We start from the raw sequence: 65,849 nt of genomic DNA on the forward strand, positions 1-65,849 counted from the left end.
CGATGGTGGTGCCTGGGATTGTTTGGGTTTTTTTTTATTTTTTTTATTTTTTAATTATTTTAGGAAACTAAGGTAAGAAAATTCTGAAAATTATATTTGCATTTAATAGGTGCTCATGTGGCAAATTTTTATTAGTGGAATATAAAGTGGAGCAGAAAAGATGAGACAGAAGATGTGGACTCGATTTGGAGTAGTATAATTTCCATGTACCCTAGCCTTTTGCTAATAGCCCAAATTGGGCGGAAAGAGGGCAAAAGGGAGAGTGACTCATGATAAATTTTGACTTTTATATTTTCAAAATTACTAATATGCCCCTTATAAGTCAAAAATGTTTTACTATATAATTTTCCTGAGGGCCACAAATGTAAAACACACAATTTTTCTGTTCTTTTCTTTTTGCAAACCAAACAAAAGATAAGACAGAATATTATTTTTTTTCTTTTATTTCCTTTCATATATCCAAACACACCAAAAGAAAATATTTCTCATTTCTCTTTCACTTTCCTTCCTCTTTTACTCTGTCTTCCCTTTCGTGCAACTATAATCAAACATAGTAATACCAGCTTAAAATCCTTCTGTCTAGACATATATAGCATAAACTCTTGATCTAACTTAATTCCGGTGCGTATAGAATTTCAAATCTCATAATTAGAGTTGTTTATTTGGCCATATATTTAACTTTAACAGATGAAAGTAGCTAGCTAGCAACTGAGCCATTTTAAGTCCAAGAGGACAAGTAAAAACCATTCATGTGAGTTTTATGATTTGTAAGCTACGTACGTTGTCTATGTTTTTAAGGGATACTGAGATTTGTATCACAACCAACATAGTAATGTTTTCCGGGCATGTATCTAATTGTCATAACTGTGAGTTTTAAAAACTCAACTCTCAATGTTGTCAATGGACCACATGAACTTATTATTCTGGTGTAGAGTAGAAGGGAATCGATTAAGTTTTCAACTTGCTTTATAGCATATAATCGACTATATGCATTTCATGCAATTTCTTAGCCCTGTTTTTTTGCCTTTTCTTATCCAAACAATTAATAAGTCTTAAATTCTTTTGTGTCTACATTTTTTAATATAACAATTAACTCTAGCTAGATTCACAATTTTTTTTTTTACAACGGTAAGCTGCTTATTGTTGATAAATAAAAAGTGATGCCATTGGTGGGTTGAGATAAAAATTAGTAAAATTTTATCAACTCAAAAGTTATGAAATTTGTTATATACGTAGAATTACTTTTAATGTAAGAGCATCCACACTAGCTCATGTAAACTTATCATCTATTTTACACAGAAAAAACTACTTTTTTTATTTTACACATTTATTTTTACAAAACACTCACATTAATTCATCTATTATACATTATATTTTATATAAATAATATTTTTATATTCTTTTTTTAATATTATTTTATACATCCATTAACCTATTCTTCTTCTTCTTTCTTTTTCCTTGTCTCTGCCATTTCCTCTTTCTTTTCTTTCTCTTTCTCTCACGGTCAAAACCCAAAAGCACCATCACAAGCTCTTCATCAACACCACAAGCATCACATAGTAATAAAATATGGTATGCACGAGTTACAGTAGCCGTCATATATGCACGGTTACTGTAGCAAATGTGCAAATTTGCACAACTTCAGAAGGACTGATGCGGAAGATTTTTTGGGTAAAATGTGTAAAAGTGGTTGCTTTTTGTATTTTGTAAAGGTTTACATGAGTTGGTGTGGATGCTCTAAACCTACTTTTTAACTGTTCCATCTTCTATAAAAGACGAAGTAGTGTTATAAACACTAGTTGAGTTGATATTTTTTATTAGTTTTCATCTAAACCTACCATTAATATTGTTTTATTATTTATCATTAACCACTTGCTATCTTGATAGTTGTGATATATTTTATGAAAATTTAAAAGTTTTATTGATTATTGCACATCATCCATGTGTCTTTGTGCTGTGATTGTCTAGTTGAGCACCATTTGAAATGTTGTGAATAAGATGTGATAAAGTTGATATTTTTTTGTAAACATAGCACTTCTTTTTGGGTAAAGGCAAAAAACTTTTTTTGTTTTGTTTGTTTATTTTTTTTATTTTTTATTTTTTTTATCTCAATTTATTTAAATAATATAGTTTATATATATATATTTTTAGAAATAAACTATTTTTTTTTTGTTTTTTTTTTCACACATTTAACATAAAAATTATCAAAAACTATATATCTTCATAATCATTATACAAAAAACCTTTTAAGGAAAATTGCATTAGCCAGCCAAACACACTATAGTTTATTAAGGATGGTTGGGATTAGGATGACACGGTAGAGAGTAGCGCGTGTGAGGTAATCTTTTACCTCTTAAAGCAGAATCTTTGTTTTCCTCATGGGCGAGTGTATGTACTGTCTAGTATGTGTAATGAATGATAGTCATCAAACACATGTACTCCTAGTCCCCCACCATAATCACAAAATATGGAGTTGTAACTAAAATATACTAGTTTTCACTTTCAAGTGGTAATAATAATAATAATGTAATACTAGGATAACAACTAAAGCTATAATTTTATTACAATGTATTCATATGGTAAGTCATAACCTTGTCACATGAACAAATTTTAGCAAAAAATTGTATCATTTATTGTTCTAACCTTAAAAAAAAAAGAAATTTGGGAACTGAATTATATTGGTAGATAATATTGTATTTTAAAAAAAATAAAAAATAAAAAAAGAGGGTGGGGTTCACTAAAAAAGCGTAGGCTAGCGCTCTCATAAGTCGCTGTCAGTCATAAATTAGGAAAAGCGAAGAGAGCTATAGAGAATTGAGACCACCACACCGAGCGGGAAAAAATATTATATACTACTAATAAATAAGAAAAAAGAAAAAAGAAAAAGTAAAAAAGCTTTCTCTTTCATATACACTGTAACTGTGTCACAGACACAATATATACTTTTCTCTCTATCTAACCTGATTTCCATTTCAATTCCAACCTTTCTTTCAACCTCTCTCTGTCTCTCTCTCTCTCTCTCTGTCCTCTCCAATCTTCTTCCTTAATCACCCATCACCCACTTCTCTTCTAATCTATACATCTCTCTTTGTGAAAGTCTTTTCCTTTACTTTTTTTGATTTCAACATGTAGACTCTTTCAGTTTGTTTTTTTTTTCCAAGTTTCAACGTTGTCTTAGTGCTTTGTTTTTCTTTCAATTCTTCATCGTTTTAGGTAAAGAGTTTACACAAAAGCATGGCGTTTTCTATTGAGGGCTTCTCGATCCGGTAACTTTGTTCTTCAAACTCAAACTCTTTCTTTCTTATTATCATGATTTTATGCTTTCAAAATCTTTCTTTAATTACTTGGTACTTTCACTTCTAACGTGTTCAAGATTTTATGTTCCCTTCAGAGAGTACACTGCGAAGATGAGGACCGTTGACGTGGTCAAGTGCTGGCCTTTCGCCAAAAGCTCAGAGATTAACGTTGCTGATGGTGGTGATGAAGATAAAGATAAAAGCAAAGAAGATATCAAGGCCTCGCTTCCTCCTATAACTGTCGCCAAGTTTCGCTGGTGGTCCCAGGAGCTTCAAAGTGTTAAATCCAATCAAACCCATCATCAGTTAGCGAGGATTCAAGGAGAACAAGATGGATTTCCAACTAAAGAGAGTGAATTTGGTGAGGAAAACTCGGAGAAAGCAGTGTCAGAAGTGGCTGAGGAAAAATTGGAGATGGTTTGCCCGGTTTGCCGTGTGTTTACTGCGGCAACTGTGAATGCTGTGAATGCCCATATAGATAGTTGCCTTGCACAGGCTTCGAAAGAAGAGCGTCGCCAAATGAGGAAGGCTAAAGCTCCTAAGAAGAGGTCCATTGCTGAGATTTTTGCTGTAGCGCCTCAGATCGAAGCAGTGGATGTTGATGATGATGATGATGATGATGATGAAGATAGTAGTGGTGGAGAGGTCAAGTTAGGTAGTTTCCAGTTTTCAGCTGGGGATTGTGTTGTTTCAACGTTTAAGGGTAAGAAGAAAATGATGAAGAAGAAGAAGAAGAACAAGAAGAAGAAGAATAGGAAGATAAAGAAAAGGGTTTTGGAAGAGAATGGTGTGGCAATTGAGAGCAGGTTGAAGAAGAACAAGAGGAAGTTGATGAAGAAGAAAAATAAGAAGGCTTTGAAAGATGGGTCAATTGCAACCAAGGTTAGTGATTTATATCATGAAATATTGTCGATTTGCAGTAGTAATCTCTGTGATTTTGTGTTTGTTTTTGGGTTCTTTTTAGTAATTGTAGTATGCTCATTTTGGATATATAGGTAGCTAGTTTGTATCATAAAATCATGAATAGGTTCTTTTTTTTTTTTTTGGCTGAATAAAATCATGAATAGGTTCTTGATTACTCCTATACTGTGGACTTGTGAATTTTGGGATGTTTTCTTATGTTACATTCTCCATTGGGTGTTTCCTCTTTTTTACTTTTCTGCTTGATATTACTGCTGAAAAAGCTGGTTAATTACTGCAATACGATTGAGAAGGAGAGCAGTGACCTTGTAATTGTATTTGTTATGTGAACTAGACGGCAATGAGCTAGGCTGATCAGTAAGTATAAAGAGAAAAAGTCAAAAAACTAGGAATGGGGTTCTCATGTTTGGGAAGGATTCAGCACCTTATGGAGGTGAGGGTGGGGTGTGGTGTGGTGCTCCAGCTGTACGGGTTGGGCAGTGAAGGCTTTTATAATGGTGGAAGAGATTTTGTCCTCGGTTTATCAAAGGGTATCCTTGATTAATGATGCTGCTTTTTCCACTGTAGCAATAATAATTTTTTGGAAGATAATCATTTGGCCCTTTGGGGCCGCACTGATTTTTTGATTTGATGGCTAATATTTGATCATGAAGATTGGTGGAAATATGAATGGGAAAGATGGCCATGAAGAGGGCAATGTTCATATATATGACTAGTTGGATCTCTTTTCTACATGTAATAATTTGAAGGGACTGTTTACAAGGTTAAAAGGGTTGGAGATAACACTGCTAGTGGTGTCTATTGTGAAATGGGGTTGTTGATATGCTAGTCCAGATGATCACTGCATCTGAATATTGTGACTCAGAACGCTATACATCATTATCACATGGACTTTATCTAGTGAACTGGGGCTTATGTCAACTTCATGGCTTATTTCATAAAATGGGAAAAACAGTTTCTTATGGTATGATGTTAGAGCAAGTTAAGGGGCGTTTGTTTTTGCGTTCTGGGGCCTGATATTGGATGTAAGGATCTTGTCTGCATGTTGGCCGGATGGATTGAAGAAATGATATTAAAGACTGATTACAAATCAATTGAAAAGATGACTACTATCTCCATTATGATAATCTTGCTAGGGAGCTATATGGCCTATTGCTGTTGTTGATCTGATGGTATTGGAAACTACTGGATCTCAATTACTGTAATCAACATGTTCTTTACTTATTTTATGTGACTTCCTGTGAGTTTAGGACGTTTGCTAAGAATATTGAAAGTTTCTTGCTCTATAAAGGCCAAGGCTTCTTGTCAATGGATTACACCTCGTGAATTTGAATCAATTCTATACTTTGGATCATTGTGAATGATTAGAGAAATAATGCTGCTTTAGATGCTGATAATTTTGAACTGAAATGTGTTGCTCAAGAACTGCACCAGTGGAAAGTCTGCATTGGATTACACACTTCATACTGGTTTTGAAATATTGGATCTTACCTCTTATATATAACTAGTTTAGGAGAATGTTAAATTCTGTATGGAAAATAAAATTGACTTTGACACCAAATTTGTTATCATGCCGATTATAATTTTTTAGTAAAAATCATCAGATAGCTATGAAAAGTATTGTAGTTCGGAACAATTTCTGGTCTGAAATTTATGTAGATTTAGAGATTGAAGAGCCAAGAAATAGGATTGAAGTTATGGTGTAGGACTAGGATCTTTTTAATTTTGTTTCTTGAAAAAGTCACCTAGATACTTAGAAATAGTGGAGTATCAATCTATAGAAACTTTGCTAGTTGCATGACAAAGAAATCCACAATAATGTCATCTTATTGACCTTTTGCTAGTAAACATTTGAAAGAAAAACATAGTGTGGATATTCCTCGCATGTTGGGTGCTCATTTTCGTTATGACCTTGGATTTGCATGTGTTGGTTTTTAATCTTCTTTCAATTATTTTACTTATCAGGGAAAAAAAACTTCTTTTGGATTTTTCTTGGGCCTTCTGTATTTTATTTCATCAGTTCATATGAATTTGTTTATCATAATTCTTGACATGCTGTTGAAGAGGCTAACTAGGAGTAATCTGCAAAGACAACGTTTAGAGGGGACAGTTTAAGCTTTTGTATGCATTTTCTTCTCGATGCCTCTTTTTATCCAGTTGTATCATTTATTTCCTATCTTTGTCTAGTTTAGTTCTAAACCATTTCATTCATCATTCGCATTTAACCTCAATTCTAAATTTTTGTCATGTTTTTGTCATTACACCTAGAGTAATCTGTAGAGCTGAATCCCATGATAGTAGGAATATCTTTTTATGTTAAGAAATGCTATTGGGAACTAATAGGCATTCATAAAAATAATTTTATCTTTACTGCACATCTTTTCTTTAAAGTAGAATTCTATTTAAGCAATCTAATGAGACGACATAAATAACCTGTTTAATCTCACAATAGTTTCAGGTTTTAATTCCCTTATTGTGGTCAGATATAATTCTGCTAACTTTAGGTCCCTTCTTTTGCAACATTCCAGCAGAATGGTTTTGAGTATATTCATAGTATATTACCATCTATAAATGCAAAATTATGCTGCATTGAATGAATATATCTGTTAACAATAATATTATGGACATGACATTATCTTTTTTCAAGTTCTTAAAGCTCATTTGTCACAATTACACAATGGTCAATGTAACTGTTTCCTTATGTTTTAAATACGTTGGAAAATGCTTGGGGTAAAAAAAATGGTGAATGTAAGAATTACAAATACCATTGAGCTAGTTGCCTATATATAATTTTATAAAAAAGGATGAGTTTTTTTGTGGAAAGGCATCCTTGTAGCTCAACCAGCATCTCTTGTGTTTCTAATTAATGAAGACAATCTAGGGTTCAAATCTCCTTACCCCCATTGTAACTATCGAAAAAGAAAGGCATCAACTGAAATAGTTTCAAGGTGCACACCTTGCTTGACTTTTTTCAGGCCTGATGCTCAATATGTCTGATTTTACATGTTTTAAGGAGTTTCAAAAGGCCATTCACTTCTCTACAAGTTGTCTTCTAAACGTCTAGCTGGATATTGAAGTGTTATAAGTTGTGTGCAACTCAATTAACAATCATTTGAACTGCAGAAGTCATAAGATTCTTTGAAAATTCAACTGTGGTTTTTCTTCTGAATCATGAAGAGATGAGAAATAAATACTTTCCTCAAAGCTCTTTACAATAACTTGGGATTTGGAGATTTTTCAAGGATTGTAAGCAAACTGTACTGGATATTTTCCCCTTCCAGAATTTCTTCATATTGCTATATCTCCTAAGGAGCTCTATATGAGCAACCTCCTTAAACAAACTTCAACTAGGGGGCAGAAAGACATATGTCGATTAACCGCCTAGCTTCAAAGTCATTCAAATATTTCAAAGTTTTAGACATTTTCTAAGACATGAGCAACTAAAACTTTTTCCTTCAAATTCTATCTGTTTTTGAATGATTGACATTTGACTATCTTTTCCTTGTATTCCATTGTTGTAGATCATATGTTTGCTCTCAACAAAAGGAAATATATATATGTTTGCTCTACATCTTTGCCATGTATCCAAAAATATGAATTTTACATTAAAAGTGTACATTTCTGTTCCTTTGGCCAATTTTAGCAAGCCAAATGCTAGGCACTTAACTATCTCCTATAAAATTTTTACTTCAAACCCTGCTCATACACTTTTCTGTAAAAAGCCTTAAATAATCATCATAACTGAGATGATATATGATTAGAATTTCAGGATTCAACTTAGTTTACTTTGAAGTATTATGTTTCCTCCTTTATCTGTAACATTTTATGATATGTTTGTTGTTTTAACTTCTCTACAATTACTACTATTTGTTGTTTCGTAAAATCCTTAGTTCACCCATAACCCAATCTACAAGAATCCTAATCCTAATCTTTAATTTGTAGTGCTGAAATTGCAAGCTTGGTATATGGCAATTACCTTAATGAATCTTCCTTAATGCTAATCCTTTTATAAAAATACTTCCCTTTTATGGTTTTTTCTTCTCTCTTTATTTGTCAAAAGAATGGAGTCCTTCTCTTCTGTTGCAATGCTGACAGTGCTAAACTAAATTTTGAGTTCAAATGTTATTCTTTAGCTCTTTGACGTCACTTTATAAGTGCCAATGTTATATTCTTTGAGTCTATTTCCCATTTTTCTTCATCTTCCTCTCCTGTTCATAATCCTTCTATTTGCCTTCCTCAACTGATCCCGTTTTCTCCATCAGCCACTCTTCAGGAAACCTTTACAACTATATAGTTGTCAATGGCTGAATGCTGCTAAGCCTTTTTCCTTGCCTGCAGATCCATCTCTAGCTCATCCTCAACCTGTCTCTAATGTTTCTCCTACCAAGGTATCATTTCCACCTATTGTGCCCCCATACTTAATTTCTCTACCCATTGCATTGCACAAAGGTAAGGATGGCTGCATTTCTCACCCAATATGCAACTTTGTTTCATATGAACACTTGTCCTTGTCTCTCCGTGCTTTCACTGCCTTTGTTTCTTCTGTGATTGTTCCTAAGTCTGTTAAGGAGGCCTTGTTAATTCTTGATCAGAAAAAAAAAATGGGAAGTAGAGATGTTATCATTTCACCATAATGGCACTTAGGATTTTGTTCCTATTCCCTCTGGAAAGTATATATGGTTGGCTGTTGTTGGGTGCACACCGTGAAATACTTACCTGATGGGTCTATTGAGTGCTTGAAGGCTTGTCTTGTGACAAAGGTATATACCCGATTGCTAAGATTGCCTTTGTTTGGGTTTTCATATCCCTAGCTGCTAATCTTGGTTGGCAGTTATACCAAAAAAAAAAAAAAAATGAAGAAAATCTTGGTTGGGTGTTATTTTAGTTAGATGTGGACAACGCATTTTTAGACATTAATTTACATGATGCAGTCTAAGTAGAGTAACGAAAAACGCTGTTTAGACCCCTAGCATGACTTATAACCAATTTTAATGATTTATTCAACAAATAAATTGGGTAGTCAATTAATCACTATTCAAGCATAATATGGAAAACAAGAAATCACAACAACCATAAACATGTGCACACATAGACTACTGGCATATGTACACAGAGTGAAAACTCAAATGGTAAAAGCACTTCAAAGCCAAGCCAAACTCATCAAATCCACTATGAAGATTGTTGCTATATAGACTCGTTAAGAATTTAGGCCCCGGTTGTGCCAAATTTATCTAATTTTAAACCAAGTTAATTATTAGTCCAATTATGTGCCCGTTCTCAATTGGTTTACTCAAACACCATACCATACAAAATAATTCACATAGAGACAATGATATGATGACCCAAAGAAAATCAATAGAACAACTTATCTCATAGTAAAAACCACTAGGAGGGTTTAACCTAACAATCCCAAGGTAAACAAAATCCACTATGAATAGAATGGAAGTTTATACAATAAACTTAGCCTTAAATCTAGTACTACCTCATTCAGTACTTACTAACGTGACCCCACGCAACTCCGGATCCACACACTTCTATTCTAGACTTTGTTGAATGTGAATCTCCCACTCACGACTTCAAGCAACCACCTGAAGATTTGTACCAGTAACTTTGTTGTAACTGGATTGCAGTAACTTCAGTTCGATTGCAGATCTTTAGAACTTCATTTTGATCTTTGGTTGATGCTTTAAGTGAGTCATTGAAAATCTACAATGCTTGTGTACAAAACACGACTCTCCAAAAGTCTTGAAAAATGTGCCCTAGGGTTGTTTATATACTTGACTTGAAAACCATGAATTCCTAGATCAAACGGCTGAAAGCAAATAGAACCAGAAAACTGAAAATGCACGAATCTCGATGGGTTGAGATTTATGCTCGATGGGTCAAGATTATTGAATCTCACTGGGTCGACCTGGAATTGAGTTGGAGTTGAGATTCCTGAAAATTTGATTCTTTTTTTTTTTTTGCTTGAACTTGATCTTGGAATTAAACACACTCAAGACACACTAAGATTCCTAAGATTGGTTACACAAGGTCACACCTTGCCAACATAGTCCTATGGACTCAATAAGACTAACTTATTAAACCTCTAGTAAAAGTAGACACTGTATCAGAGCTCCCCACTCCTACTGCAATTGTTGAACTAGCCTTTAGCCTTCACAGTGATTTGATGCAGCAAGTCAATCACCGTCTGCCAAATCAATGACTTGGTTACTTCAAAGCCACTTTAAGATTTTGCTGTCACCTTTTTGGTTTTAGTGGCGCATCAAATACACTCTAGGTGATCTTTGGAACTCTCAACCTCTCAAAGATGATCAATGGGAGAGGGTTGGAAGACAAAGAATGCTATCAAATGGTTTTTTTGTTTGTTTTATCTGTCTTCCTTCTCACAAGCTTAGGGTTGATATAGGGTTTTTATATAAGCAGGGTTTGGGCTAGTGATGGCTACACAAATGACTTTAAAAGAAAATCTCGAAATTTCCTGAACATGGTATCATTTGATCGAGTCTACTGAGATTTTCTGTCTGATTTTCAATCTCACATGACCGAGCCTTCATTCTCACATGACTGAGCTTGACATTTTGCATAGTGAACAGAAGTTTCGATCTCAGCCTTTTCAACCTTCAGCCTTCATTACCACTATTTAGTATTAAAACCCAACAATGCAGATAAATTTGTCATGGAATTAGCCAACACTTAAAAATCTTGACTAGTAACAACCTGGGTTTGTTGCTCAAGAGTATGGGAAGGTTTGTAGATGGTGCAAACCTTGTGTAAGTGATGCTAGCCATCCATATAATTTCATTCTGCATGAATATATGAAATTATCTAGGAGCAACTATTATTGGCATGGCATGGGCATGTATGGGAAACATGTTTGAATTGAATCAGCTTTCATCTGTCATGAACAGTGCAGAGAGAAATGTCTATGTGTCCGAATATGATTGGGATATGTTTGAAACTGAGGAACAAAAGCATTCATGGCATTACTCCATTTTGAATGCATCAGTTTTAATCTGATATCCCTCTGTCCTACAATCTTGGGTACATAATAGAAGTAACATGAAGATGTGCAAACTTTGCATGCATCCATCTGACACCTAGACCACATCTACATGCAGCCTTGCATTCATGCCTTTGAAAAGAGTTAAAAGTTCTGTTATGTCCAGAAGCATCACAATGCTCACTGTCTCATTGCATCAATGTGTATATTAAAATATTTTTATCACAATATTTTTTTATGCTTCTAATAAAACTATACCATCTCATACTTGTGACTCTTGAGTATTTTTCAACCTTATGATTTCACAAGATAAATGTCATTGGCAAAAACTAAAAAAGTTATTTTTAAAGCTCCAATATTTTAATTTAGTGTTCTTCCAGGACCCATGGATGCTATTTTCTGAGCCTGCCGCCCATCCTTGTATTATACTCATAAGCATAGTGAACATTTAGTACCTTTGACTCCTTTATGTTAAAACAGGGTGTTATAATGAAAGGGCTAGAACTTAGTCATCAAGTTACCATGATACTGTAAACTAGTTTATTCTACCCATTAAACCATGTATAGTTCAAAAGCATTGTCATTTTCAAAACCTTGTATGACATGATGTTATGGGTTTCCTGTTCTTCTCAGGAGAATCTGCTCGAGCTCAAACTGCATCCTCCAGTCGAGTTAACTGGAAAACTGAAAGGTTCATTGTGTAATAAGAGGTTTCGAGAGGGCATTTTGGATGCTTCTGCTGCCATCCAAGGAAAGAATCCAAGTCTGAAATGCTTATCTACACAGAAGAAGCTGAAAGTTGTTCAGACATCCAAATTGATTGCAAAGCAGCATAGGCCAGTGATTCCTGTTCGCAGCATTCTCAAAAGCCATAAAAATGTTGTTTCAGGGCTTAATCCTGAAATTTACAACTTGCATTGTGGTAGTCTAGTGAATTGTTCTGCTATCCAACGGTCTGATAGGCATGTTAGGTTCTCAGATAAGGAGGACATACTTGGTCCAAGGAAGAAGAATCTTTCAGATGCCTCTGAGCACAGCATTGACAACCTATTTTCAGATTCTTTTTCTGCTTCACCAGGGAAGGACCAGTCCACTGAATGTGATAAAGAAGTAGCCACTATGGAGATAGATGGAACTGATGATGATGATGTTTTCGTTAGTACAGATAACAGAACTGAGCCTCAACCTATAGCAGGGAAGAAACAGTTGCTCAATACTCATGATCATGATGATAACCCATGTTTTTTGAGGCCAGATATTACTTGTCAAGACAAAATAAATAATTTTCCAGAGAAATCAGTGACTCTGAGTCAAATTGCAATTCATGATGATAATATGCACATGTTTGATCAAGGTCATTCGACTGTGTCGCATAAACCTGCATATGCTGGCAATCCTAGACTCATTTCTGCACTAGAAGAAAGGCATAACCCTCATGTAAATGCTCAAGTTGGTGGTAATGTTATCAGAGCTTTCAATGATAGTGGAAAATCGATTGATCATTTTGCAGATTCTATCCATGGAGCTGCTGCAATGAATTCATTGGAAAATACACGGGCTTCTTCACAGCCTTCATCATCTTGCTTTGTTTTAGATGAAAATGCGAACAGGACACTTCCATTTGTGTCACAATCTGCTACAGAGAATTATAATGGATGCACTCTCAATTACAGACCATTGTGTCATGTGTCTCCAACAGAGTTGATGAGTAGCATCTATCCATTTCCAGAGTGGAAGCATAGAGCAGTTTCGTATAAAGAAAAGTCCATGGATGAAGGATTTTTTGGCTTGCCTCTCAATTCACAAGGTGAGTTAATACAGTTTAGCTCAAGTGGGAGAGGTGGCTTGGACCAGCTGAGGCTACCCAGTACAATAACTGGTTCTTCCAGTTGCTTACCTGTGCACAATCTTGTCTTGCCGCAAAGTTCTGGGGATTATTTTAGTGTGAAGAAGAGGCATTTTGTTGAGAGAGAACATCCAAAAGATTCATTAAACTTGTTTCCTTCGCAGAATTATGTTACGGAGATCCCTAAAGGACATTTACCAGCTAGGTTAGGTGTCACTGAATTAGAAGGTGCCGGAAGATCAGATGTTCGCTGGCTTAATTCTGAGAGGGGGAACAACCACTCTGCCCACCTGCTTGATTCAAACCTGAACCTGTCTGATGTTTCTTTCAAAGGATGCTGGCAATATAATCAGGTGCAGAACCAAAATGCTAATGGGATTATTCATCATAAGGAAAATTCAGATAAAATCTTGCGAAATTCTACACAACCAACAATGCGGCTGATGGGAAAAGATGTAGCAGTTGGTAGAAGTAGTAAAGAGATTCAAGGATTTGAGGATGGGAAGGTGTGGACTGATAAGGAAATCATCACAGAAGATCGTCGTGCACATGCTTCCCTGGAAAAATCATTTATGGAGAGAAATTTTCTGCAGGACTGGATGTTACACCCTGCATCAGGAAAATCGAAGGACGCTCAGTCATTAGAAATTCAATGCAATCACACGTCACAGAGCAATTTACTGATGAAAGCTCCAGAACCTAGGTTTTCTAACCCATTCCTCAATTGGCAATCTAATGTGGTTCATCGAAATGGCAGCCTTACTATCAATGAAAACCGTGGTAATGAAGTACATTCCTTTGTTCATTCACCTGCTTCATCAGCAATGTTTAGTGGTGCACCCGGCTTCCAGGAGCCCTTTATGTCTGAAGCTGAAACTCTAAGAGTCAATTCTCAGTTACCACTAATATCTACCCATCACATTAACTGTCAGCATATGCCTTGGAGTCCTGTTGAACTCAATCACAAACAGAGTCTACCTCATGCTACAAAATCAGCCTTCAACTTTCCTTTCTTGCACCCAGATTGTAGAGAAAATGTCCAACCCTCTTGGTTTCAGGGATCCTCAACGAGCCTGCCCCCATGGTTATTGCATGCGCAACAGGATAAACCACTAATTACCTCCCCTCAACCTTTTTCTGATGCAGGTGGTAAATACTTTCCCCAACTTACGTCTGGAACCAATTTTTTTCCTACCCCACCTGTGCATCATTTACCAGAAGTTTCTTATCATTACAATCCCATAAACTCTTACTCACACATGGGGAATTCACTTGGTACAGCATCTATGTTTCACCCTCCACTTGTTTCTGGAGTTAATTCAACTTCTTCTGTCAACATGGGCTACAGGAACAGAATCAAGTTCAAAGATACAGTGAAGTCAAAAGCTTTTGCTATCAAAGACCCTCTTCCTTGCAAGAAAACCAAGAGGCCGGCAGCTAAAGTAGATCATTCAACAAAGCCCACCAGGGTACCTAATTTAGAAATGCCAAAAGATTTAAGTGCTGTGACAGGGTTGACAAGAGAAAACTTTAGTGGGGACTTTCAAGGTAATGCAGGAGTAGTTGAACTCAACCGAAGCAAGGATAAAGCAGTCAGGGTATCATTTTGCCCACATGAGAATGAAAATGATGGGCTTGGAACTTCATCTGGCCCTGATCCTTCCAAAGTGGATAATGCCGCAAGATTAGGTCCTGTTAAACTAAGTGCTGGAGCAAAACACATCCTGAAGCCTAGTCAAGCTATAGATCAAGATAACTCTAGGCTGATCCATTCAACTATCCCTTTTGCTATGCCAACAGATTGTGGTAGTGTACCAGAGTGTCAGAAGAAATTAACAAAAATTTACAAGTTCTAGAAGTAAGTCTTACTATGTAATATAAATTACTCAGGCTTCCTTTTTGTCCACCATGCATCATTCACACTGCATTTTGTGAATTTTACAGGATTGCCTCCGAGTCAAAGATACAAGGTTGCTAGATCTTCATGTTTGACTACTTTTGGGTTGCTAAATTCAAAGGACGTATAGTATTTTCAGGTTCAGGCATTTGCATGTGCAGCACTAGCTCCAATGGGGGCTTGAATGATGTAACCATGGTTTGGAATCCACTTACAAAAGATCAGCTGCTAGATTATGCTTTTGATATATGCTTTTTAATCGGTTGTTCTCCAGGTGTCATCTATATAGCGGTTTAATACTTCTCTAATGAATTATTATGTAATCTGGAGGACTTATTTTATTTTATATTATAAAATTGTCATTCTGTTGCTGAACATGTTGATGTGATAATTATTTCTTGAACGTTGAATGTGTGAATTTAAGGGAAAAACGTTTTGCTGATGTAATGTTAATTTTGTGAAAGTTCTTATACAGTTTTCAGTAATCAGTAAGATGGGTTTTTTTTCCTCAATGATGTAATCATGACTCTTTGAGCACCAGACTAACGTTGGGAATATATTATTTATTTGTCAATTAGCAAAATATTATGAAAGTTTTTAATGGAATGTAAAATGGTTTTATTTTTTACTTTTTTTAGGAGGAATGGAAAAGAAAAACATAAATTGTTTTCCTATACCATTCCTTTTTTTTTTTTTTTTTGTCGTCCTTTTTTCTTTTGGCAAAAATTCAAATTGCATCGTTTAAGTTTGAGTGAATTTTGGGTGAATTGATATTATCATCCATAAAAGAGCATCTATATGGGCAATTCACTAGTTGAAACCTTAGTCCTAGGTTTTGTTGTAGGAGCTCATAAACACATTATTACTTACAAAAACTCTCTCTCTCTTTCTCTCTCTCTGGTGCCCTTGTCTCTTCCCTCTCTAAACCCGCTACCAACAAGAACATCATTCTCCTCACCCTCAACAGCAACTAAACTCTCCAAACCTTGTAAGCTCGTTGTAAGCCTCATCTACTTCACCTGCACCTTCCATGAGATGGGCAAGTGTTAACGTGTATTAGGGTATGTAGGCTTTAGGCCCACCTTGTTTACTTGTATAGTATACTTACTTGTACTGCATACTCTGCCTCTTATATAAAGGCACTCATATATATTCTATTACTTGAAAAAAAATACAATACAATTATTTAATATTTCTAACATGGTATCAGAGTCACCTTTCTATGGCTATGGTTTTCTGTCCTTACAGTGTATTAAGAGCAATTTTTGTCTTTCTCGGTGTTTCTTCGCTGCGTTTATCTTCTTTGGCTTTCCACTGATGCCATCAAATCTCTCCGGTATAGTCATGTCACCGATAGAAGTCACATCAACAATGTAAGACCATTGCCTTCCTCAAACCATCGTCACAGAGCCAAACTTCATTCAAGGGATTTTCTTAATCTTATTAAATCTCAAGATTTCATTAAACTTCCATCTTGAATTTGAGAGGGGGTGTTAAAGATATATTAGCCCATTAGTATAAGCCCAAACCTAATTCTACTTTGTGTGTAAGCCAAGTCTCCTATTTGTATTAGAAGTTTATTACTCTAGGGTTTAGTTTACTATATATACACATGTTATGATTCATTGTAACACAGGATTTGTACTACACTCTAATATATTATTGATGTAGCCCTTTAGGGTTTCCTCTATAGATGTAGGCCGTTAGGTTGAACCATGTAACCCTCGTATGTTATTGTGTTCTATATTTTATGCTTTCGCTTCCATACTAGCATATTTAACATGGTGTATCAATGCTAATATTTAACATGGTATCAGAGCGCTACAAAGCCGGTTTTATTGTAAAAGGTTTTACACAAGAGTATGAGATTGATTATGAAAAAACTTTTGCCCCAGTTGCTCATATCTCATCTGTTCATGCCCTCTTAGTTGTTGTTGTTGCCAGTAAATGAGACATTTTTTAGATGGATGTCAAAAATGCATTCCTTAATGGAGATTTAAGTGAAGAAGTTTATATGCAACCTCCTCTTGGTCTCTTTGTTGAATCAAACAAAGTTTGTCACATTCGACATGCATTTTATGGCCTTAAACAAGCTCCACGAGCTTATTTTGCCAAATTCAGCTATACCATCTCTCGCTTGGGTTATATGGTCAGTCATTATGATTCTGCCTTATTTCTTTGTCGCATTGATAAAAACACTATTTTACTTCTCCTGTATGTGGATGATATGATCATAACTAGTGATGACTTCAGTGACATTCAAGAACTCAAGGATTTTCTCAGTCAGCAGTTTAAGATGAAAGATCTTGGACATCTCAATTACTTTTTGGGTCTTGAAATCACTCATTCTACAGATGGACTTTATATTACTTAAGTCATGTATGCTTCTGAATTTTTGTCTCGAGCTGGACTTACTGATAGCAAGATTGTTGACACTCCAGTTGAGCTTAATGCGCATCTGACTCCATTAAGGGGGAAATCATTGTCTAATTCCTCTCTTTACAGATACTTGGTTGGCAGCCTAGTTTATCTCATTGTCACTAGTCTAGACATTTTCTATGTTGTTCACCAGGTGAGCCAGTATCTATTGCTCCACGATTGACTCACTATACTGCTGTTTTGCGCATTCTTCGATACCTAAAAGGCACTCTCTTCCATAATCTTTTCTACTCTGCTTAGTCTCCTCTTGTTCACTGTGCATTTTCTGATGCTGATTGGGTAGGATATCCCACTGATTGCAGGTCCACCACTGGTTATTGCTTTCTTCTTGGTTCTTCTCTGATTTCTTGGCGAAACAAGAAATAAACTCATGTGACCTGCTCCAGTACTGAAGCAGAATATCGTGTCCTTGCTAATACCACATCTGAGCTCCTTTGGCTATGATGGTTTCTCAAAGACTTAGGTGTGTCCACATCCTCTGCTACTCCTCTTTATTGTGACAACCAAAGTGCCATTCATATTGCTCACAATAATGTCTTCCATGAACGGACTAAACACATTAAGATTGATTGTTATTTTATCCGTTATCATCTTGTCCATGGTGCTTTCAAGCTGATCTTAATCTTCTCTAAAGATCAACTTGTAGATATCTTCACCAAGTTACATCCTAAGGGGCGTTTTTGTACTTTGGTTAACAACCTCAAGTTGGTCTCACATCTACCTTGAGTTTGAGGGGGGTTGTTAGCGTGTATTAGGGTATGTGGGCTTTAGGCCCATATTGTTTACTTGTATAGCACACTTACTTGTACTGCACACTCTGCTTCCTATATAAAGACACTCATATATATTCTATTACTTGAGAAAAAATACAATAAAATTATTCAGTATTTCTAACAACAAGAACGTTGCCAAGATCAAGCTCTTCCACACTTATGACAATGCTCACGTCGGCAACCATGTCAAAATCCTCTTCGTTGGCTTCTTTTCTTGCAAGAGCCTCTGTGTCAATATGAGTGTTTTGGCTACAAAGATTCAGGATGTTGTCAATCCATTTGAATCATACTTTTTTGTCTTTTGTGATTTGAAGCAATGAACTTTGGTTCATTTGAATTGGAATTTGTGTGTTATGTGTAGGGACTGGGGACCCAAAAGTCTAAGAGACCTCTTAAGTGAGGTGAGGTGAGGGAGACCAAATACTAACTCATTGACTAAATAGGGAGAGGTCATGCGTCTTATGTAGAGGCTTTAGACTCTAATTAGTAAGGTACATTTTCTCACGATACTATATATCATGTGAGGAAGAATAGAACTGTACAGTTTGTGCAACCAAAGTAGAGAATATCAAGTTTGTTGGGGTCGTTGTGGTGTAAGTTTGTCAGTATATATTTTAGTAATAGTTTTTTTCTTCGACTGAGATAAACTGGAAATAATTTTCTTTGTTTGTTTTCTAGTTTGATTTATTTAGTATTTATTTGGTAATGTTAAATTACCAATTCTTCCAAAAGTTTAAGCTGTTAGGAAATGGTGAATTTAATCACTTAACTATAAGTCTAACACTCCCCCTCACTTGTGGGAGGTAGAGTAAAGTCAGGGATCGAACTCAGGATCTCTTTCTCTGATACCATGTTAAAGTACCGATTATCCCAAAAATTTAAGCTGTTAGGAAATGGTGAATTTAATCACTTAACCATAAGTCTAACAGGTAATATGCCCCCTCCCAAATAGATTGGGTAATACAACTCTTTTCTTGTTTAATTCTTAGAATGTTGAATGAAAAAAAAAAAAAAAATATATATATATATATATATTTAAAAAAATTCTTAGAATGTTGAATGAAAAAAAAAAAAAAAATATATATATATATATATATTTAAAATTTTAAATGTTTAGTCCATGGGAGGAAGAATGAGAGATCCAAACTAGTAACTTTTACTACATTAAAAAAAAAGGATTACTTAGTTTCTTCATTTTAGTATTGTAAGCGTCACCATGTTTCTTCTATTTTTTAATCTTCTATACAAGTATGTACCGGCAGTTTCAATGAATTTAAGAGAGATTGTTAGAATACATTAGTAATTACCATAAATACATAGGTTATGATTTCTAGAAGATGATGGACTATTGTAGTTTTATAATATCATGGGTTATCATTGTCTTAGGGTTATCATACTTTTTTTTTTTTTCAAGAAAAAAGAGGGTTATCATACTAAGTTTAAGATATTCTTATGTATACTCTACATTGAATTAATTGTAACACATGGTTCATAATAGTAAAAATTTAGTTAGTATTGTGGATTTAGATCATCATGCAAAACCACATTAATTCTCTTATTTTCTCTTTATTTCTCTACACTATTTTATTCCTTCTTTCTATTTTAAAATGGTATCAAGTTAGGGTTTTGAAACCCATCTCATTGTCCATTTTCAATGTTCCTTCTCGGTACTACCTCACGTCATTCTTAGAGTCATTTCAGTAATGTTTCTTTATATCAATTTGGGTCCAAGGCCTCCATAAAAGGTGTAGTACATCCCCCTACCTAGGCGATGTGGGACTTAGTCAAGATTTGGGTCTCTCTCACCTCACATTTTAACCTTTTGGATCCCCACAATCCACCCCCTTAAGGACCATGTGTCCTTGTGTGGGACCTACCCACCATCCCATCGCATAGGAGTCCACTTTGATGTCATTCTATCATATCCTAACTCATCATTGGCATGATTTTGTCCACTTTAGGTTGTCCTTCATTGTTTTATAAGTCCATAGGTGATGTGGGTCTCACTGTCCTTTTTTGGTGTTCCTTCTCGGTACAGGTACTACCTTCCTCTAAGGTCATTCTTAGAGCCATTTAAGTAATGTTTCTCTCAAATCTTAGCCTTTCAAGCACATTTTCAAGTTTTTTAGCACACTTATCACACCCTAACTTACCATTAGCATGATATTGTCTATTTTGAATTGCCCTTCATGATTTTAAAAGGCTATATCAATTAGGGTCCAAGGCTCCACATAAGGCATAGTACATCCCCCTGCCTAAGTGATGTGAGACTTAGTCAGGATTTGGGTCTTTCTCACCTCACACTTTGGCCTTTTGAATCCCTACAATCCACCCCCAAGGACCACATGTCCTTGTGTGGGACCTACCCACCATCCCATTGCATAGGGGTTCGTTTTGATGTCATTATGTCACATTTCAATTCATCATTGGCATGATTTTGTCCACTTTAGGTTGCCCTTCACCATTTTAAAAGGCCTCATACTAATTAGAGTCCAAAGCCTCCATATAAGTTCCAAAACCTCTCCTTATCTAGGCGATGGGGGTCTTAGTCGGGGTTTGGATCTCTCTCACCTCACCTCACTTAAAAGATCTTTTGGTCTTTTAGGTTCCCGCAATACTACTTGAAAAAAAAAATTCTAAATGTAATATGCAAAACTCCACAAAAAAATTAGCCAAATGATGTCAAAAGTGCCTTACATGCCATCCAAATTTTATGTATGCCAAACCCACGCGTCGAACATGGCAATGTGGCACCAGCATAACTCATTCTTTAGTCACTGATGTAGCTGTTCTCTAGTCCTAGTAGTCATCTTTTGGCCTTCACCCCCTTCGCCATGTTTTCACACCTTACATTTAACAACATGACTAGTCCATTTTATATCCAATTTGATCATTTATGGTCATGGTTTTCTTCATGAGCATATATTTCAAACTCAAGATGTTTTCAAGATTCTACCATGAATTTTAGGGAGTATATTAGAATATATTAAGATGTCATCATAAATGTATAGACTATGATTTTATAAAATACTACGGACTACCATAGTTTTTTAATTTTTAATAGATTGGGCTACTATGATTTTAATGTATTCTTATATATACTCTACATTGGGTTAATTGTAACAAACTAATCCAAATAGTAAATATGTATTCTTCTGGGGCATTCTGTCGTGGGCTTAAGCCGTCAAACAAAATCACTTTAATTCTCTTTTCTTACTTTTTTCTACAACTCACATTCTATTTCCCTCAACTAAAGATGCAGAAGCCACGGGAGCAGCTAATAAGTTTTTTGTATTTTCGTGGTAAGTAAAGGGTAATATAATTTATTTTTGGGCTAAATCAAAGGGAAATAAGTTACAATAACCTATATGTAGCATTTTTTATTTTCAAGTTGTGCTAGAGAATAAATGGTGAATGTCAATATATATATAATCCTCTATGGTAGCTTTTTGGCTGACTGGCTCAGGGCGGCCTCTCCATTATGCTTCGCTCGAGCATTATCTTGTTTTGGAAAAAAGGAAAGGAAGGCAAAGGCATATAATTAACCCGGCTTTCGATGCCATTCAAACCTGAGGGAACCGCACGAGATTGACTTTAAGTACACAAAAAGGATATATCCAATTTCAAACATTGTTCAACAGGTTAAAGAGGGATATGCTTCCCCAATCATTAAGCAATAAGTTGAAGATAATTAAACCTATAATATAATCATTAGTAAAACTCTCTACAATACTTGCTTCAGGAATACAACAGATGGGTAATAAAAAGAACCCTTGAAATTCTTGGTGATGGTCAAATTTTGCATCGAAGTAGATCAAAACATATGTATAACTGGTTAACTGCCACCTTTTTTCCTTTGGTTAAAGCAGACAGCAAATATGTGTTCACAGGTTGTTTGTGTTGAAGGTCTGCAACACTCTGCATAGCCTATTTATAAACTTGGGTGCTTACGTAAATGCATGAATCTCCCAATTCATAGAACATACTAATTAAAGCTAAGTATCCAAAATAAGAAGAGATAAATAATTTTAACCAAAAAAAGAGATATATAATTAAGACAGGATTTTCAGACATAATCAGACCTGAGACCTCTCAGTGTTCAGAAAATTAACTAAAAAAGTGATAGAAGCCAGACAGTTGCAGCCTTGCAGGTTGATAACTAGATTCGCCAGACTAGCTAGTACAGTGCTAGGGTATGATAAGCAGTAGAACCAGCTGGTCATTGTTTTTATTTATTTATTTATTTTTATTTTTAAATATATTTATTTATTTATTTTATATGAGAATAGCTGGACAATGTTTAACCAAATAGATTTAGAGTTACACAATTTTTTACAAAATATCTTAAAACAACTTGCTTGTAAGTTGTTAATAGGAGATACAAAACATGTTGATATTGAAACCAAATGAGAATCAATAAAAATCTACTAATTCATATGTTGTTAAAATTGTTGTGTTTAAAACATAAAGTCTTGGGACACAAGTTTTGTGCAACAAGTTGATCTATACATATCAGATTAAGATGAAACAGTACAGTATATTCGTTCTTAATAGTTTCACATACATATTTAGCATTTATGGTGATGATACACCATTAAAAAAAATTGGTCCATGTCATTTTTTTTTCTTATTCTTTTCTAGAGATGGTGAACTATGAAATGTGTAAACTTAATAATTTAGTATTATTTAACTTTTATTTTTGAGTAAGTTGTTATTTGTTATGTTATTTGCATTAAAAGGAAAACAAATAATCATATTTATTACTGTTATTATTACCCCCCCCTTTTTTTTTTTTTGCATGTGAGAAAATACAGGTGAACCCGTAACTTGATTGACTCGATCCGCTTGCAACCCATTTAGGATGACCCATTTTTAACTTGAACCTGATTTGACTCATAATCCTAGTAACTTGACCCGACCTCTTTGCTAGGTCTAGTGAATTTAGGTGCATCAATCATAAAATGACGCTTAAGCATATTGTGAATTTGGGCATGTATTTAAAATTTTCCATTTTGAAATGGTCAATTGTGAGTGTTGGAAAAAAAGTTGTAAGTTTATGTGAAAACAATTGTCTACTTCTCACAGTTGATCACATCATCAAGTTATAGTAATGTTGTGGCAAATGGGGTGGTCTTATAAGATTTTGAAGAAAATGATAATTAATATTGTTAAAAATTACTTTGAATTCCTAATTAGATTTGGTTTGAGTTTTCTTGGTGTGGAAGAAATTTTTTTCCTTAAAAGACAAGGATTTCCTTGGTGTGGAAAACAAGGATTCTCATTGATATGCAAGGAAAGAAGTTTTCCTTATTTAAGAAGTAATTGGGTATTCATTATCCATCAAAAAAATATTATTAAATCCTTATAAATAGGCATTGTTGCAAAAAGTTTGGTCAAACATTCTCCACATGGAGAGAAAATAAGGCTTTTAGAAGAAGATGAAGTGAGTTTCTTTAAAAATAACTTGGTAGATTTTGGGGTTGAAAGATACCTGTGTATGTGTTGAAAGTTAGTTTTGTTAGCATGAGAGAGAGTTTTTGAGTGTATTGGAGTTTATGTGTGTGAGATTTGTGAGTTAATTTGTGTTTGTGAGAAATTTTGTGTATGTTCATTAGTGAGATTTGTAAGTGTTGTTTTTGTAAGCTGTGAGTGTTGTAAGGTTTTATTAAGCATGGTTATAATCCATATCGTCAATGGTGTATTTTGGTTAGCATTACTCTTAGATGTAGGCATAGAGTTTGTCGAACCATGTTAAATATTACCGTATTGTGCTTCCATTAGCCACAAAATCAGAACAATTGATATTAAAATTTCGGCTATTACACAACAAATATTCTTATGAGAATGACATATAATTTGAAACGAAAGTAAATCTTTTTTAAAGAAAATTCATCCCTTTAATTACAGGTGGTGAGTGCATGGCCAAACATGAGTAATGTTTGGTCTTCCCAAAAGAATATACAAATATAAACGCATTTATACACACAATATAAAAGCCATATTTGTTGGTTGTAGCATCTCTATATCTTTACATATACATGTGTATCTTGATTTTGTTACTGAGCCATATCTCCTCAGTGCTTTTTTGCTTCTTTTTCAGCCTGCAAAATCAACTCTATAAAGGTTAATACTCCAAAAGCACACGATTGAGAGAGAGAGAGAGAACAATCACGCAATATATTCATACCGCTTTGACCACTCGCTCAAAGGCTTCAGGTCCATATTTATCAATGAATAGCTCCACGGATTTCCTTGCATCGAGGCTCATCATCTGGATTACCTTCTTTTGGGTCTCAGAATAAGCAGGATTATTCACACGGCCTCCAATCTTAACATATTTTCTCACGAAATTCATATAAATATAAGCTGCCCCATTAAATATTGGTAGCACCAGCCACAAGCCAAATACAAGCTTCATGTATGGCCAAATTGGAAACCTGTCACACAGCATATATATTTTCATGCAGATTTATAATTTTTTGTTAGTGATTGCACAATATGTGACATTCATGTCAATCACTACAAACAATTTACGTCTGATGTGACAGTACGTACCAAGCGAGAACTTTCCAACAAGATAGCTCAAAAAGCGTTATGAATGAGTATAAGACCCAGTATGTTAGCCATTGCTGATCGTCTAGGCTTGTAGGACTCTCAATTGCTCGCATTGATGCATATCTGTTCATATATATATATATATATATATATATTATATGTAGAACTCGTATTAGTCATGCATTAATATCCTTTTAATTAGTTTTCTGGTATATGTAAAATACTGGGGATGGATGTACTTTACTTACAGAGGATATAGAAGCATCACTGCAGGCCTGGTTCACAACAAGAATCAAAGTTATTATTCGGATACAATTGAAAATGATGAAAATTTTTAGAAAATAAGTTCCACTCGAAAAGGATATGTAATGTTAGTTAAACATGATATCTTCTAAAAAAAATTTCCTGATAAAGTTTGACTAATCACTAACGCAGTGGATTAATTCATGCAACGAATAAGATAGCATTAAATGTCTAACTAACAAACAAATTATGCATGACCATTGACCACATATATATGCATCCTTTTGTCCTTTTTCTTGGGATGGCCAATAATTGAGTGCGTAAATGATGTACAATATTTGTGACCAATGAATGTTATTGCTGAGACATCCAGTTTCTTTTCAGAAAGACATGAAAATAAGAAATCCATAAACAAATTTATTGCATTCTTATTGAATAAAAAGTTACATACCCGGCTAATGAATCCATGATCCTCGCAATTGGTACAAAAACGCCCATGTTGAAATTCTACTCTTGGACTCCGGTTGATCGATAAAGACTACAATTTTGGTGAGTTTGATGAAAAATACGAGATGTGGTTGCAGAGTTTTTATAAAAGGAAGCTAGCTAGCTAGCTAGCTAGGTGGGGTCGATGAAACGAAGTAAAGAATATCTGTTGGATTGGCCAAAGTCTTCTTTTCTCCAACAACAAGGAAAAGAAAAAGGCAATGCGAGAGGAGGAAACGCTAAAGTAAGTGGCTACTTGCCTTTAAACCTGTGCATCAAAGGTATCTATTCTATGCACCATTGTACCTTACTTTTCTTTCTTCTCTAGTTTGTTCCATTTTAAAGTTTTTCATGTCATGAATCAAGAAATTTTGTAACATTTACTTAATAAACTAATTCAATCTGTTAGGATTGTTTAGGAGAATTACAAGATTGGAGAGCAAGGCCAAGTAAGGCATCCCAAGTTTGTATATATGAATATTCCAAAATGGTACGTATCTACCTTTATAACTGAGCCATTAAGGCATGCTCACATTGACATATAGGGACCTGCACACCTTACATGGATTCATATAATTAATTTAGCATCTTTCTTTTTGGCTAAAATTTAAACATGCTTCACTTTAATGAGCACTTCTCATCCCAAAAAAAAGTATTATCTCTATAACAACATGGTTAATTTTTGGCCTCTAAACATGGAAGTGCCCAAGCAAAGTAGAGCTCGTGAGTAAATCTTATTAAAAAAAAAAATTCCTGACAATTTTATCATTTAATTATTATTTTATTATTATCCCCTCACATTTGGCCTCAATGGCATAGTGTCTATATATATATATATATATATATTCTAGTTTACTAGTTGGATCACTTCACTACCAATTTTAGTTTGTAAATTGAATGCTTTGATATAGTTTTATCAATTGGAGTCCGATTGTTTGTTTATGAAAATCATGTGTCTCTAATTTTGTTGGTTTCATTTGAACCGGTTAGTTCTCTTTCTGTATTTGATACTGGGACCTTTTTTTTTTCTTTCCAGATTACCCATTTTTATGTAATATTATGAATTTTTACCCTTTTTTTTTTGTTGAGAAAAATATTATGAAATATTGTATGTCATTAACAGAACATACAGATTTTTAAGTTTAACTTTAGCATATTGATTAAAAACGGAAAATGGAACTTAATAAGGGAAAACAAAATGTGACTTGGAATAGAAAGGTAGAGTGAAACAGATCAAGCAATATATTTTCGCAGAAAAAGGTGAACAATAAAGTGACTTTATAAACATTTTTTTCCTGTTTTTCAAACAATGGCCTTATGTCATAGACATATGTTTTGTTTATTTGACGTAACACTTGAATGACATCAATATTTTCAAAATAATTCACGTCCATACTCCATAGTACTAGTTTACTTGAAGCAAATCAGTAATGTTTAGGGGAACTAGAACAACAAATAATAAGTTTTTCCTTTGCATTAAAAACCATTTGCTTTTTGAATCCTCTTATGATCTTTAAGGTGAAGGTCAACTAGAGATGATTTTTATTTTTTATTTTTGTAAGGATAAGGGCCTGAAATTATATATTGGGCCTTGGGCCTAATCTGAAAACATGGCTGTGTCCGAAAAGAAGCAAATGATTGTAAGGGGTTCCAATTAAAATTTCACAAGTAAGGAACGAATGGAGGGTGGTCCGAGGAGGAAAATCTTCCTTGAATGTGATGAATACACTTCAAATCTGTATTCCAATAATCCGGGTGATCTTCCAGGAGCCTCTAGCGATAAGAACGTTCATCATATACATATAAGATTGATGGGAACTCCTAAATATCTAATATAATCTGCTACCACCGCATTAAATACACTGCATTACTTTTTTTAGGCCGCATTTATGTGGAGAAGACCCCTGAATAGTGTATTCTTGACTACCACGATTCAGAAAGAGCCAAAGTAGATGTCTATTGAGACAAGTACTCAAGTAAAGGTTCAGATGATCAACAAGTGTAAGATCAAGATAGTTTAGAGAGAACTATATAATATGAGAGACCCTTCATGAGAGAGGGATCGAAAACTAGACAAAGCATACTATAGCAATCAAAGTCATATTTGTAGTCAATTTTGTTGATTTATACCAAGATTTGCCTCATCGGACAATGACTTCATTCAGTCCTATATGTTTTATTTTTGCTTGATCATCTTTTAAGTTTATACTAGCCGTTGTTAAATTCACCTGATGCCTAGTTCTTTAACTCATTCTCTATAAATTTATTGTATTGGGCTCATTGGGTTAATATTCCATACTTTTTGGGCTTGGGCTACAAACTGTGATCATACAATTTTTATTGTTGAGTACGTAATATTTTAATTTCTATTCCTTATCTCACTTTCTTGCATTTGAACAGCTAGTGGCCTAAAAGAAAGTATAAGAGCACTACCATCAGGTGTGTTAAATGCCAAATATTTGGCATTTGACACACCAAACTCTACTATTCAAGCCTCATGAGGTGTTCCAAATGTGTCAAAATTTTACAACATGCTATAGTACCATGATAACTTTGGCACGGAATGGAGCAATATAGCACACAGGTTTATTATTTTTTTATTCATCTCTCTCTCTCTCTCTCTCTCTCTCTCTCTCTCTCTCTCTTATTTGGAACTTCTTCTCTCTGCCCACCATTTCTTCTCTCTCATCAATCTCACCAAAGCCACCGATCTCGCTGAAGCTGTCGACTTGCCGCTAATCTCGCTGCCATATTTGTTTGGATCGTCCTCCACAGCTCCCTCTTCTCTCTCATTCTCTTCCTCTCTCATCCTCAAGCCATTGAAACTGATCTCGCCTGACGCCACCTGAAGCCGATCTCGCCTAAAGCCACCTCAAGCCACCGAAGCTGATTTGGCCTGAAGCCACCTCGCCTAGCGCTGCCGATCTCGCTTGGAGCTGTCTCGCCTGAAGTCGCTGTTGAAGCTGATTTTGGTTGTTGTTGGTTGGTTGATTTTGGTTGGTGGTGATGGATTTGTAACAATGGTAGGCTGTGGTGGTGGGTTTGTATCAGTGGTGGGCTGTGGTGGGGGTGGCATCGTGGCAGTGAGTTGGTGGAAGTGACGGTGGAAAAATGAGTTTATATGATTGGTTCTTTTAATGTTATTTTAATATTTGTATATATTATTTTAATGTATAGAATTGAAAAATAGAAGATGTGATCAACGGTAAATTGTAAAATGATGTGTTAAAATTGATAAAGTATGTTTTGATGTGGTAAAATGGCATTTGGTATAGCATACATGATGGTAATGCTCTAATAATTTCAAAAGGTTCTTCTTTGTCAAAAGGACAAATTTGACATAAGCTAGGGCTACTACAATCATGGTGAAATTTATATTTGTACCAGCAGTACGAAATCTTCATAATTATATAGAAATATTAAAAATTATAATGCTACTTTTAGGTATTAAGCAAGCAATATTTTTAAATGAAAATTTGTTAGCTATATTCTAATGACATGTTAAACAAGCTATTAATTAAAATTTTAACATGGTATTCCTCATTTTGTATGAATGACAAATTATACAATGAATTTAATTAATAGGATTCACTAATATGTAAAAAAAGTAACACAATGTCATTCTATTATTGAAATATTGAATAATTATTTATAAAAATATCTTTACATTTAAATGAAATGAAGAATTAAGTGTTTTTTTTAGGGAAATTTTTATGTGTTTTTTTTTAATGGAAGAAGAAGTCCTAAACAAATTAATTAAGTAAATGGTTATTGATATTTTTCTAAAGCATTCGTTGGGACGGGCTTCTTTTCAAGGTACGACTACACTACTGCATTAAAACCTATACTATTGCATAATAAAAATAATAATAAATCGATGAAAATAAGTTCATCCAACAGACTAAAAAGTAAAAACATATGAAGATTTTGTAATTTGTAATTTTGTGCATGGAATACCACTATTAGAATACCATTTTAAAAAAAAAAAACAAAACTCATAATTAAGTAGAAACTATACCTAGAGTAGTATCTACAGAGAGTGAATTTTGGGATTAATTAAAGTGTAATTCATTGATAATGTCATTCTTTATGTTGCCTTATATTTATGATTCAAATCTTATAGCCCACCCACAACCATTATCTATCTATCAAAGTGTGAATTTTTAAATAAAAAAAAAATTGTTAAAGCTTTACTGGATTTATAATTCAATTATTTTTTATCATTTATTTACCTTAATACCAATTTCAAGCCTTTTATGACCCAATTTGATATAAAAAAATTTATAAAAAAATAATGTTTTTTTTATAAGATATAAAAAATAACAATCAAAACAAAAAGATACAAATATTTACACATTAGGAACCATGGTACAAATATTTGCACAAAATCAAGAATCAAGAATTTATTTTTGCCATCATCAAATCAACGAGGCACAATAATAAAAACAAAAAAAAAAAAAAAATGTTGGAACACAACGAAATAAAAAGATACTGATAACAGATCACAGCTGTGAGGGTATAAATAGTTGTGGGAGTCCTATATCAATCCCTATCCCATGGCATGTGAGACAGGTGGGGTACAAAGTACATTTTAATATCTGGTCCGAAAGGAGTATTATATATTCCTTATTTTTTTTTTTTTTGGATACGATATATTCCTTAATTATTCCAAAAGCTTTTCATCATATTTACTACTTTGCTAAAAGTGCACATATTCCACTCCTCTTCATCTGCGTGGGAGACACGCTTTTGTACCTTTAAAACCTTTGACCTGAATGAAATTGAGATTTTTTATATTCAATTTTGAATTTTTATATAAGGCTAAACATACATGCCGTTATCATAAACCATCCAAATACAAGAAAGTTTTTTTAATGTCTAGGATATTGCATCATCCTTTTTAAATTTTATAGTGTATAGGTTTTGCATGCATGACTTAATTTGGGGTCTAAATTTGGGGTCTACAAACTTAAAAAGGAAAATACATATATCCAATACGTAAGATAAATATTAATTAATTCTCAACAAAAAAAGAGATTCTATGTCAGATTTTAATGCAAAACCCAAACCTATTTGTTAAAAAAATCCTTGTTATTAAAGTCAGTTTTGATATATAAACCTACAAATTAGTTCTAGGGATGACAATTCGTATTAGCATGTCGTGTTGTGATAAGGGTATTCGAATACATAACTCAACTCTAATTTAGCTTATTTAATAATTGTGTCAAAACTTTGAACCTTAACACAACTGATTTATTAAGTGAATTAACATAATATGACCCATTAAACTCATTTAATATACAATCTAAGAAAAATAAAGCATTTACTCAAAAAAAAACCCCCCCCCCCCCCCTAAAAGGTTCAAAAAGTAAAAATGTTAGGGACTAGTTTCAATGAATAATTTATCAATATAATTATTTAAATTTCTTTTACCTCAATTATATTTATAATTCAAATTTATGTTAGATAGAAACAAAAATTAATTTATATATAAATCAGGTCATTTTGAATTGATTGCAAGCTAATTAGGTCGACACAGATGGACGTTGTAACGGGCAATCATCAATGACGCCAGTTTTGTAAATGATTTGGAAATTCTAGTAAAAACAATAGTTGTAAACACTGATTTTGTCATTACCTTATTTAGTCTAAAGGTTATTAAATGAAAGGAAACCTAGTCCCACAAAAGAAGTTTTGTAATAATTCTCTAATTGAAAATTGCTTCTCCTCGTCACTTTTTAAGGGAATTTAAGGTTTTCTATCTGTCCATGATTGCATTTTTTTTTTCTTTTTATGTGTTTGCTTTCCCCCCAAAAATAATAGAATTTTTTTAGGGAAAGATTTAGTTACAGTACATAGGTGCTGTTCCTTAGGTTCTCTTTTTAAGATTCTGCTATGTAAATTTTTTCTCATTGAATGAAAGCGTATTTTTTTAATTAAGTTGCTACATTGCTTAATCTTAAGAGGAGAACCTAAGAAACATTACTTAAAGTACTGTACCTAAGTTTTGTCTTTTTTTTTTTTTTTTTTTAGCTATACCACGTGGACGTCCATTCTGTAAATTTCTTTACTTACCACTAGTTTGATAAATTATATCAGTTACATACTATATGTTAAAATTAAAGCAGGCTTGATGCACAATACAAAATAGATATCAGACATACTGCACTAGTAAAGGTTAAGCCTCTTTTAATCCTTTTTTTTTTTTTTTTCATGTTAAAAAATAAATTATCGAAGAGAAATTTCCTGCAATATTAATGTATGTTTAATTAAGACATATATTGATTACACTAGGCTTGAACTTTCTAGATATCTTATGTTTGAGAGTTTGAGACTGTGTGAAAGAGAGAGAGATGTAGGAATTGGAAGCCCACAAGGACTAAGGTTCAGCTTGTTGAACTACATTTATAGTGGAGAGCCCAAGACATTTACACCTTTACTCTTCTAAATAGTATATTACAATGAACTAAATGTAAATTATATATAGAAATACATTAGGTTTAGTTTTGTAGATTAAACCACGGGAACTTGTAGTATTACAATAGTAAGGTAGCCCATAATATTTTATAAAATTTGTTTTATATAATTTATATTTGGAAGAGGAAGTTTGAATCCTAGACGTTGTTGAAAGCACTAAAAAATAGTAGTTGAGCTACAAAACTACGTACGTACTTATGGTTAGTGACAGAGCTAGGAATTCCAGTGAGGGGGGTGGGATACACCCAAACCCCAATGCTTAAAATTTTTGTTATAGCCTAAATTTTTATATTGTAGCTCTAGATTAACCCAAAGAAAACTATGTTTTTTTATCCTAGCTACTTATAAAAGAATATATATGTGTGTGTATGTGTGTGTGTGTGTGTTTTCTTTTTATCCCAAGCTTCTTTGGGAAACTTCATCAAACACTTCAGCTGCAATTATTCTATGCTAATACTTTGAGATAAATTCATAAATCATTTAGAACCCAAATAGAAACCCACAAAAAGAATCAAACTTTAATGAAAATTTGAATAAAGAAAGTGTATTTTTTGTGAAAGCAGGAAAGTATTGAACAAAAAATGGATGTATGAGTGTGTGTGTGTGACAGCATCTTCAAAACCCCAAATTTGCTAAGAAAGAGATGAGAAAGGAAGACCTAATACATTGTAATAGTACATGCCAGGAGGGTCTATATTTGTAATTTCCTCAACCATCATATTGGCTCTATGGTTTGTTATTGACTTATTGTTATTGTTTCCACCGGAGCAACAATGGTGCTATCTCTCTTCAACTCAGACATAGAGCATTTATATTTTTTGTTTAATTTTTAAAGCTTTAGGCTGATTTTGTGTTGTTATTTGAGCTATTTTTTTTGTTTTAAGTTAGTTATGTGGGGGCCCTAGTTAAAAATTTTTAGGACCCAAATTCGAAACCAAGCTTTATACCAATTATATGTTGCTTTTTCTCATTGGGCCAAGGACCATTGCCCCCGGGTCCAAGTATAGCTCTGTCCATGCTTATGGTAATTTCTAATTATATATATTCTAATATATATATATATATATATTTAAATTATGGACTTTGCCATTTTTCATTAAGAAATGATATGTCCACAACATTTTCACAATATTTTTACACCGAATCCTAAGTGGTAGGCTGTTACTAGTTATTATTGTTGGGGGCAAAAAAGTAAACTTAGTGTTAGGTTCAAATTTAAACCAATAACAACTAACCACCTATAATTTGTTGTGAAAACATAATAAAAATGTTGTGGGCATAACACATCTCTTTTTATTGTAACCTGGTTTCTAGGCACACTCCTAGGAGCTTGCTCAAATGCCTATAAACAAATAATATAGAATATACATATATGCATATGCTGATATACAAGCATTATGATGGCCTCTTATCTTAACAAGGTATTAGGTATATAGGGTTTACTTAGCACCCGACTAAGCATCTAGAGAATCTACTTTTCCATTGTATTCCCATGATGTAATGATCAAGATAAATACTTAATGTTTCCATAAAGAAAATTTGATAGATTTGAGTTAATGCCAATTTCACTATGAAAGATTATAAGAGAAATAAAAAGAGAACATGAATTGTGAATTTTTTTTCTCAATAAATTTATAGTTACAATATATTTACAACTATCAAATTGGCAACTTATTAATAGTGGATAAAAAAAATAATATCAGCAATAGTCTAATATATATACCAAAAAATTGTGATCTGAGATTACTCAATAACAATTTTTCAACTAAACAATTATGAAAATTATCGTGTTTATAACATTATTTCTTTCCTTTTTTTATGAGGTGAATTAGATAGTATCATTAAACCACAAATTAAACTTATGAAGATTCATGATTTATACATGTGCTCACGAAGATTTGTAATTTATAAGTGTGGTTATTGAGAGCGGGCAACATTGTATTGATATGGATGATATATAATTCACTTGATTACATTCAAATGATGATTAATGTGAGATTAACGACACAAATTAGGTTTTTTGCCTTTTTAAAAGTATGGGATTCATTTATCTGGTCAATCTCAAAAGGAAAGAGAGGATGTATCTCTTTTTCTATGATCATTTCTAACTCGTGGTGTCTCAGACTTTTTGTCATCTCATCCCTCTGGTAATGTATGTAAAACTGCGCATACTTTTTTTTTTTTTGGCTGAAAAAACTGCACATACTTATTGTTTGGTCAAAAAGCATGTTTATATTATTCGATTTCATGTGTACTTTACCTACTTATGACGTATCTCCAAAAGTAAAAACTCATGAGTTTCGCTTTGTACATATGGTTCTCACTGTGTGGTTTAAAAAAAAAAAAAATCCCATGGTAAAAATCCCTCTCAAGAGTTTTAGTAATGTGCTATGTGAAATGATGAATGTGTCATATTCATATATAATCTGTGCATGTATGTTGATCCCCTATATCATGCACGCATGATATAGTGACAGACATGGCATGCAGAAGTGTGATGTGCATGATGGGAAAACGACATGCAGATGTGTGACGTGCATGATGGGAAAACGACAAAGAGGATGGATTTTAGTACTGTGACATCACAAAGCCAAGCTACTTTCATGAGAGAGAGAGAGAGAGAGAGAGAGAGAGATTACACATTCATAAATAAGAATAATGGTGGGTAAATAAAATATATGTGGTACTTCTGTTGGGTATTTTTTTTGAAGGGGATGAAACCTCATTAATCATCATGTCTTTAACAAAAACGTCACATTTGTGCTATACCTTACAAAGAATAATTTAGTTGCAATTGAAGCTTTTTGTAATTGTTTATAAAGCAAAAACAATCTAGCATACATTTGATGTGGCACTCATCATACAGCTACACCGTACACTTAAACAATATCCAATCAAATATGGGGGCTCACAATATCCTCCACTTAAATCTCTAACGTCCTCGTCAAAACCTACTTTGTCAGTAGTGTTTTTTAGTCCACACGAGATTATATACTAGGATTTAAGTGGGATGAGATTGTGACGCCTCATATTTTATAGGATATTGTTGAGTATGTGTTATGTAGGTGTGATGAGTCTCATAATGGGCATATATAGGATTTATTAACAAAAAGAAGGAATCTCAATTGTGACTAGAATAGTCCTTTTGAGCTGTAGTGCATATGTCTAGCACTATTTTTTGTTACATGATTTTTGGACATTTTTCTTCACAAATTATTGAGATTATAATGTTTGTACATTCAATATCAAAACCATCAAAGAATGTACATATTTTTGTATATTAAATGTACACAATTTTTCAAAAAATGTACATGAATATTGGGAATGACAAAAATTGCCTGAGCCGTGAGTACCTGACCTTAATAGGGCAGGTTTTACCCAACCCGTGAAACAATAAGGGCGGGTGTGGGTTTAAAAATCCCACCCGTAGCGGGTTCGGTGTGGGTGCGGGTATTAGGTATACCCTCCCGAAACCCGACCCGTATACATATAATATTTTTAAAAATTAAATCCTAACTATATATATACATACACACATACATATATCATATTTTCTATTTCCCAAACCCTAAGTCCTAACCTATCTCAATCTTCTCCTTCAGCTGCCCCCTTCACTCTCACTTAGCTGCTCGCTCCTCCCTGCGTCTCCACCTTGCCGTTGACGCCAAAGCCAACATTCCTCCCCCTCTGTCACAGGCTCACCGTGACTCACTGACTTGGGTTCATTCTCCAATCTTTTTTTTTTTTTTTTTCTCATTGCAAAAAAATAAAAATAATTAGTATTTCTTTTATTATGTTCGTTTCTAATTCATCTTCTATGCTTCTAGCTAATCATCATAACATGGTTTGTATGATGTTTCTGTTATCATATTGTTTTTGGTTTGATATGCTCTTTTTTCTTTTCTTTTTTTCTTTTTTTATTTGTGATTTGTGATGTGAAGTGTGGAAAATGAAAGCATGAGTCTTGTTTGGGTTTATTTTATTGGAAGCTTTGTTATGCTGTTTTTGAGATTTAAACCCATTAATTTTATTCAATTAAAAAAGAAATTAGATTAAGTTATAATATAGTTTGGGTTAAGAGTGCTTGTGATCAATGAAAAAAATGTGAGGTGTGTATTGTGTAAAAGTGAAAGCCTCTGCCAAAGCTGTGATTGCCGCAAGGTTTTACTCTTTTTTTTTTTTATTTTTTTTTATTTTTTTAATTTCATCAATCAATGTTTATTATTTACGATTTATTTCATTATTGAATGTGAGCCATGTGATATTATTTAGTGTTTAAGTGTTTTGCATTTTTTATTTATTATTTCATCTTGAAAAATGTTTAGGATTTCTGTGTTTATGTTTGTGATCTTGAAAGGGGAAAATGAGAAATTTGAAATTATTGTATATTTGTGTGATATTATTTGGTGTTTTACGTTTTTTTTATTAAAAATATTAGGATTTCTGTATTTGTGTATTATTTCATCTTGAAAAATATTAGTGTCTATTTGTGCCTTAAAGGGAAATGGGAGACACAAAAAAATTTGGTTCTCCCTCGCCAGGCAGCTCTCCCTTGAGAACCACATGTTGTCCCTTGGCAGCTATGCTTATGTGTTCTCCTTCGCCACTTTCACGATCACTCTCGCCATTCTTGCCTTCTACCAGCTCACCCTCACAACCACCATCACCTTTATGCCCATTAAAAAATGAGTAAGTGTATGAATTTGTAAGGAATCATGTGTAATTATGATTGGAGTTTTTTTTTTTTTTTTTTTTAATTGATATTTGTGTGTACTGTGATGCTAATTTGTGAATATTTTTTTTGATTGATAGAATTTCTAACTCCAAAACTTCTGAACAAATTGGGAGTTAGCAATCCTCGGTGGTGGACTTGGTGGTAGAGGAAGAAGAGGAGGAAGAGGATCCCTCACCCACTACGAATGTTAAGAGAAATAGTTCTCCTCCAATTGAGGTTGTGAATGGGAATGAGAGTGGGGATGCAAAAGGAAAAAAGAAGTGTACCTCAGATGTTTGGGATCATTTTAATAGAAAGAAAGTTAATGGGAAACTTAAAGCTTAGTGTCATCATTGTCGCAAGTATTACTTGGGTGATCCTAAAAAGGGCACAAGCCATTTGTGTATTCATTTAGGGAGATGTCCATGGCTGAAGTTTAAAGATATAGGGGATATGCAACAACAAGTGTTAATAAACAACAAAATAAAGTGAATGGAAATACGAGTTTAAATCCTTACCAATTTGATCAAGTTAAAGTGAGAAGTAATCTTGCTCGAATGGTCATCCTACATGAATACCCACTTTCAATGGTTTAGCACATTGGATTTAGAGAATTTGTGGGTTTTCTTCAACCCATGTTTAAAGTTGTTTCAAGAAACAATTTGAAGAATGACATTCTTAACATTTATGATAATGAGAGGGAGAAAGCTTTGAAGATGATGAACAAGAAAGGAAGTAGAATAACAATCACAACTTATATGTGGACTTTAAGTAACAAAAGAGAGGGTTTATGGTCATTACTGCTCAATTTATTGATCAAACTTGGACCTTGCAAAGCTAGGTTTTAAGGTAATTCTCTGTTACTATTTGTTTTGTAGTATGAATATATGATGTATTAAACCATATGAATTGTATCATATGTCATTGATTATAGCGTTTATTGAGTTATGTTATAGTTATTCCTATTTTTTTCTAGGTTTGTTTATATTCCTTTTCCATACACATAAAAGTTTTTCTTGCTGATGTCCTTGTAGATTGTTTTTTAGAATGAAACATTGATAGTAAGTTGTCTACAGTAACCGTTGATAATTGTAGTACTAATGATGCTAGTACTACAATTGGTGATGGTATTGAAAAGACTTCTCTTGAACAAGCTTGGTATTAGTTCTCTTATGTTGAATGTATCTATGTTGCTTATGAGGTGTGCTGCACATATTTTGAATTTGATTGTTCAAGATGGGCTATCTCTTATTGGTGATGGTATTGAAAAGATTTATGGTAGTGTGACTTATTGGACTAGATTACCAAAAAAGATGCAGAAATTTGATGAAAATGCATGTCAATTAAATGTTCAATGCACCAAAGTGTTGGTCTTAGATTGTAAGACACGTTGGAATTCAACTTACTTAATGCTTTCTCTACTGCTTTGCTTTATAAATATGTTTTCTCCCGTTTGGCTAAATGTGAAACATCTTATACTTGTTTACCACTTGATAATTGGGAGGTAGCCAAAGACATTTGTGGGAGGTTAGAGTTCTTTTATAGTGTGACGGAGTTATTCTCCGGTCATAAATACCCTACAACTAATATCTATTTTACTTTGGTGTGTGAGTTGAAAATAGCATTAAATGAATGGAATTTGTCCTCAAATGAGATGATAAGTAGAATAGCAAAAAGTATGCTTGCTAAATTTGATTCTTATTAGGCTGATGTTAATGTTGTTATGGGTGTTGCTGCCATCTTGGATCCAAGATATAAAATGAAGTTGTTGGAGTTTTATTATCATAACATTTATGGTAGAAATTCTAATTTGAAAATAGAAAATATTAAGAATTTTTGTTATGAATTGCTTGGCAAGTATGAAGATGCAAATGGGTCCCCTATGGATAATGAAGGAAGTTCTCATATGCCTACAACTACTTCAAATGATGTGGCACAGATTAAATATAGCTTCCAAAACTCCTTTGCATCTTTTGATTTGTTTGTCAACAGTACTTCAAGTACTTCAAGAAAACGTGAGAGTGAAAGAATGGAATTTGATCATTATATTGATGAGGGAGTGTTGAAGAGGAATGACGACTTTGATATTTTTGGCTGGTGGAAAAGTAATTGTCTCAAGTATCCAACTTTACAAAGGATTGCAAGAGATATTTTAGTCATTCCTATCACAACTGTTGCTTCAGAATCTGCCATTAGCACTAGTGGGAGACTGTTAAGTTCACACTGTAGTTGGCTTTATCTTAAGACTATAGAGGCATTGATGTGTGCTTATAATTGGTTATAGAGTGAAATCAAAACTTAGCGATTGTATTATAAAATGAAATCAAAATTGTATTTTTATATTTGCTGGTTTTAATTTGATGAAGTTTATTCCATATTTTTAATTCATTTTTGTTGTAGGTTCTTCAACTATGCCAGGATATTGTGCAATTTAAACAATTATTAATGATGTGGAACCTAATGAAGAGGATGAAAGTTGTGTCACACCTATGAGGGATTGGTTTTATGTTGAAGACTTGAACATCTTTTGGGCTATTATAATTTCCTAGACTTGTTGGATTAATTTAGTACTTTGTTAATTTTTTGGACTTGTTGGATTAGCTTAGCAGCTTTTTAAACATTTGACTTGCTAAAATAGTTTGTAATGGTCATAAACTTGTGAGATTTATTTTGTAACTTTTTAAATATTTATCATGTGATCTTAGCTTAGCATCTGTTTTGTTTTGATTGATAAACAGTGGATGGATTTCACAATTGGGCCCATTAGGACCAATAATCCAAATTTTATGATTTATTTTTGCTTAGTTTATGTTTGATTTATTTTGTATGATTGGATTTCATAATTGGGCCACGGTTCAAGGCCTTAAAGCTTCAAGAAAATATAAAATTGTTTTGTTTTTTATTTTATATATTTTTTATAGATTAGTCCATGGTTTAGGGCCTTCAGATTGGGCCATAAAGGGTCATGGCGAGGTGGGGCAAGGCCTCGTGGGGGCGGATATGGGGGCAAAAAAAAACCTATTTAGTTAACAGGGCGGGTGATGGGGTGGGGGTGGGGGATAAAGAAACATGATAATTAAGCATGAGTGGAGGCAACCACACAAACACAGTTCCAAGTATTTGATGAAATACTTCTTTCTATTGATGTCATTATCAAATGAGATAAATAAAAACAAAAACACTCCAATCAATCAAAGGTCTTTTTTTACTCTTATCGTCTTAAATTTCTTTATAATTAATATTATTATAATCGATCTTTATTTTCAAAATAAATTTGAATTGGTGGCTTTGTTTGGTTAATGGGCCAAAGTAGGACTATCTCCAAGATTTGGTTGCTTCCTTTTATTGTCAATTGCAAGTGAGAACTTCACAAATTTCTCATTGTAGCTGTTGACAATATATATTTTAGGTACAACTATGAAATAATACTCTAGATATTTTATGGTAGTTTGCAAATTATAATGTCCAAATATGCATAAGTAACAAGAAAAAGTTAGCTTTAGTAAATTGAGATAAATGAAAAATTATAACACTAGATAAAAAAAAAAAAAAAAAAAAAAATCAAAGAGTTAAAGATCTTGTCTATCTTCATGCTTCTCCCGCATCATCATCGTTAATTTATTTCTAGCCACATGGGTCCTCGCATCAGCTTCTGTGCCCTGTGCTAAACCCACAGATCCACCAACCCTATAAACCAATTGACACTGTCCATTTCATATACTCTAACCTATTATTATCCTCACATTCACTCCTTCAGTCTCTTGTGTATCAGTCTCTCTCTCTCTCTCTCAGAGAGAGAGAGAGAGAGAGAGAGAGAGAGAGAGAGAGAGAGAGAGAGAGCCCAAACTTAACCCATTGTTATTCCTAACGAATATACACTTTCAAATAATGTATATAATTTTGTATATTATGGGTCTATTTGGGATTCGCTTATTTTACTGAAATTGAAAACTTTTTGCTGAAAGTACTGTAAATAAAGGTAAAAGTTAGTTGAAATAATACAGTGGGGCCCATGAATAGTACTAAAAAGTGCAGTGGGGCCCATGAATAATAGCAAAAATAAGCTGAATAGTAAAATAAACTGATTTTTTAAGCTGGAGCCAAATGCACACTATGGTTGCGTTTGAATAGCTTATTTTTTGTCAACTTATTTTACTATTCAGCTTATTTTTGCTATTATTCATGGGCTACACTGTACTTTTTGGTATTATTTATGAGTTCCATTGTACTATTTCAGCTAACTTTACTTTTATTTATAGTACTTTCAGCAAAAAGTTTTCAATTTTAGCAAAATAAACGGATCCCAAACACACTCTATAGGTACACAATTTTTCAAAGAATGTACCAAAGATACACTATCAAAGAAAGTACACAATTTTTTAAAGAATGTGCATAATTCTATATATATTCAACATACACAATTTTTCAAAGAGTGTATACAATTATGTATATTCAACTTAAGAACGTGCCTAATTTTGTATATTCAACATATACAATTTTTTAAAGAGTATATACAATTATGTATATTCAACTTAAGAACATGCACAATTCTGTATATTCAACATACACAATTTTTTAAAAATATACACAATAATGTATATTCTATCTACACAATGTTGAATATTCAAAGTACACCATTTTGTATATTCAACGTGCATAATTTTTTAAGAACTATACATATCTTTATATTCAACCCACAATTTTCAAAGAATGTGTATAATTCTATATATTCAACATACATGTACACAATTTTTTCAAAAAAGTACACAATTTTTTATATTTAACATACACAATTCTATATATTCAATGTACACAAATTTTCAAAGAACATACACAATTTTGTATATTCAAAGCACACAATTTTTTTATGTGTAGACATTTTTCATCACAAATTAATGAGAGTATAAGGTTTGTACATTCAATGTCCAAACTTTTAAAAAATGTACACAATTCTGTAAATTCAATATCCATACTTTCAAAAAATGTACACAATTTTCAAAGGAATGTACACAATTTTGTGTGTTCAATATACAAAATTTTTTTATGTGTAAACATTTTTCTTCAGCAATTTTTCAAATAACGTACACAATTTTGTATATTCAAATATCATAATCTTTTGATGTGTGGATATTTTTCATCATAAATTACTGAAAGTGTAAGATTTATACATTCAATATCTAAACATTCAAAGAAGGTACAAAGTTTTGTATATTTAATGTTCAAAATTTCAAAAAATATACATAATTCTATACATTCAATGTACACAAATTTTTTTAATGTGTAGCTATTTTTCTTCACAAATTACTGAGAGTATAAGGTTTATATATTCAATATCCAAACCTTGAAAGAATGTACATAAGTTTGTATATTCAGTGTGCATTTGGCATGAATTATTTTTGCTAACTTATTTTATTATTTAGCTTATTTTTGGTACTATTCATGGGTACCATTGCACTTTTTGATATTATTCATGAGTCCCATTATACTATTTCAACTAACTTTTACCTTTATCTACAGTATTTCTAACAAAAAAGTTTTCAATTTCAGCAAAATAAGCAGATTCCAAATGGACACTCAACGTACACAAATTTTTGAAGAATATATAGAGTTTTGTATATACAATGTATACAATTATGTTTATTGAAGATCCATAATTTTTTAAAGAGTATACAAAATTCTGTTACTGTATATTCAAAATAAACTAATATTAAGGAATATGCACAATTTTTTATATTTAATGTACACAATTATTTAAAGAATGTACACAATTTTGTATTTTTAACGTACACAATTCTGTATTTTAAACGTACACAATTTTTCAAGAAAGTATATAATTTTGTATATTTAATGTACACAATCTTTAAATGAATATACACAATTTTGTGTATTTAACATATAAATTTTTTCAAAGAATATACACAATTATGTGTGTTCAAAATACACAAATTTTCAATGAATGTACATGATTATGTATATTTAACGTATACAAATTTTTACCGAATGTACAAAATTTTGTATATTCAACGTATACAATATTTTGATTAGTGGAAATCTTTCTTTATATTCAATATCCAAATCTTCAAAAAATGTACATAATTCTATATATTCAATATCTAGTCTTTTAAAAAAAGTGCACAATTTTATATATTTAATGTACACAATTTTTCGAAGGATGTACACAATTATGCGTATTAAACTTATACAATTTTTCAAAAAATGTACACAATTCTGTATATTGAATGTACATATTTCAAAGAATGTAAAATTCTATATATTGAACTTACCCAATTTTTTGATGTGTGAACATTTTTTTCCCAAAAATTACTAATAGTGTAAAGTCTATACATTCAATATTTAAACCTTCAAAGAATGTACACACTTTTGTATATTTAATGTCCAAACTTTCATAAAATGTACACTATTTTAAAGAATGTGCCCAATTCTTGTATATTTATTATATACAATTTTTCAAAAAATATACACAACTCTGTACATTAAATGTACACAATTTTTTGATGTGGACATTATGTTTTTTATAAATTACTAAGAATATAAGTTTTGTACATTTAATATCTAAACCTTCAAAAAAATGCATACAATTTTGTATATTCAACGTGCATAATATTTTACAAAAAAAAAAATATGCATAATTTCCAATGATGTACACAATTTTGCATATTTAATACACACAAATTCTCAATAAATGTACATAATTTTGTATGGTCAACGCACACAAGTTCTCAAAGAATATAAACGATTCTATATATTTAGCATATACAATCTTTTGATGTATGAATATTTTTCTTCACAATTACTGAGAGTGTAAGGTCTATACATTTGATATCCAAAACCTTCAAAAAAATGTACAAAATTATTTACATATAACATATACCACTTTTTTAAAGAATGTACACAAATTTTCAAAGAACGTACACAATTTTGTATATTCAACATACATAATTTTTTCTTGAATGTACACAAATTTTAATGAATGATTACAATTTTGTAATTCAATGTAAACTTTTCAAAGAACGTACACAATTATGTATATTCAATGTACAGAATTTTTCACTGATGAAGACAAATCTGTAAATTTAAAGCACACAGTTTTCAAATAATATACAAAACTCTATATATTTAGTGTACCCAAATTTTTTATATGTGGGGATTTCTCTACACAAATTACTAAGAATGTAAGGTCTGTACATTCAATATCTGGACCTTTAAAGAATGTACATAATTTTGTATATTCAACATATACAATTTTATATATTGAATGTATACTATTTTTCAAAGAGTGTACACAATTCTATAAATTTAACATACGCGATTTTCAAAGATTATATGTAATTTTGTACATACAATGTACACAAATTTTCAAATAATGTACAAAATTTTGTATACTCAATGTACAAATTTTTGTTGTTGTGTGGAGATCTTTCTTCACAAATTACTAAGAGCATATGGTTTGTATATTCAATGTCAAAATATTCATAGAACATGCATAATTTTTTATATTTAATGTACACAATTTTTTGAAATTTGTAAATAATTTTGTATATTCAATGTATACAAATTTTCATAGAATGTAATTCAACGTATACAATTTTTTAAAGAATGTACACAATTATGTATACATAATTGTACGGCTCTGTGATGTCCATGCCCCCTTTGGGCCGTGAACTGGGGATCAACAAGATGGCCCAAGGGCCCAACCTTTGCCCTCCCCAAGATCTCGGCCCAAGCCCACAAAAGCTACAAACCCAAGGCTGATTGTCATTCTGAGGCCGAAGGAGCAGCCATTCGATGCTAGCTCACACCTTGCCTTGTCGACATGGTCTCTGCTCAGCAAGTCGTCCCCGAGAAAGGCTGCACTAGTTCGGTCGTACCGCTCTTTACATACCCGGCAGTATCTCGGGGAACATCCATACCGAGCATATCTGCGGGAGTGGAAACCAAGTTCCAAAGCCATTCTCACCGCGTTCCACTACCACCTAACCACCCACTTACGGTTAATAATATTGGACCTCACATTGCACTACCTATGAAAGCAATCATGGTCCTCCCACTAGTTTTAAGCTATAAATATGAGAGATGGAAGAAGAAGTGGGGGTTGGAAAAAGTTCCCAAAGGATTATAGAGTGGAGAGAAAACTGATCTCATTGAATCTCTGTGCCGAGAACTACCTGAAGTAGGAAATCCAAACTCACTATACAAATAAGTTGTGAGCCTAAGTGAGATCTTAGCCCAATAGCCTCATTTTTGGCGCGCACAATAATGTACAAAGCTTACTTTCACCGTAATTTGTGAAGAAAAATAAACCCTAAACCTTAAGTTGTAAACCATTAACCCCAAATGCTAAGCCTTAACAATAAAGCTTAAAGGCTTAAGCCTTAATGTTTATACCCTAATGCCAAAGCCCTACACCTTAACCCTAAATCCCTAAGCCCTAAGACTATATAGGAAAGCCCTATGCCCTTACCCTAAACATTAAATCCCAAGCCCCAAACCCTAAACCACTTACACCCTAAACTTTAAACTCTAAACCCTAACCCCTAAACCTTAAATCCTATTAGTATGTCATTTAAGATTGTGTGGGTTTTTTTATTTATTTATTTTTATTTTTTTTAGCACACAGGCCCAAATAGAAACAAGGATCTTGGGCCCAATACTTAAGTTTTAAGAGACTGGGTTTAGTTCACCACAGCTAAATTGGGCTGATTTTGAATCAGGTGGTGCATAGAGCACGAATCTTACAACACATACATGCTAACATACATGAAATATATGCATTGAATAGCAAGGAACAACAAAGGATAAAATGATAAAGAAGGAACATAAAATAAAGCATTAGAGATCCTTAAAATAATGCAAAATACTTCGTTACTTTCTTGATTATGTAATACACTATGCTCACTAGGATGTGTTACAAAGTCCAAATAAGTTCAAAAATTAGATTTAGATGGCTCCTCAGGCCTCTAAGACTTGCAAAGTTTGAATCCCTTTGAATCCAAGTGTGTTCTCTAGTGGCTGCTTGAGGATACTGGGCGGTATTTCCCTCATTTTTCTCTCTTTTTGAATTTTGACAGAGTTTTTCAAGGATTTTTACTTTAAGTCACTATTGCTGAATGACTTTCACTAGTGATTCCCTCTATTTGCTCCCCTGGGTACCATAACCAATATTATGCTAACAACATTGGTAGCTGTTCCCTTCCTCATTCCTTATTATTTTCTTCTTTTGAGGTTCCTTCTTCAAAAAGCCTCTTGCTAACTTTCCCATTCTGGGGGGTCCTAGAAAGCTAGCTTTTATTCTTTCCTTTTCCAAGACTTCTAGATTCCACTTTTTTCAGACCCACCTTTTGGTTGCTTTCCCTTTTGTCATTTTTCCCAGGCAAACTGATTCCTTTCTACCAGACCGAAAGATCCTAAGCCACCTTCCTTCTCGGTTCTTCTTCCTGGGCTCCTAGAGGTACCAGGCTTTTGCTTATAAGTTGTTGGTTTCCAGGCCCTCTGAGAGTGGTTGATAGGGACATAATTGTTCTTGTTCCTTGTGTTTCTTGGCACCCTCCCTGTCCCAACCTGACTTTGCTACATGTCCCGAGGATCCCAAGCTCCTGGGAATCCCCAAGTATCCTAGCCCGGTTATTTTCCTAGGCTTCTCAGCGATTTTTTTGACTTTTGAGGGTTGGACTAAGCTTTTTCTTTCCTTTATTTCATGGGGCCCGAAACTTGCCCATTCATGGATTTGGGCCCCTCCTTATGGACCCTTAATGGGTTTGGACCTCTTCTCTTTTTTTCTTTAGTGGAAGCCTAAATGCTTTATTTTTCCTAGGTTTCGATCCTTTGTGTTGTTTTGGGCCTTGGTACAACATTGTGATTTTTTTTTTTTTTTACCTCAACAAAGATTTATTGTGAAAATGTTATAAATGTAGCATTATTCAGAGTCCTTTGTATTTGTGTTGTTCTGTTTTGGTTAGTAATGTTTGGATTAGTATAATTTTATTTATTATTAATTAACAAATATCAATTTTTTTATTTGAGTTTTTTTTTTGATAAGTTATTGATCTTTTCAAACTAAGTAATTTACTGCATGACTTACTAAGTGGCAGATAGATACCCATTTCTAAGAGCACTAACATTCGCGGGGTGTAAAAACCCCTATTTGCTATTTTACCATCTAAACCTTTAAAATCATGCTACATCCGGGCATGTAAACCCAATTTTTTTTTCCCATCCTTGCTATAGTAAGATTGCATATATGCAACATATTGTTCATGAGGTTGTAAAAAAAAATATAATATTTTAATCTCTCACATTCTCTCTCTCTCTCTTCCTCTCACTTTCAAAGTTCACTCCTTTTTCTTCTTTCTTTTCTCCCTCTTTCTCTCACTCTCTCTCCTCTCTTCCTCTCACAGTGAGTTGGGGCTTCTCTCTCTCTCTCTCTCTCTGTCTCTCTCAAGTCGGCTTTAGGTGGCTTTAGATCAGGTTGTGGGTTGCCAGTGGGTGTGGGGGTCGTGGGTGGCTGTGGGTTTTGCTCGTGTGGGCTGTCGTGGGTTTTGGGTTTGTTGGGTTTTGCTTTCCATGGCTGTTGAAACACCCCAACCTAATTGCATAATTAATTTTATGGATTTATAAGCTTGTTATTATTTTAATTACTTTAAGAGCGTAAAACTTTGATGTTGTGATATTATAAAACATATATACTCTTTTTAATGTTATGAAAAGAAGTTTATAAAGGTAAGAGTTTATATGTAAAGTATATTATTGTTTGGGACTTTCTAGAAATATAAGTTTATAAGGGGTGAAAAGTATAAATGCCAAAAGTTGAAAAAGCGGGTTGTGATATTTTCTTTCCCTAACATTACACGTACCCTTACACCAAAGTCAATTCCCTTATCTTTTCTTTTGCTATACCAGAAGCTTCTTGCTTCATTTCTTTTTGCTCTTTCTTTTCATTTCCTTTGCTCTACCCGGTAGCACCTCTCTCTCACTCTCTTACCAAAAATCATAGTTTCTCTAAAGAAGAAATTAAACAATTAGCCCTAAGGTTTCAGCTTCAAAGATTGTGGGTAAGTAAATAAAACTTCAGTTGATTGTGGATGTCTTGATGGTGTGATTGTTTTGTTTATTTTCCCTTCTTTATCCTATGTTTTGATTTTAGAAGCTGAACTTGTGATTTTGTTTTAGTAATTTGAAAGTTTGATGATATTGTGGTCTATTGGATGTTTATTAAGGTATTTTAATATGTATTGTATAGATATAAAAATACCCAAGTGATATGAAGGCCAATTGCTATTAATTGATGATTTTGTAAGAACATATGCTGAAACTGTCACTGTGACAGATTTGATGTCTACAATAAGAAACATCTGTATTAAATCATTTTCTATAAATTAGGATGCTAGGAGTAGTTTTTATGAATTCTAAGACACACATGGTTGTTATGGAAGTGGTCTCACAACTTTTGGATGAGCATAAAAATAATGGTTTAATTTCTAAGTTGCAAGAAATTCTGTCAAGACAGATTTGAGCATGCTGCCTTGTATGATTTTTAATAAATCATGGTTTTATGCTTTGACTCCGAAATTTTTATGGTATATACTAGACATACAGGGGAGTAGCTAATAAAATTTCATGACATTTGGATGTGTGTGGATGGCCCATTTGTATTTTACAAATGGGGCATACGCTGCTGAAATGAGCAGTGAACAACATATGCTACACCTGACTTTGTGGATTTAATTCTCAAGCTGGGGTGAATTTTTTGAGCTATAACTTAATATACTCATCCTTTGGTATGTTTGTATCATATATAAATTTTATGCCTTGGTTTCTCTATGGTTTGGGTACATAATGTGTTTGATGATTGTATCATGTGCTTTGGGGAACCTTGTGTGATGGGAAGTAAGGATTTTCTTGAGTTTGAGAGTTAGGTTCTGATTGAGGTATAAGGTTAAATATTTAAGAAGAGTTTGTTAGTAATAAGTTTTGGTTTTTCATTTAGGTGGCAAGAATGAGAACACGAACACTTGAGCTCCTTTTGTACAACTCTCTCGCGTCTACTGTTTTCAGGTAAGGGATTTGTAACATGTGCTTTTGATAAGTATAAAGATTATTTAGAAAAGTATTATGCATTAAAGCTTTTAATTAGAGATATTACATATAAGCATAATTTAAGTAAAATATGTGTTCGTGAGTTGTTTAATCTTATATACATAATAATTTTAGCATATTGATGCTATTATTTATATCACGAACACAATATTTAAGGATGAAGTGGATATGGTACTGTTGTGAAACATTTATGTAAAAGCAAAGTTATCAGAAAAATATAATTTTCAGTTATTTTATTGTTATGATTTGAACTAACCCAGTAGGGGTTATAGTACTAGTATTTCCATGAAGATTCTGATTGGCCATTAAAAGTGGGACTAGCTCTGTTATACCAGCCTTTGTTGGTAACAGCTAACTTGTGGAGGATGTCAACCTACCCCCATGATTGAAAATATGTATTATGATACGATTCCGGAATTACCTAGCATTGTGGGGAATGCTGGATGCCTGGCACTCTATGCTGGAAGCCTTCTAAAGTTGTGACAAACTTACAATTGGATTAACTAATATGTATTATAAATGAGTTATTAAACTATTTGAAAATTATAAGAAAAGTATGATGATAAAAAATGTATGTTAATGTGTTATAAGTCTGATGAGAAGTTATGATAGAGTATTTACAGTCTCCTCAAAGATAAGATTACTGAATTATGTTTACGTTCCTTGTTATGTTCTTTTATTATTATATGAAAGGAAAATGACGTATTTTCATCTAAAAGCTCATAAGTTATTCTAAGAACAATGAGAACAGTAGGAAGACTATTTTATCAAAACTGACATATCCATAAAATATTTGATTTACATGCATTCTTATTAAAAGCCCATGGAGCTTAAAACTTTACTGGGTTTCGCAGCTCACCTTATTATATTTCAATGCACAGGTTCTTCTTGGAAGCAACGAGACTATTAGAGGTGGCAAGAATTTCGTGATTCTCGTTTGTTAGAGTATATAGTTAGTTTTTTTTTGTATTGTAGTTTAGCTCTTTTGTTGTATAAGAGGAATCAAGATATACTTGATCTTTGAGCACAGATGTAATTCAAAACCTTAGTTTGTTTTGAACTCCAGTTGTATGTCTTTGGGGTTAGGTTTGTAATAAGAGTTTTGCTAAACATTTAACTATGTAATATTTACACAAATACCTGAAGTTTCAGCCAAGTGGTAATCTTTCCAAGTTCACAGTAAATGAAGTTTCAAGGTTTTCCTAATTTTTGTATATTTTGGTTTTTATGCAAGAAAATAAGCGGGAATTCAAGAATCAAATTCTTGTTAAGCACTTTCAGTTTAGGTTGGTTCGTGTTAGTATTAAGGTAAACTTGATATTAATATGCCGGTCATGCTCTAAATTCTGAAGTACAGGTTTGGATCGTGATAGTTGTGGGTCTTGGGATTGATGGGTTTTGCTCACCGCTTTATCCTTTGCTTCCCTTTCTCACGCCTAGGTATGGGTTGTAGGGCTATGGTCTAGTCACATAGCTGAGGATTGAGACTTTTGGAGTGTGTTTAGCATTTTTTTTTTTTTTTTTTGCTATGGGATTGATTTTGAATGAATACTGATTGTGGTGGTGGTGGAGGCAACTATTTTTTATCTTGGTTTGGTGGTTACCAGTTGGTTGTATTTGCGGTTGGAGTGTGGTGGTTGGTTATATTTGTGGTTGGGTGAAGAGAAAAAGAGAGAAAGGATTATTTTTTATTAGGTAGTTTATATTATTTTATTGGGTTGTATATAAAAATAAAAATTGGAATATATGGTAAGTTATAAAATGAGTTGGTAAAATAGATAAAGTGTTACATTTGAGAATGTAAAATATGTTTCTTTTTTACATTTTCGGATACTAGTGCTCTTATAGTTGATTTAAAATGACTTTTTTTTTTAAAAATTTTTTTTTTACGGGACTTGGCTTGTTTTTTGTGTCTAGATAATTAATTAATATTATAAAACTAGATCCAAACCATTTTTCTATCACCCAAAAAAACCGTGAGTCTTAAAAAAAATTATACATGTGTAAATAAATTAATTATGACGGTCTTCAAAAAAATTAATTATGAGGGAAAAAAAAAAAAGTATTGAACTCGGATTTGGCTCGAAGGGTGTAATGGTAATTCCAGGGCTACTTCGTGCCTCCGGAGTCCTGAACTTTTCTCAACTGCGCGCCTTCTTACCAAAATCACTCCTATTTCCAATTCCATATTTGCCTCTCACTCTCTCTCTCTCTCACTGAAAACCCCCAATCAAAACCCTAACCCTAATTCTACTCGGCTCTCTGCAACTGCAACATCCACTTTGGTTTTCTGCTCAATTCTCCGTACGCCCTTAAACCCTAATTCTTCTTTTTTGATATTTTCTGCCATTTCAATTCTTTTGAATTTTAGTTTACTTATTGATAATGTTTAGGGTTTAAGCCCTAATTCTCTCAGAGCGAGTGTTATTTGGGGCTGTTTCATGTTTAAACTTCCCCAACTTTTCAAATTCGGATTCCATTTATTTATATACCTGAGTTAAGTTTCGATTCCGATCCGATACCCGCCGGGTTTTAAAATTCGGTCTCATTTGACCCGGTCGGTTATGACCCGTTTCAAACCGGTTGGGTCAGGCGGGTCATACCTGGGCTTCCAACTATCCTCGCCGGATTGCCCTAAATTTTGCGGGTCGACCCGCACGGATTGTGGGTTTCGTAATTATTTCGCACCGTGGGTTCTTCGTTTTTTCATGTGTTTTGTTTGTTTCAGGCAATAGTGAATCATGGGTCGGATCTCAGACCCGGTTAAAAGTGTTGGGTTTTCTTGAATGTCAGTAATTGTGCATTAATTAAAATTTCAATCTCTATTCTTAGTTTGATGTCTGAAATGTATGAATGTTGGTCAAATTGGAGTTTAGTTAGGCTTATGGTTGTTTTTATGCTACATATATTTCTGCAAAGAGCATAATTCTGTTAGTTTGCTAGAAATTGAGTTGGGAAAGTTTATACTAGCTTCTATTGGCACAAAGAGCACATTGTTATTTGCCACCTTATTTTTTTTTTTTTTTTTAAATTTTAATTTTAATTTATTTTTATAATTAAAAGAATGTCTAGTTTTCTGTTTGTTTATTGAGTTACTGTTTTTGTGGTTGATTATTGATGTGAAAATGTTGACTAACTAGTGGGTAGCTGAGTACTGATTAGTTGTTTGTACAATGGTTGGCATTGAAAAAACTGCAAACTAGATTTAGTTTGTGCTTTTAATGTTCCTGGTCATGGCTGATTTTGATACGGCCACGTTGGAGTAGCTAAAAAATAAAGGAATGATAGAGGTAGACTTTCGATTTCAAGGAGAATTTTTCCAAGTTTTGAGGAATGTTTTTACTGTCTATTGGAAAAACTGACAACATCTCTTTCTCAACTTCTTTTGTTAATGAAATTAGATTTTTTTTCCCCATATGTGTGCCAAACCAAAGGGTTTTTTATTTTATTTTATTTTATTTATTTTTTATGAATTCCATGTTGAATGTTGCTAATATATGCATAAGCCCCAAATTTAAAGTGGGCATTGATATGCTATACTATTTTGTTCTCTGAAAAATAAGAGTGGTTTATGTATTTGATGTGAATGGTTTTGTACAAATTTCTATGGCACTTTTTTCTTGGTATGTAAATTTAACAAAAAAAGATAGGATCCGAACAGTAGTTGGTGATGCAGGGTATCAAACTCTATACCTCTTGCATGCAAAGCAAGCACTCTTCCTTTTGAGCTTCATCCACATCTACAACACTTCAACATGTTTACTGAGTTTAACATTGAAGAATTAACCCTTTGGCTTTATATCATCTTGTATTAAACCCATAATCATCTATCACAGTATGATAATCGAGGTGCTGTGTTCCTAAAAAGTCAAGCACTTGTTCAGTAATAGATCTTTGAAATCTTCTCTCATATATTTGGTTGAAGTTTTCATATCAAATGCCTGTACCATCTTTCAGCTACCTGTCACTTGGGCATGACTAGGTTCTACACATTGTGGACATTGATGGGTCCCTGTGCCCCCCCCCCCCCCCCCCTTCTTTTTTCTATGAAGTTTCTATTAGAATCTTCTTCTTTCCATCTTTTAGTCTTTCCGCAGCAGTGTCTTCTACTCTTCTTGCATCTCAAATGTTCTATCTTTAATATTTTTCAAACTTAGTAACTTTCAATTCTTAGAGTCTCATCTCGTTATGGATTTCATACACAAGACATCCCATTAAATGTCTTTGGATGTCATATGCAAGCCATCCAATCAATTGCCAGCCAAATTTATTTTCAAGTATTACTATGAGATCCTTATTCTTGATGTTTTTCTGTTGCAAACTTCAAAGTTAATTCATCTTCTAAGTGTAAGTATTGTTTTTTGGACTTGGGCTTTAGAAGTGATTATATTTTAGGGTTTGTAAATTAGATGAGTTGAATTAGTTGATTAGAAATAATGGTGGATGCTGTGGTAGCTGCTGTAATGACAGCGAGACACTCATCAAGAATCTAAGAAGATAGAGCTTAAGCTATTTGCATGGTTGTAGGGCATTGGAGGTTCTGGAATTGCTACGCTATAGTACAACTGTACAAGTCTCTCAGCTTATGGCTTGAGCATATGAAGTGACATTGATGCTTGAAGAAGTTAATATGGACCAAGCATTAAGGATCTTGGGTGCCCAGAACAGGAACCTTTTGTATAGACTTGTGCTTCTGGGCCACAACTGTAATTTTTGTGGTCTTTGCTCAGGTAGTTTTGGGATGAGGTCTTGTGTGACAGGATTTGAAGCTTAATAGGAGAGGAATCCTGAATGTATCATTTGTTTTTCTCGATAAGGTTTTTTTCTTTTCCTTTTTTTTTTTTTTTTTTTTAAGAAAAAGATAACTAATTAGATTAATTAGAGTGAAGGAGATGCTTCATTTACACAAGATGTGTACACAAAATTAAGGATGAGTATATCTATCCCAGCTTTATGCTATTAGCTTAAATATACATAGCAGATAAAATACATTTTGGAGATAAACAAACAACCTTTGACCTGGTCTATTTCTTGAGCTTTTAATATGACTTCCTAACAAACACGATATTTTATTTATACCAAAAAAAAAACTAAAAATTGAAAATTCACAGAAAAAATTCTCTTTGGAACTCTTGGGATGCCTTTTTGATGATATCTTGGAAGATCTTGGGAAGGTTTTTGTAAACCTTCTAGAAATGTCTTGAGCATACATAGGAACTTTCAAATATCATGTTTCTTTAAAATTTCTCTCTAAATTCGCTCTTGCCCTTTTCTCATATTGTAATAGTTGCTCAATTACACTTCAAATTTGCCTTGCATTTACTGTATAATTTTTCTTAGCTTCTTTGAATCCATATTTGTCTTTTTGTTTTCAGTAATCTTATAAGCTTTATATTTGATTTGAATAAATTTGCTTAATGTATCTCCTATGAATTTTGGAACACATTTTCCATTCCATCCTAAAGCTCCTACTTATGCTCCCATTCTGTTAATCTGGGTATGAGATATTCTGACGTGCAATTGAGTTCTCATCCATCCATCCAGATATAAGATTTTGATGATAATGTGTTTTACTTATTTGGAATGATTCCATAGTTTATTAATCTTAAGAAAGTATCAAGTCTTATAGAAAAGATTGATACAGAAAGAATAATTGGTAGAGATTTTGTGGTTTTAAAACTTGTATACTTGTAAGAGACTAGAGCAATGCATGGATAAGCACGTCAAATTTTTTTTCTTTAGTTATTTATGTCTGATTTGAGAATTAGGATAGGAAAGATTGTGATTTTTTTTTTTTGGAGGTTGATAGTCATCTGTAAAAATGTTGTTCTTTCTGGTGATTGTTCTGCATATATCATATCAAACTACTTGAAATTGTTCTTAAATTTGATATAAGAATACATGTAACTAACCCTGACTAATCTATTGAGGATCCATAACTAACCTTGCTTTTCGGGATTAATCAACTATGTCCTCTGTTTTTTGGTTGTGACATTTTATGTATGTTACTGTTGGTTTTGGCTTTAAACAGATTTTCTTAGTTGTCTTGGGCTCATGGTTTATGTTTACTGTCAATAATATATTTTTTCATATGTTTCCAATCTGCAGATTGTGGTGAAAGATTGGCTTCATGAAATGGATTTGTCAGATGCAGTAATAGTCAATTCTAGCAGATTGAAATCTGTTGTATGGAATGACTTTGATAGGGTTAAAAAGGGTGACACCTGTGTGGCCGTTTGTAGGCATTGTAAGAAGAGACTTAGTGGATCAAGTACTAGTGGAACATCACATTTGCGGAATCATTTGATTAGGTGTCAGAGAAGATCTAACCATGGCATAGCTCAATATATTACAGTGAGGGAAAAGAAAAAGGAAGGAATCCTTGCTCATGCAAATTTCAATATGGATCAAGAGCAGAGAAAGGATGAAATGCTTAACCTTGTGAATGTTAAATTTGAGCAAGATCCGATGAAAGATGAGACTGTTAACACTGGCAACAATAACTTTGATCAAAGGCGAAGTCGACGTGATCTTGCTCGCATGATCATTTTACATGGCTATCCATTGGCCATGGCTGAGCATTTCTGGTTCAGAGTATTTGTTAAAAATTTGCAGCCACTTTTTGAGTTTGTTACGTTGGACATAGTTGAGGCTGATTGCAGGGATATCTACGTGGAAGAGAGGCAAAAGGTGAGTGAAGTATTGGATAAACTGCCTGGTAAAATCAGCCTGAGTGCTGACTTGTGGGCTACTTATGCGAATGCTGAGTGCTTGTGTTTGACGGCACACTACATTGATGAATCTTGGCAGTTAAAGAAGAAGATTCTAAATTTTGTTATGGTTGATCATTCCCAAACAGAAGACATGCTTTCAGAGGTTATCATGTCATGTCTAATGGATTGGGATATTGACCGTAAGTTATTCTCCATGACTTTTGATAGTTCTTCTACCAATGACAACATCGTCTTTAGAATCAGAGATCGGCTGTCCCAGAACAGGTTTCTTTACTGCAATGGTCAATTTTTTGATGTACGCTGTGCAGCAAATGTTATTAATTTGATGGTTCAAGATGCCTTGGAAGCCCTATGTGAGGTAACCCATAAAATTCGGGAAAGCATACAATTCTTTAAAAGTACAGAAGCAATGCAAGCAAAGTTTAATGAGGTGGCTCAAGAAGTTGGAGTTCAGAGTAAAAGGCCCTTATGTTTAGATAATTCATCACAATGGAACTCGACATATGTTATGCTTGAAGTTGCCTTAGAGTACAGGGAGGCTTTTTCTCTTTTGCAAGAAAATGACACTGTCTATACAATGTGTCCATCTGATATAGAGTGGGAGAGGGTTACTTTAGTTATCAGTTACTTGAAGCTCTTTGTTGAGGTTGCTAATGAGTTTACAAGGTTTAAGTCTTCAACTGCAAATATATATTTTCCCGAGCTCTGTAATATTCACTTGCAGTTGATTGAATGGTGTAAGAATTCAGATCCTTGTATTAGTTCTTTGGCATCAAAGATGAGAAGCAAGTTTGAAGAATATTGGGACGGATGCGGCTCAGGTTTAGCAGTTGCAGCCATGTTAGATCCTCGATACAAGATGAAATTGGTTGAGTATTACTATCCACTAATCTATGGTAGTAGTGCTTCAGAACGTATTGATGATGTCTTTCACTGTGTCAAGGAACTTTATAATGAACATTCTATCTGCTCGCCGTTAGCTTCTATTGATCAAGGTCTAGCCTGGCAAGTGGGTGGTGGTGCCCGTTGCTCACCTGCTTCTAGGGATAGGCTGATGGGGTTTGACAAATTCCTTCATGACACTTCTCAGAGTGAAGGCACAAAGTCGGATCTGGACAAGTATCTAGAGGAGCCCCTCTTTCCTCGTAGTGTTGATTTTAACATATTAAATTGGTGGAAAGTACATACTCCTAGGTATCCTGTCCTATCTATGATGGCACGCAATGTGTTAGCAACTCCCATGTCAAAACTTTCTTCAGAGTTTGCATTCAGCACTGAAAGAAGAATGCTTGATCGTGATTGGAGTTCACTAAATCCAGAAACAGTCCAAGCTTTGATGTGTTCTCAAGATTGGATACGCAGTCAAATAGAAAGTTAATTCTTTTTCCTGATTTAAATGTCACTATTTCTGGGTAAACTCTACTGTCACTGAGCTTTCTTTTCCCGTGTATTACAATAGATCATCTATGGCAGTGTCAATGTATCCCTTGTCTGCATATCTGATGTATGGTAGTGAGTTAATTTTTATGGTTGTCTAGTCTACTTTACATCATCACCTACAGTATTATTCTCTCCATTATTCAAATTCATTTGATTGTCCTCTTAAACGGGGTTTTTTTTTTTTTTTTTTTTTAGTTAGCTTCTATTGATCAAGGTCTAGCCTGGCAAGTGGGTGGTGGTGCCCGTTGCTCACCTGCTTCTAGGGATAGGCTGATGGGGTTTGACAAATTCCTTCATGACACTTCTCAGAGTGAAGGCACAAAGTCGGATCTGGACAAGTATCTAGAGGAGCCCCTCTTTCCTCGTAGTGTTGATTTTAACATATTAAATTGGTGGAAAGTACATACTCCTAGGTATCCTGTCCTATCTATGATGGCACGCAATGTGTTAGCAACTCCCATGTCAAAACTTTCTTCAGAGTTTGCATTCAGCACTGAAAGAAGAATGCTTGATCGTGATTGGAGTTCACTAAATCCAGAAACAGTCCAAGCTTTGATGTGTTCTCAAGATTGGATACGCAGTCAAATAGAAAGTTAATTCTTTTTCCTGATTTAAATGTCACTATTTCTGGGTAAACTCTACTGTCACTGAGCTTTCTTTTCCCGTGTATTACAATAGATCATCTATGGCAGTGTCAATGTATCCCTTGTCTGCATATCTGATGTATGGTAGTGAGTTAATTTTTATGGTTGTCTAGTCTACTTTACATCATCACCTACAGTATTATTCTCTCCATTATTCAAATTCATTTGATTGTCCTCTTAAACGGGGTTTTTTTTTTTTTTTTTTTTTGAGTAACTTATAAATTAATCTGTTGCCTTTCCAATTTTTTCTTGCTTCATCTGATAAGCCAAATCTTCCAACCCCAGTCCTCCATCGAAGATTGGTGTTGACTCGTATGGAAAGTAAAGCCTGAAAGGCTCAGATTTGATTTGAGATAGTTAATGGGGTGGCCATCTGGTGGTGGTAGTGCAGCAAATCTTATTTCTCTTGCTTTAATGTTGAAGCTCTTCTTTTTCACCCTATGAGACTTAGATATGGCAAATTTTAGTAGCCCTCTAGTAGCCCTCATCATGCAAACTTTTTTCCATCATGCGTATCAGTCGTAGCAATCAATCACCTCTTTCTTTAGGGCGTTGAATTTTTGATCAAGACGTTTAGTCTGCTAGTACTAGAGTAATGATAGGTTTTGTTACCATATTTGTTCACAATTTGTTAAAAGGATAAATATTATCAGTGTAATATCACTTTTGCATGGCTAATTATTGATACCGTTTTTATTATATTCATATTACATAAATCATGTTATTTTAGTAGTGACGAAAAATTGCGTTCTAAATTTATTATCTCTACAATTAAGGGACCTCTCCTATGTAGCATCACCTCTTCAGATTTCCTGGGGATAGTTGTGAAAATGAAAATATTATTCTTTTGGTTAAGAACTACTGGGCATCCCTTTGATTTATTTATTTTTTATTTTTTGGATAATTTGGTAGTTAAAATGAGATAGAAAGTTGGAACCCTAGACACTTTTTATGGAAATGCTAGGAAGTGCCTATTATGCTACAAGGCTTTTAGCGGCATCCCTTTGAATTTATTCATTGAAAATCAAAATGTTTGAATTTTTTTTTGGTTTTTTAAATATTTGACCTTCCATCCCTTTGAATGGGTCCATAAAACTGAAACATTTGGATATATGACTTACCAAATGCTTCAAAACAAAATAACTAGCTCAAATGACATCTCTTGTATTTATTGGAATGTTGGAGACGTTCCGGATTTAAATTTTTTTATCCATCGAATTATTCCAAAACAAAACAAAATGACTCCAAATTTAAAGGACATAGTATTTTTTGCATGTCAGCCAGTTTGGAATATATAAAATCTTGATCATAAAATAAATTCTTTCAATTTTACTTGAAATACAAGGAAAAGTTCTTAATTTCACAGGTTTTGGTTCTGGTTTCCATTCTGGTAAATATTATTAGTATGCATTAAGAGACGTGCAAACATGTAACTAAATTATGCAAGCCAACAAAAAGTTAACATAGACCGAAAATTATGCAAAAACAAGGATTTTGATGGCTCATTCGTGTGTTATAATCTCTCCATTTGTTGCTAACCCATACAATAAACATAAAAATTTGATTACAAAATTATATATCATACATTAAATCAGTAAATGTTAATAAATAAAAAGTCAAATTATACAATTTTATAGGATATAACATACCTTATTTAATTAAATAAATTATAATTTATTTAGAGAATTAAATATGATTATATTAGTATTTGTTTGGTGTTATGTTTGCTTTATCCAAAAAGAAGATGAGTTATAATTAGTTTAAAACCAACATGAACTATTTGTAACTTTAAAATCAAATGAAAAATATATATTAAAATGATGACGTAAAAAAAAAGAGTGAGTTTTGGCTTTAAAAAAAGTTGTAGATTTTTAAGAGTTTTGGTGACATCTTTATAGTCAAAAACCATGTGTGGCGAGCTGGTTTTGGCATACTAACCTACGAACTGAATTAACTGAAAAGGCGTGTTTCCCAGATGGTCTTTGCAAACTGTGGAGACAGAAGTAGATGCAGTTTGGGAATGTGGGGTGGTTGTTCATCTTTAGTGTGGACGCTATTTAGTAGTATTTAATAAGTGGCCCAATCTATTCTTTTAGAGATTTGCTTGAGGTGGCTTCATGTAACTTTTTCCAATCCGAGCTACCAAATTTCTATATCATGGTGTGGACTTTATGGAATAATCGTAATGCTAGTCGAGTTAATGGATAATGGAAGAATTTGATTGTGATGCTCAATTTAGCTCTTGACTAACATAATACAAAAGGACTACATATGCTCCCTTAGTTCATTAGGCCTTAATTTGTTGTTCCCAAGCCTTTTAGTTGGGTACCACCACCACAACAGATTATTATTATTATTATTATTAAATTAATATAGAGGTGTTAGTGGTTTCAAAAAAAAAAATAGAGGTGTTAGTATAGCATAGAGGATACCATTATACCCAAAAAGCTGATTCTCAAAGGGGGAAAAAAAGTTTAAGCTTATGAGTTGGGGTCCACTTATAATATATTAACTATTCACCATTGTCATTTTTATTTCATGTGAGATTTTACTTACGTGTATATTTAACAATCTTCCCCTTGTATATGAGTTTCTGCCTCTTTGTGGGCTTCCAGACCTCTCTATGGGCTAGAAACAAGTCTTGGCTAGTTTTCACTTGCCTATAGACTTTTTCCATCATCAAAACATCCTCCATGGACCTCTCATACGCTATCCATATGAGAATCACATGTCAACCCAGCACGCTCATCCATAGAAACCTAGCTTGCATTTCCATTCCCATGGGAACCTAGCTTGCATCCATAGAAACCTAGCTTGCATTACACTGTGATCTAGCACCATTGACAATGCTCATTTGTTGGTTTTTTTTTTTTTTTTTTTCAAGATCGTTTGTGTGGACCTTTTAGGCTTGCCTTGTGTGAGCTCCAAGTGAATGCACCCTGTCCTCGCTTCAACTACGAATGAGACCTTTGACATTTTGCCACTTTGTTGCATATCACCATAGGGTTTGATACCAATTGTTGGAGAGATAATACTCTAGAAGCCCCCAATTGAATAGTTAATATAATATATAAGGACACTAATTAACCCAAAAGGCTCCTAACAAGTGGTATTAGAGTACATGATTGTGTGCTGCAAAGGAGGTGAGGTGTTTAGGTCTCTTTTGCAATTAGAGGAAGGACAGAGTAAGTCTAAAAGGCCTACACAAATGGTCTTGGAAAAAAGGCCCAAAAAAGGAGAATTGCTAATGTAGCTAGATCACGGTGTAACAAAAGGTTCCCATGGACATGGATGTGTGGGTTGGGTTCCCATGGATGACACATGAAAGGCCAATGGATGACATGTTGGTGAAGGTAAAAGCCCAGAGACAAGGAGTGAGTAAGACTTGTTCATGGCCTATAAAGAAGCAGAGACTTAAACATGAGAGAGAGATTGTTGGATATACAAGTATGAGTGATATCCCTATATGTTATATACATTGAATAATAATGAGAATAATAAGTAGTTAATATAATATAGTTAAGCCCAAACTTATAAGCTTTAAGTATGTTGGGTTAAGTGATATCCCTATATGTTATACACATTATTGAGAGTTGGGATTTTGTTTCTGACTCAAGGGAATTGCTTTTATATTGTCATTGATGTAATTACTCGAACTCTTGCTTTTGGGAAAAAATTGGGCTTGGGGGAAATTATTTCGCATTTATTGTCTGTTATTGAGGATTTATTGTCTCTAGGTTCGTGTCTGATTGCTTGGGGCCCTTTGATGGATGATTTAAAGAAGTATTTAGGCACTCTCGGATCTGTTTCGGTCATTTTGTGCTACAATCATAGCACCAAATCTAGAATCCTTTTAGCTAATTATGCATTTTCCTTCTCTTTTCTCAAGTTTGGGTGGAAGAATGACCTCAATTTCTTAGAAACTGTGTTACTTGTGGATTACCTATGTTGTAATCTTTCTATTATACCTTGGTGTATATTTCAGCAACAAAAAAAAAAAAAAAAAAAAAAAAAAATTATGCCTTGGTGTATACTTGTACAAATGGTACTATCTTCCACCTCTGAACAAAAATGACTATTTTATCACTCCAAAAAAAAGGTTCTAAATTTGATATTTGTTGGTTTAATAGGTAGATAATAACAATAATAACAATATTATTATTATTATTATTATTATTATTATTTAGTTTATTTTTTGAAGCATTTATTTTGTTAAGATTTAAATTGAAAAATTCAATGACAGTGTAATCTTAACTATCTGTAATGCATTATCAAAGTTCAAGTTATAATAGTCAAGATGCAACTCAAAGAATACAATATTTCAAGATTTTGATTGCCCTTTGATCGATGCTCGATTGATTGAACAGGAGTCTTCAACAGCCTTCAGATCGATTTGAATGCAAATTCTTGATAAATCATCAACAGAGACTTGATCGATCGAAGTCGTTAAAACTGAGTCTGACCTGTTTTAATTAAGTCGATGTTGTCTTGGTTTTTGTGATCTACATGCAAACATATAAAAGGCCATGTTATACACAACTCTAAAAGGGTTTAGAGTGCTACTTCCGTATGCTACAAATAGAGAAAATCTAACCTTATTTTCATCAATCCACGAATATGGAAGATTTAATACATAACGATGTTGCTATTTAGTGATCAAGAAGCTAAAGCCAAATAGCCAATCCCAATATGTTACTATGGAGCTAAAATCTTCAAGATGGTCCATGGTCAGTTAGAGGGTTTGACTGTGATCATGGGCAAGGTTTGTATGAAGAAGTTCATAAACAAGGGATTCAAAGGCTCTGAACTTGATTGTGGGATCACAGCAATAAGTTATTTATCAAGTAGAATCCAATTTCAAGTGTTTAAAGAATCAAAATGTAAACTTCTCCTTTAGTAGTAGATTTCTTCATTTGGGCAGGGGCATCTCATGGTGCTTTTTCATTCGGAGTGATTCTCCATTGATTTTCCACTTTAATTATCATAATATCATGCGTTTATTGTCTTATGTTTATTGCTTTACATATTGGTGACTTTGTTGGCTTGTGACATTTAAATTGTTAAATTTTGATAATATATTTGGCAATTTGACATAAGATGATTTAATTGCTGAATAATCAACAAAGGGGTCCAAACAATCACTCAAATTTTTGTACAACTATAAAGTTGAGATTCAACAAATACCATCACTACTTTAAGTCTAGAAGCTCATTTTTTTCCTCTTTTTTTTTCACTAGGGAAGAGGGACATGTGAGAGGTAAGACATGATCATTGGTTTTCCAAAAGTTGTTGATGTGATTGCATATATGAATACTAAAACAAGAGACATTTTGTCCCTTGTTCTTTTCTAATTGCTTTTGGAGGATCTTACATAAAAATTGAAGCTTGAGGTTGATGCAAAGGGCTGGATTTGTTTACAGTAAAGGACATTAATTTATTCTCTTCCTAAAGTTCATTTTAAATCTGAGAGATGCTTTAGACCTTATAATAATTTCAAAATCGTTGCTCTCGGGCTTATGCTCCTAATCACACTCTATGAACTTAAATCATAGTTGTTCACGTTATTAGTGCTGCATTCATGTACTGTCTTGTTGTAATTCTGTTTCCATAAACGATATAACATTGTCATGTTAAGTATTACTATTTTTTTATATATAGTTTTAGTGTACGTAAAATCTCTTTAAAATTAATAACTAACCTATTAATTTTTCAAATTAGGGTCCCACTTAGTATATAGTACACCCCACAAATTGGTGGTACACCTCTATCGAGAAAGTTGGTTGCCATGGCCTTTAAAGCCCCAAGGAAATATCATACGTACATCATTGCAAAATGAATGACTACTCATGGTCATTTCAAGAGTAGGGACACCTTTGTTGGAGTCTGATAATAAATCAACAAAGTTGACCAGTGAAGGAAGATCAAGTTGAATTGCGGCCCAATTTTATTCGTTGATTGCGAGCCCATGAAGGAAGGCACCATGATGAAAACAACTGGCATGTTGAATTAATATTTTACTTTTGTCCAAATTTCATTAATGTGATTGTCAAATTGAATGTCTTAGATGTCAGAGAAAAATATGGCACAATTTTACCTATGATGAGAAAAAGATGTGGAGAAGGGTGTTAGCTTATCTGTAGTGGTGGCAAATTCCATATCAAAAGTTTAATTTGTATTCACATGAATTTTCATGTATTCAATTTTATTTTAATTGTAATTGTATCAAGTCATTGAGGTTAAAGATCAAAAGAAAAAGTTTATGTGCTACAGCAGTAATCTTGGTCAAGCAAAATTCAGTGTAATAGGGGAAGTTTTAAGTGAGTCTGTCATGAGTTGAATTTCAATTAGAGAAATTTGCTTGAAATTCTCTTGAAACTTTTTTTTTTTTTTGAGAAGAAAATTCTCTTGATCGAGCGAGCTTGCCCAAAAATTTCCTTTTTGGATTTCATGATTATTTTTATTGCCTACTAACACTCAATTGTTATTGATTTAAGAATGAAAATTAAATTCTAATCCCAATAAAACGATGATAAAGGCTACGATACCTTAGAGAGAGAAAACTTTGTAGCCTCCATGCCTCACCCTCTCCAAACTAATATATATTCCCTTGAGAGGAGATTCATTCATCATCTTAATTATACCTTGAGTGCATTGTATTGGTGTTGGAAACCACAAAGACGATAACCAAATCTTGAAGTGGCCTTTGAAGTTTTTGAGTTTGAAATTGTGGTAGGCGATCGACTTGTGTTGTAGGAAAACTATTGAAGCAAATCGGTTGGTGCAGCTTGTTGTAGCAAGAGTGGGGAGCTTGGATACAAGTACCTTACTTATACTAGATGTTTTGTAAATAGCAATTGTATCATAACTATCTTTATAATTGTTGTGTTTTGTGGAACCTAGTTGTGTTTAATTCGGATGACGACCCAAAATAATGTTGCGTGGTTTTTAATGGGAAATTTTCTGAGGCTTAGTCCATGGAGTGGAGGCTTGGGCCTATTCCCAAGAAAATTTTTTGGCCTGTTTTGTAGCCCATTGTGAATTCTATGTGCAGGATCTAGAAACCGTTGTTTTTGGTGATTAGGGTTTCTTGATGTAGTTTTTGAGAGAGAGAAAAACTGTACTGCCACACTTTTTATTTTTCCCTGATAATAGTAAAATCCCTGCAATTTCGTGGACGTAGGCAAATTGCTAAACCATGTAAATACTATCTTGTGCGTGTGATTATTATTATTTTTTTAGCATATGTTTTCTCTATTTTGTTTCTCAAAGGTTTGAGAATTTCGTGTTAATTCCCTACAATTGGTATCAAAGCCTAGGGTTAGGTTTGAGTGGGAGCAATGGCAGAGGAAGTAGGAAAGGCGTTTGGAATAGAAAATTTCGATGGCACAGACTTTGGATTTTGGAGGATGCAAATCGAGGATTATCTTTATGGGAAGAAGTTGCATCTACTGCTTCTAAGGGGAAAAACCTGCAACTATGAAGGATGAGGAATGTGCTTTTCTTGACAGACAGGTACTTGGAGTCATTAGGTTAACTTTGTCTAGGTCTGTTGCACACAATGCTGTGAAGGAGAAGATCACAGCAGATCTGATGAAGGCTTTGTTTGGTATGTATGAAAGGCCGTCAGCAAACAACAATGTGCATTTGATGAAGAATCTGTTCAATTTGAAGATGGTAGAGAATGCATCAGTAGCACAACATCTGAATGAATTTAACACTATCACAAATCAATTGTCGTCTGTAGAAATTGATTTTAATGATAAGATCCGTGCACTGATCATTTTGGCTTCTTTGCCAAATAGTTGGGAGACAATGAGGATGACAGTAAGCAATTCTACAAGCAAGGAAGAGCTGAAGTACAATGACATACGAGATTCAATTTTGATTGAGGAGATTTGCAGAAGAGATGCTAGTGAAATCTCAGGATCTGCTTCTGTCCTAAACATTGAGACAAGAGGCAGAGGTAATGACAGAATTTCAAATCGGGGTAGATCAAAATCCAGAAATTCTAATCGGAATAGAAGTAAATTTAGGTCAGGCCAACAAGTACAATGCTGGAACTGTGGGAAAATGGGTCACTTTAGGAGGCAATGCAAAAGTCCTAAGAAGAAGAATGAAAATGATTCTACTAATATTGTAACAGAAGAGGTACAGAATGTATTATTTCTTGCAGTAGATAGTCCACTTGATGATTGAGTTTTGGACTCAAGAGCTTCGTTTCATACCACTCCACACTAAGAAATTATACAGAACTATGTTGCAAGTGA

The 65,849-nt window shown here is 33.6% G+C and overlaps 3 protein-coding genes and 1 long non-coding RNA gene across 5 annotated transcripts; 3 read left to right on the top strand and 1 right to left on the bottom strand.

The window, feature by feature from the left end:
* Nucleotides 1-2,951: 2,951 nt before the first annotated feature.
* Nucleotides 2,952-15,475, top strand: LOC112011009 (uncharacterized). The gene is made up of 4 exons (XM_024043384.2): nt 2,952-3,266; nt 3,392-4,178; nt 11,854-14,924; nt 15,011-15,475. Exons 1-3 carry the CDS (start codon nt 3,235-3,237, stop codon nt 14,920-14,922), a joined length of 3,888 nt encoding a protein of 1,295 aa, XP_023899152.1. The 5' UTR covers nt 2,952-3,234; the 3' UTR covers nt 14,923-14,924; nt 15,011-15,475.
* Nucleotides 15,476-24,030: 8,555 nt separating this feature from the next.
* Nucleotides 24,031-25,583, bottom strand: LOC112010993 (HVA22-like protein f). The gene is made up of 5 exons (XM_024043369.2): nt 25,425-25,583; nt 24,979-25,005; nt 24,731-24,853; nt 24,363-24,612; nt 24,031-24,276 (listed from the first exon to the last, which is right to left on the bottom strand). The coding sequence occupies exons 1-5, from the start codon at nt 25,469-25,471 to the stop codon at nt 24,250-24,252; spliced, it is 474 nt and encodes a 157-aa protein (XP_023899137.1). The 5' UTR covers nt 25,472-25,583; the 3' UTR covers nt 24,031-24,249.
* A 21,951-nt stretch (nt 25,584-47,534) lies between these two features.
* Nucleotides 47,535-49,970, top strand: LOC112010995 (uncharacterized). The gene is made up of 3 exons (XR_002882819.2): nt 47,535-47,719; nt 48,655-48,722; nt 49,646-49,970. It is a non-coding gene; the product is annotated as an uncharacterized LOC112010995 (long non-coding RNA).
* Nucleotides 49,971-50,855: 885 nt separating this feature from the next.
* On the top strand, nt 50,856-57,105 carry LOC112011011 (zinc finger BED domain-containing protein RICESLEEPER 1). Of its 2 annotated transcripts, XM_065773214.1 has the most exons (3): nt 50,856-51,068; nt 53,292-53,581; nt 54,873-57,105. In XM_065773214.1, exon 3 carries the CDS (start codon nt 54,900-54,902, stop codon nt 56,874-56,876), a length of 1,977 nt encoding a protein of 658 aa, XP_065629286.1. In that variant the 5' UTR covers nt 50,856-51,068; nt 53,292-53,581; nt 54,873-54,899; the 3' UTR covers nt 56,877-57,105. The 2 variants fall into 2 exon arrangements, with proteins under 2 accessions (XP_065629286.1, XP_023899154.1); XM_024043386.2 differs by lacking the exon at nt 53,292-53,581.
* Nucleotides 57,106-65,849: the final 8,744 nt, after the last annotated feature.

This window comes from Quercus suber, unplaced genomic scaffold (genome assembly GCF_002906115.3).
Source record: "Quercus suber isolate HL8 unplaced genomic scaffold, Cork oak 2.0 scaffold_71, whole genome shotgun sequence".
Lineage (NCBI taxonomy): Eukaryota > Viridiplantae > Streptophyta > Magnoliopsida > Fagales > Fagaceae > Quercus > Quercus suber.

Coding starts and splice junctions, on each gene's coding strand:
- LOC112011011 (XM_065773214.1), top strand. CDS start 54,900: ATGGATTTGTCAGATGCAGTAATAGTCAATTCTAGCAGATTGAAATCT.
- LOC112011009 (XM_024043384.2), top strand. CDS start 3,235: ATGGCGTTTTCTATTGAGGGCTTCTCGATCCG. Junction 3,267..3,391: donor ATTGAGGGCTTCTCGATCCG/GTAACTTTGTTC, acceptor TGTTCCCTTCAG/AGAGTACACTGCGAAGATGA. Junction 4,179..11,853: donor ATGGGTCAATTGCAACCAAG/GTTAGTGATTTA, acceptor TGTTCTTCTCAG/GAGAATCTGCTCGAGCTCAA.
- LOC112010993 (XM_024043369.2), bottom strand. CDS start 25,471: ATGGGCGTTTTTGTACCAATTGCGAGGATCATGGATTCATTAGCCGG. Junction 24,854..24,978: donor GTGATGCTTCTATATCCTCT/GTAAGTAAAGTA, acceptor ATATATGAACAG/ATATGCATCAATGCGAGCAA. Junction 24,277..24,362: donor TTGAGCGAGTGGTCAAAGCG/GTATGAATATAT, acceptor TTGATTTTGCAG/GCTGAAAAAGAAGCAAAAAA.